At 60.9% G+C, this 60,948-nt stretch overlaps 3 protein-coding genes across 6 annotated transcripts; all 3 read right to left on the bottom strand.

Moving 5' to 3' along the window:
- Positions 1-3,792: 3,792 nt before the first annotated feature.
- Positions 3,793-30,632, bottom strand: EFNA2 (ephrin A2). The gene is made up of 4 exons (XM_065748860.1): positions 30,291-30,632; positions 6,269-6,561; positions 5,074-5,139; positions 3,793-4,140 (listed from the first exon to the last, which is right to left on the bottom strand). The coding sequence occupies exons 1-4, from the start codon at positions 30,410-30,412 to the stop codon at positions 4,019-4,021; spliced, it is 603 nt and encodes a 200-aa protein (XP_065604932.1). The 5' UTR covers positions 30,413-30,632; the 3' UTR covers positions 3,793-4,018.
- A 14,444-nt stretch (positions 30,633-45,076) lies between these two features.
- On the bottom strand, positions 45,077-45,620 carry FAM174C (family with sequence similarity 174 member C). The gene is made up of 2 exons (XM_065748797.1): positions 45,376-45,620; positions 45,077-45,242 (listed from the first exon to the last, which is right to left on the bottom strand). The coding sequence occupies exons 1-2, from the start codon at positions 45,618-45,620 to the stop codon at positions 45,077-45,079; spliced, it is 411 nt and encodes a 136-aa protein (XP_065604869.1).
- A 1,770-nt stretch (positions 45,621-47,390) lies between these two features.
- CIRBP (cold inducible RNA binding protein) lies at positions 47,391-51,617 on the bottom strand. Of its 4 annotated transcripts, none has more exons than XM_065748838.1 (7): positions 51,520-51,617; positions 50,865-50,973; positions 50,682-50,788; positions 50,200-50,338; positions 50,008-50,092; positions 49,812-49,879; positions 47,391-47,469 (listed from the first exon to the last, which is right to left on the bottom strand). In XM_065748838.1, the coding sequence occupies exons 2-7, from the start codon at positions 50,965-50,967 to the stop codon at positions 47,465-47,467; spliced, it is 507 nt and encodes a 168-aa protein (XP_065604910.1). In that variant the 5' UTR covers positions 50,968-50,973; positions 51,520-51,617; the 3' UTR covers positions 47,391-47,464. The 4 variants fall into 4 exon arrangements, with proteins under 4 accessions (XP_065604910.1, XP_065604911.1, XP_065604907.1 ...); XM_065748839.1 differs by having other exon boundaries at positions 49,812-49,876; XM_065748835.1 differs by lacking the exon at positions 47,391-47,469 and adding an exon at positions 48,609-49,390.
- Positions 51,618-60,948: the final 9,331 nt, after the last annotated feature.

Here is a 60,948-nt window from a genome sequence, read left to right as displayed (position 1 = left end):
CTGCCTGCTCCACGTCTCGTGTTATTCCCATAAATCATCCCCTGTGCAGGTGCTTTCCTGGGTGCTCGGCAGCTTGTTCCAGGGACGGCCGCGGCTGTATCACTTGTAGCTATCAGGAGATAAGGCCGGGGATGGGGGGGGGGGATGGGGGAATGTAGCACAGATGTGACAACTGGAGAGCATGAGGAGCGGAGATGTGGGGGGGAGGAGGGGGGCACAGAGCAGCAGCAGGGACCGGGAGGGAGCAGTGGGCATGGGGACGGGGTCATGGGGATGGGGTAAGGGGGCAGGGTCAGGGGGATGAGGCCTTGGGCATGGGGTTAGGGGGATGGGGTCATGGGGATGAGGTCAAGGGGATGGGGTGAGGAGACAGGGTTGTGGGGATGGGGTCAGGGGGTTGAGGTCTTGGGAATGGGGTTAGGGGGATGGGGTGATGGAGACGGGCTCAGGGGGATGAGGTCATGGGGATGGGGTCAGGAGGATGGAGGACAGGGTCAGGAAGATGGGGTCAGGGGATGAGGTCAAGGGGGTGGGGTCAAGAGGATGGGGGATGGGGTCATGGGGATGGGTTGATGGGGATGAGGTCATTGGGATGAGGTCATGGGGACGGGGTCAGTGGGACAAGCCCATGTTCCTGCTGCTGCTGGGTCCCTGATGCGCTCTGGACAGTGTCAGTGGCCCCGTGCAAACCCCGGAGCATCACAGTGCACTGCAGCACTGCGGGGAGAGGAACCAACGCCAAGGGAGCAGGAGGGAGCAGGCCTGGGGAGTGCTGTGCTACGCCCTCATTGCACCTCAGCCCCGTGCTGTGGTCCTGACGGATCAGTGCAGCCACATCCCAGAGCCCATCGCTGCTCCCGTTGTCCCAGGAGTGCAAATAGGGCCGCAAACCTCAGGGCTGGGGGAGCTAGGGGGTTTTACACAGCGGCCCTCTGCAGGAAACCCACCCAGACCCACTCACGAAGACTCCTTTTGCACAAGGGTGGGATGGGCAAGGACCCCACCCCCATGTGCCCCCACCTGCGGCTTCAATTACAACACGAGATTGGTGCTCCAGGTGCTCGGCTCCGTAAAAACCCATTTCAGACACGGCCGCCCATACATGACCACGACCCCGCAGCGCTCCGGTGGGCACAGGGGCCATCCCCCCCCTCCCCCAGCACCAAACCCACAGAGCCCACTCCGCAGCATCCAGCAAGGCTGAGCCAAACCACCCCATTCAGGCCTTAAAAATCCATGACTCCATTAATTAATTACTAACGATGATCCGTCTCAGCCTTGCGCCTGCCAGCTTGCTATTTTTAACTCCATATTTCCAACCCCGTGTGTTAAAATAATCATGAGTCCGGGCTGAAAAAGCCTCACGACGGCGCTCCTTCCCCCCCCCCCCCCAACCCCCCCGGGCACCGTGGTCCCGATCCGTCGGTGCTGGCACGCAGATGGTCCCATTAAAAAGCAAAATGATCCCCTCACCCTCTCGTGGCAAACTCCAGAGCCTCGGATCAGCTGCATGAGCCCGCGTTAATTAACGACGGATTGTTCCTATTCTGCTCGTTAGGCTGAAATATGCATTAAACGTTGGAAACGAACGCGGGCGGGTGGGTGCCCGGTCCCGGTGCTGCTGTGCCATGGGGCAGTGGGGGATGCAGCATGGAGGGGGGGTCCTCGGGGGTGTCACCAAGCCCCGCATGGCATATGGGGAAACTGAGGCAGAGGAGCACTCGGGGGAGACGCTGTGTCCCACCCGGGGGGCTGCACCACCTCTGATAATTAAATACTATCAACAATTGCATATTAATTAATTTAATATCCATTATTATTCATTAAGGTGGTAATTAAATCCTTCCCGTAATTAACAGACGCCACCCAGCTCGGCGCTCTGGCATCATGGCCCCTCTGCAACGTTGCAGATGGGGAGGGGGGAGGGGGCCAAGCGTGGCCACCCCCACTGCACCTCACTGCACCCCAATGCATCCCAGTGCATCCTGCTGAACCTCAGTGCACCCCAATGCACCCCACTGCACCCCACTGCATCCCACTGCACCTCAGTGACCCCACTGCATCCCAGTGCTGCAGGGCCCAGGCTCAATCCCACAGCACGGCCGCAGGGAAATCCACATCCCCGAAGCAGGGGAGAGGAGGAGGAGGAGGAGGAGGAGGAGGAGGAGGGGAAGGGGGCCTCACATGACATTTATTTTTATTTCATTATAAAAAAATACAGAATCCAAATGAGGTGGTGATCCGGATACCATCAGCACGACGTCGAGGACGAGAAGCGGCGTGGCGAAGGACGAAGCTATAGGCGGAACGGAGACCAACACGCAAAGAAAAACAAACCCAGCGCCCACCACGGGCTGCTCCCAACGCAAAAACTGACCCCAAGCGACCCCCCCCTCTCCCCTCCCCCCCCCCTCCCCGCTCCCCGGTCCCCCCTCCCCTCCCCCTCCCTCTGCTCTGAGCTCCCTGCGAGTGCTGCTGCCTCAGCGCTGCTCCCCAACTCTCTCACAGTCGCTGTACACAATATAGATATTTATATATATAATCTATATATATATAAAACACAGACCGAAGGCCAAGGGGGGGGGGTCACTCCCGGGGGGGGGAGGGGGGGGGGAACCCCAGGGGGACCGGTGCTGGGAGAGCCACGATGCGCCCGCTCACCTTCCAGAACCACGACCTGGTCAGGACACATAGGGACAGGGGATGGGGGGGGGGCACGGGGGGGGGGGGAGAAATGTGGGGTTTTTTTTAGTGTCATTTTGTATTATTATATTTTTTTTTAGGGTTTTGTGTTGTTTTTTTTTTTTTTTCTGGGGGGGGGGGGGGGGATGTTTTGAGATGAGCTTATTGCAGAGATTTCAGCGTCCTAAGTCTAGAAAATCAAAATAATCAAATCAAAATAATCAAATCAACCCTTCCATAAAATTCATTCTCGACGGCACATTAATAAAAAAAAAAAAAAAGACCAAAAAAAAAACCAACCAAACCCAAACAACAAAAAGACAAAACCCAAAACGCTCACAGCATAGCGCCTGGAGGCTGTATGTACAGGGGGGGCCCGACCCCAACGGAAAGGACTGGGGGGGGGGGGGGGCCCGAGTGGGGAACGTGTCCATGGGACGGGTTTGGGGCCGCCGTCCCCAGCGTGAGCCCCCCCCCGGGGGTTGGGGGGGGGGCACAGTCCCGGATTTAAGGCGAGGAGGGGTCGGGCCCCTCTCTGGTTCATCTCCCAGTGCTGCATTTCGGGGCTGACGGCCAATGGGCATTTCCTCAGTTTCCTTTTGGTTGTGGAGAAGGAAGAGAAGCAGTGGGGGGGGGTGGGGGGGGGGGGGGCACGGCTGTACCCCCACACACACCCCCCCCCCCTCCTGCAGATGATGCCGGAGCTGTGCTGGGAGGCAGTGAGGAGGAGGAGATCCATCCTGGTGGGGGATACCCAGCCCCGGGACCACCGCTCCAGCCCCGGATCCAGCCGAGCGCCCGGAGGGGCTCCCAGTGCTGCATGGGACCCCCGGGTGCTGCTGCACCACTGCCCCGTGGGGATGGAGCGCTGTAGGGACGGGGCTGCCCCACTGTCCTCGTGTCCATCCGGGGCTCTGTCCCCATGCGTCCGTGTGGCGGTGTGTCCTGGGCGGGGGTGCGTCCGTCCATGCGTGCATCCGTCCGTCCGCGTCACCCGTGTGCCACGGGGACCCCGTGTGGGGGTCAGACTGAGCCGGGGGCGCCGGAAATGAAAGAAAAATCTCGAAAAAGGTGAAAAAAAAAAAAAAAAGAAAAAAAAGAAAAAGGAAAAAAAAAAAAAACCCCACCCGCGACGGGGCTCTATATTTGGTCTAGAAATGTAAAAAGCAGCATCCCACCGGAGGGTCGCTGCCGCGGGGATGGGCGTGAGCACTGCGGGATCCCCGCTGCGGTGTGGGGCAGGAATGGGGCCGGGCAGGGTGCAGTGGGGCTCCAGCTCTGTCCTGTGGTGGTGCTGAGGCCGTCCCATCCCGTCCCATCCGTCCGTCCCACGGCGCTAGGAGCCCAGCAGAGTCCAGAAGACCGGCGCGGCCACCAGCACGGCACGCGGCACTGTGAGGCTGCAGCACGAGTTGTTGCTGGTGAAGATGGGCTCTGGGGACTCGTAGAGGGAATCGTCTGCAAAAAGGGAACGGAGGGGAGGGCTGAGCTGGCGCAGTCTGCCTGGCACTGTGATGCCCTGATGGGTTGCGGGTGCTGGGAGCAGCCAAACCTGCTCGGCCCCGGAGCCAGGCACCGAACCCCTGCACTGCCCAGAAAATAATGGGGTCCTTAAACCAAAGGGCTCTGCCCTCTGATGCTCCCAGAGAGCACCCCTACACAGGGCTGGGCACCGAGGGGTCGTGGTGGGGGTCCCATCCCCGTCCCCATCTCTGCATGTCAAACGCGAGGACGGTTCTGCGTGAGGTGGATGGGATGCAAAGCTGAGTGCCACCCCCAGGGACACATGTCCAGGGCGCAGGGAGCACTCAGACCCCGGGACCCCCAGGAGTGGGGAGAACCCTCTCCCTGCACAGCAACGTAATCCTGATATTATTAAAAACAGTATAAAATTCATATCAGGAGGGAGAGTTGCCCCCCCCCCCCCATCGCGCCCTAATCCTGAACAAAACAGAATGATTTCTTGCAGACGGTTTCATTATATTGGGTCTTATTTTAAAGCCACGCATCCTTTTAAACGGTGACATTTCACAGGCACTCAGCCCTTCCCCAGGGAGAGCCGCTGCCATTTGCTAATTACACGTTAACAGGAGAAGAAAATTATTAATTTGTTTTTTGGGTTTTTTTTTTTTTCCCTTTTTAAATGGCTGAGTTATTTGGTTCTGAGAAGTGGCCACGCTGAGATTGTTATTATTATTGTTATTTTTTGCTTCTATCTGGAACCCAGAGGCAGTGACCTCGGCCACGTGGACCCCCGCAGCCCCCAGCCCTGGGCACTGACACAGGGATGGGATGTGGTGCTGCAGGAAGCTCCAGCCCCACATCTCTCCCCCCCATTGGAGCCAAATGTGGGCCACATTCCCCCTCCCCGTGTCACCGTGAATCACTTACTCGTTGGCCGAACGTAAACCTTCAGCTTGAGGCAGGGTCTGTCCACCACGTTTGGGGGAGATGCAGCTGCAGAGGAGCACAAAGAGGAGAGAAGTGGTTGTGTGAGAGCAGAGCTGCAGCTCAGAGCCCCCCACACTGCGTGGCCCAAGTGGGGGTCAACACAACGACCCACCCATGGCACGGCCCCCGGGGACAGAGAGGGCAGGGATGGGGCTGGGGGCTCCGTGGGGCAGGAGGTGGCCCCAGTGGCTCCATCTGTGGTGCCGTGGGGCAGAGTGAGATGGGTCCACGTGGCAGAATAAGGATAAGGCTCCAGAGCTCGCTGGGAGAGACAAAGGGAGTAATGGTAATAATTATCTTGGTGAAAGTCCCCGCTCAGTATGAGAAAATGCCAGTTTTATATATGTGTTTTTTAAGGAATTTCATTTTCTTCTCTCTCTCTCTTTTTGGAATTAAAGGGCTCATGATTCACAATAAAGTTGAACCCGAGCTGCAAGGAGGGGGAACTGAGACCCAGCTGACACGAGAGCCGGCAGTGGGGGAGCACACCCTCCCCTCCCCCAGCTCTGGGGACCCAGTGCCACCAGGGCCACGTCCCCATCCCATCCCTCACTCTGTGACTTCAGAACCCGGGGAAGGTCACAGCTCTGTGCTGTCCCCAGGGTCCCCGTGTGCCCTTGACCCAACGCTGCTGTCCCCGTGCCCGTGAGGTTAATGGCACTCCAATCTGTGAGCTCGAGGAGGAGGTAATTTCTTTTCTTTCATGTCTGCTAAATACGGCGCCTCAAAGAGGCGTAATTTCTAATGTTCCGCATGACATGAATCCTAACCGGTTTAGCAATGATCAGCTCCACCATTTACTCCTGTGTAATCTCCCTCTAACGACATTAAAAATAAAAAATAATAATAAAGAATTTAAAAAAAATGGGGGAGCGGGGGGGAGGGGGGGGAGGGATGCGGTTATTTCGTGAGTGGCATTTTGCAGGGGGACAGAGCGAGGTGGGGGGGGGGGAATGGTAATTTAATAGAGATAAAAGGAACAAATTAAGTGGGCTGAAAACAGATGCTTTAGGAAAAAAAGGGGGAGAAATAATAAGGGAGATGAGCACGGCGAGTGGAGCGGCGGTGCCTCCTGTGCCACGCTGAGCTCATCTTGTTACCCCCCCCCCCCCCCCCGAGCCCCTCCCCCACTCACAGATGTAGTAGTACTCGTGGCCGGGCCGAAACTCGAAGCCCAAAGAGAAGGGGGTGAAGAGCTGGAACTTCTCGGAGAACTTGAGGGGTCCGCTGGGGGAGTCGGGGCGGTTGCACTCCCAACGTTTGAAGCCCTTCTGCCGGTGGTCGCAGGACGCGTGGCCCTCGTAGTTGACCATGTAGAGGACGTAGCGCTCCATGCGCTCGGCGGGCAGCGGCTCCTCGTAGTGCGGGCAGTAGATGTCCAGGTAATCGTTGATGCTCACCTCCACGGTGTAATCCCCGCGGTGGAACCTGTGGCATGGCAGAGTCAGCAGCAGCACCCCCCCCCGGACCCCCACCTGGGCCCCAACCCTCACCATGTCCATATCCATATCCGTATTCGTATACGTATCCGTATCCCTATTCATATCCATATCCATATCCATATCCATATCCATATCCGTATCCATATCCATATCCGTATCCGTATCCATATCCATGTCCATATTCATGTCCATATCCATATCCAAATCTATATCCATATCCATATCCATGTCCATGTCCATAACCATAACCCTAACCCTAACCCTAACCATAACCCTAACCCTAACCATAGCCATAACCATAACCATAACCGTAATCATAACCGTAACTCTAACCCTAATCCTAACCAACTCCAACCCTAATCCAACCCTAACCCTAATCCTAACCAACCCTAACCCTAATGCTAACCCTAACCCCAACCAACCCTAACCCTAACCCCGACCCCCACCCCAACCCCCCCCTCACCCTAACCCAGCCTTAACCTAACCCTAACCTAACCCCATCCCCCAACCCTAATCCTAACCCTGACCCCAACCCTGACCCCCAACCCCTGGCTGTAGCCCCCAGCACAGCCCCGTCCCCCTGCCACCCACTCCCCCCCCCTCCAAACCCCAGAAGATTAAACCCTCGTTGTTATAAGATTAATAAGCTTGCGACGCTCGCTCCTAAGTAGCACAAAATCATTATTCACCACGATAGCATCGACCCTTTTGGTATTAACGCCGATGCGTGCCACAATCCTATTGTAATTTGCGTTTTTGGCACTGATTATCTGAGAGATTAAGGGATTAGCAGAGCTGGGAGAGGGCTGCACGTGGCAGCTCCCACCCCACAGCACCTGGCCCCTGCCCCTGGCACCCCAGGGACCCCCAGCTGCAGCCCCCCCAGCGCAGCCCTGTGCCCCCCAGGACACCACCCAGTGTTTCTGCTCTTTTTTTTTCCCCCTCTTTGCTAATTAATTTCAGGCTCCCTCAGCACCGTGGTGTGTATTCTATACACACCCCATGCTACACCCTGCTGGGGGTCCACAACACGAGCACTCACCAGACCCCCCCCTCCCCCCCAATCCAAAGAGCTGCCCTATGCCCCCACCTGAGCACCCAGGCTGAGGCTGGCTGCAACTCATCGCATGGATGCCCCGTGTGTCCCCAATGGGGGACAGCGACAGCCCGGGAAGCAGCGGTAGCAGTGGGTGACCAAAAAGGCACTCAGCACCCCAAAAGGGACACAGGGATGAGCCAAGGGGGGGGGAGGGGGGGGGTCTGGTCCTCCATCCCGCTCGTTACCCACTTCATAAGCACTCTGATCACACAGAGAAACGCGCTAATTAAGGAGAAGGGCTTTTCTCTCTCTCTCTCCTTCCCTCTCCTTTTCCAAGTCGGCAGTGCCAACCCTGCCCCTGGCAAGGTAACATTTTAAAATGTAAAATTAATACAAAGGGGCCGCGATTTACTGGGAAACAATTTCAAACACATACAAAACAATACAAAAAAAAAAGGGGGGAAAAAAAACCAAAACCCGTGAAAAGCTCCACTCTCCTCCTTTCATTTAAAAGAATTATTTATTTTAATGATTGTTATTTAAGTCCGAGCAAAGGCGGCCTAACAGAAGGGCTCACGCTCATCAGGGGAATAATAATAACAATAATTATATTTTTTTTCTGGGGGGGGGGTGGGGTGGAGGAACCAAAATCAACCGACTCCAAGGGCTTTTTCTGGACTGACAAAGTGCTGAATTAAAGGTGATTAGCTGTGATGAATGGCACAGACGGGGCCAGGAGCAGCGGGGAGCGCAGTAACCGCGTGGAGCCCTCAGATGGAGGGGGGTCCTGGACCCCCCATCCCACCCCAATCCAACCCCATCTCATCTCAGAGGAAGGTGGGTCCTGGACCCCCCCACCCCACCCCACCCACCCCACCCCACCCCATCCCATCCCATCCCATCCCATCCCATCCCGTCCCATCCCATCCCATCCCATCCCATCCTGTGGGGACTGCGGGGTCATGGGACCTATATGAGGCCATGGGGGCTGTGGGGCCATGGGGGCTGTGGGTCCTTGGTGTGGCTGTGGGGGTCACGGGGTCTGCAATGGTTGTGGGGCCTGCAGAGCCCATGGGGTCTATGGGGCCTTACGGGGTCTCTGCAGCCATAGGGCCTGTGGTGTTCATGGGGTCTGTGGTGGTTGTGGGACCGCGGTGCCTGTGGGGCCTACGAGGTGGGGTGTGATAGGGGTCTGTGGGGTCCGTGGATCTCTCCCAGCTCCCACGGCTGAAGGAGGGAGCACCGCTTCCCGTGACAGAGATGAATGGAGCAGCCCCGGCGTCTCCCTCCGATGGGATGTTGCACTTGACAATTGACTACTCGCAGCTTTCAGCTCTGTCAGCTACCATTAGGGCTGGGATCCTGGCTAATTGGGTGCTTCATTAGGGGCATTCGTTACCGTTAGTGCTGCCTGACAGCCCGGCCTGCTCTGCTGGCCAAGGAACGGGGCTGCCCCACAACCCCACATCCCTCCCCCCCTCCAGCCCGAGGAATCCCCATAGGGCAGCTGTGGGGGGGACAACCCCGGGCTATGGGGCCCCAGCGCCCGCCGTACCCTGGGCTGCTCATTGAGAACTCTCCCAGCATCATGTGCAGGGTCCTTCTGCATGATAAGAGTGGAAACCCATTGGAGTGAAATTGCCTGGAATAAAATCTCGGCGCTAACGAAGCACTTCGCTGCAGGGACAGGGACAGGGACAGGGACAGGGACAGGGACAGGGACACGGACACGGACACGGACACGGACACGGACACGGACACAGCAGCACTCAGGTGCCACCCTCCCAACATTTTCCTTTCCATGAATTAGAGCCACACGAGGTCCCACCCCTCCGGCACAGCCCCGCGCTCCCCACTGCTTTTGTTCGGATGCTTTTCCCACCCCCCTAAGAAAGGAGCACCCCCTTTCTCCCAGCACCCCGACTCCTGCAGCCCACCTGCTGGCACTGCAGCTGTTTGCTGAGGCAGGACACGTGCTCGAGCTCGAGGGGTTGGGGGAGATATTATAGATGGAAAAGAGCTATTTAAGCTGAAGAACGGCGTTGGCACATCAACAAATGGATATAAACCGGCCATGAATAAATTGAGGTTGGAAATGAGGAGGTGTGTCACCATCGGAGGAGCAGCAGCGCTCGGATCGGGGCTGCGGCTCCAGGGGTCCCCCAACCGCGGGGACCCGGCCCCGAAATTTCCCCCCTTCCTCCTTCGCCTCCCTCCATCTCCTCCATTCAAATCGTCACAGCGTGATCGGGAGCAATAATCCTCTCGCCGAGCAAAACCAAACCCGGCGCGGCCCCCCCGGCACCGCCCCGCTCCGTCTGCACGGCTCAACCTGATGGAAATGCAAATGGCCACGCGGACACCGGCGGGGGAACCCACGGGAAACAGCGGCACCGGGAGAAAAAGAGCAGCGAAAGGCGATGAAATCCCGTCCCGTGGGGATGGAGGAGGGGGGAACGACTCCTGCAGGAGGAGCTCTGGTGCCGCTCGCCGTTAATCCCGGCGCTCGGCGGGTTCCTGGCACGTCCGTGGCCGGCAATGGACTTCACGCCGGGATCGTTTAAGCTGGTTTTCCCATCTGTTTTCTTTTTTCTCCTTGGCCGGCCGCATTGCTGCGCCTCGGAGATGCAGAGGGAGCCCACGTGGGGAAGGGGAGCAGCTCCTGGTGCCCATTTCAGGACTCACCAGGTGCATTCTGCACCCACCCCAGCACCACCCACACCTGCCCATCCCCAGGTTGGGGCTCAGTGCTTATTTACACACACTGCTAACACACCTTGCACGGCCCGAGAGCCAGCAGAGCAGGGCAGCCATCCCTCCCAGCTGGGACGCTTTCCCTTCTGTTCCCCTCCATCCTGCACAAAGGCCTCCACAGCCTGCTGCAACACCGTGTCAACACGCATGGCCACTGCTCCCACCCCATCCCACCCCACCCCACCCCACCCCATCCCATCCCATCCCATCCCACCCCACCCCACCCCACCCCATCCCATCCCATCCCATCCCATCCCATCCCATCCCACCCCACCCCACCCCACCCCACCCCACCCCATCCCATCCCATCCCATCCCATCCCATCCCACCCCACCCCACCCCATCCCACCCCACCCCACCCCATCCCATCCCATCCCATCCCATCCCATTCTATCCCATCCTGTGCCCAGTGACAGCTCCAAGTGCAAGGTTAGGGCAGCAGCCAAGCAACCCCAGAGCACACAGCTCAGTGCATGCAGATATGCAGCACCGTGTGTGCTCCAGCACCATGACAGCCCCAGCTCTGGCACCATGGCACAGCTCTGGCACCATGGCACAGCTCTGGCACAGCTCTGGCACCACGGCACAGCCCCGGCACAGCTCCAGCAGGGCTCTGGTCGCAGCTCGCTGTGTGCCTGTAATGTGGTCTTGAGGGACCCGCCATACACACACCACGTAAATTATTTAATTTCTCCAAACTGCTGCACCTTTATAAATCATTAAAAGCTCCTTTTGATCTGTGTTAATGAGGTTTCCTGAATGTGGTGGCTGGAAACGCACTTCAGCGCCGGAGAGCGGATCAGCTAATTAAAAAAATAAAGAAGGAGCAAGTGGGAGCACAGGGAGCAGGAGGAGGGACAGGGACACGGATGGGGACCCGGATTGGGATGGGCAGGCGGGCGGTGCGGGGACACCCAGTACATTTTCCCCCTTTTTCCACCCCCCCTTGAAAGAGAGGCCACGGGACGGGCGCTGCCAGCAGGTTGTGTGACAAGATATGGCACAGCCAGCATCAGGAGTCACTTGGGCAGCCCTGACAGCTTTAATATCAATATTTATCTCGACTCCCAAACTCTGATCCTGGTTACACATTCAGCAGCTCGATTGCAGTGATCTGGGATGACGGCGGCGGCTCCCACCCACGGGAGGTTACCTGGGTGCCATGCCAGGTGGGAAACCCCACTAATGCTGAATCCATCCCCAGCATGCAACAGAGTGTTGGCTCCTGGTTGTGGGATGCACTGGTACGGGCAGGAGGGAGCAGTACAGACTGGGATGGGTGGCACCGTGTGGGTAACACGCGCACGTGGTCGCTGCTCCCCGCTGCTGGTTACCTTCCCAGCCAAAGTAATCACTGCCAGCTCGCTGTGCTGCTCTTTTGGGGGGGGGAAATCTGCACCCAAGTGCTGCGGAGGGGCTGGGGGTGATGCAGACAGCAGGGCAGCCCAGCTGGGCATGTCCCCACAGCTCTGCAGTGTCCCTGTGGCCCCACAGTGTCCCATGGCTCTGCAGTGTCCCCATCCCCCATGGCTCTGGGTTCAGCCGGAGCCTCCCAGGCTGTCAGGCCTACGCTCCGGAGGTTCACTCATCTTCATTTCCACATGTCTCCCTTCCCTTTTTTCCTATACAGATGACAGCCAGAGTGCCACGAGGCCATTGGCCACGAGAGAGCGGAGGTAACCTCGTCCGGGCTCCCCCACGCTCCCCCAGGAGACAACTGCTCTGTTACCTGGGGCAACGGCAGAAAAATTATGGCTGGCATCTAAATTGCCATCATTATGCTCCAGAGCCAACACTCCCCATTTACACTTTATTGTCATCTTTTGCTTTAGGGAGATGCTGAGATATTACAGGACCGGGTGACAGAGTGGGATGAGATGGGATGCATGAATAGATAGACACATAGATAAATGGGTACACCCGGAGCTATTATTTCAGCCTGTTTGCAGATCTAGAAAAAGAGCAGCAATCCTCACTCCCGCGGGCGAAGGGGAGACTTTATAACAGAGAAGAAAACAAAATTTGTTTAAACGCCGGCGCGTCGCGAGCGCTGCACCCATACAGCAGAGCTTCCCTAAGGCGCTGATGGGCAGAGGGGCACACGCTGCCCCACGCTGCCCCCAGCACTCTGCCCCACAGACCTGCACCCTAAACCTGCACCCACGGAGCCACAGGGAGCTGCTCCCCATGCAGAGGATGCAGGAATGCCCCCGGGTCCCCGGTGAGGCCGATCCCTGCGTGGCTGTGAGCAGCGTGGGCGCAGCACTCGGCCCTTCTCACATCTCAACCGCTCTCAAGACGACGCACTTATCTTATGAGATGTGCCCTCGGCCATCCATATTAATTTGGAGGCAGAACCACAGCGCTGGCTCGAGTGTGAGATGAGCTGCAGAGTGCCCGGGGAGAGGGAACCTCTCGTGGGCTCCTGAGCATGCACTCCCCAACAGGGGAAACGTGTTGCCCCAAAACCAAGCTGCTCTCGCCCTGACGATGCGTTTTTGGGGAGCAGAGTGATGTTGGGGTGAGTTCAGCTCTGGGCAGGCGTTGCAGAGGGCAGCGCAGCACCTTTGTGCTCCTCTGCAATTCACGTGGTGGTGAGGATCCTGATTAATTTCCCCAAAGAGGATTTTGGATGGAAGGTGCTGGGAAACGAAGTGGGAGAAGAGCTGGAAATCCCCAATGTGGGACTCGGTCCCCCTGGCCATGATTCTGTTAAGTGTTCCAATGTGGTATCGCTGCCTCAGACCCCCAGACCCACTGCCCCACGCCCTGTTGGCAAAGTCCCACTAAGAAAGGGAAAAATCAACAGGAAAAGCAGGATCTGGGCATCCTGGCCCCAGAAACCACACCCCGGCAGAGCACTCAGCCACCAGCCAGGGCTTTTGGTTTGGGACAGGACCCGACCCGAGCAGGCAGACCCCAAATGATCAGGTGGCGGTGGGCACTGCTGCCATGACAAAGCACAGTGCACCGTAACGAGATGGATGGATGGGGAGAGATGGGGAGACACGCACTGATTGATTGATACAGGCACAGACAAGACGGGTTTCCCTCTGGCTCGCAAGGTTACTCACTTTTCCTGGAAGAAAAAGAGCAGATGTCAATTGGAAATGTGTGGGCTCGGCAGAGAAATGCTCTGTTTCCGTGTGCTGGAGACACAGCTCAGTCCCCCCAGGTGCTCACAGTGAATTTCGGGGTGTGCTGAATGTGTCCCCCCCTCCTGGACCTGCACCAGCTGCTGCGACTCACACCGCTCACCCCGCATTAACATGGATGCTCGTTAGCCCAGCACTGAGACTAATCAATATTGCCATTAACGGACTACCCTGAATTAATGCATTTTAACCTGGCAGGCGTGAGGATATTGGTCATTGTGTCACCCAAGCTGGCAGGAAAAGCATTTCCCCTCTCCTGAGCCAGCTCACTGCCATCACCCTGCACAGAGGGCTCCGTGCTGCACCCGTGCTCCGGATCCTGCAGCCCCATCCCATGCAGCACCACTGCTCTGCCAGCCCTGCTCCTGTGCCCACATCCCCACGCCTTGCCCCTGTTCCTCCATCCCATGCCCTAACCCTGTGCCCCCATCCCTGTGCCCTAACCCTGTTCCTCCATCCCCGTGCCCTGTCCCCATGCCCTTACCTCTGTACCCTGCCCCTGTGCCCACATCCCTGTGCCCCCATCCCTACGCCCTGGCCCTGTGCCCCCCTATCCTCGTGCCCTGACCCTGTGCCCGCCGTGCCCCGGGCAGCAGAGCAGAGCCCTGGGCAGCAGCACAGCAGCCTTCCCCCAGGCACCCCCCAGCCACCCTCTCCCGCTGCCTCGCAGTGCCTCTGGCTAAACAGAGATCAGAAATGTTAGATCTTTCTTAACATCTCCTGCCAGCACTGTCAGTGGCCCTCTCCAGAGTACCAGGGCCCTCTGTTATGTAAACACAGCACATTCTCTGTCAAAGATTAAAAAAAAAAAAGGCTCATTTGCACATAAAAGCAGCCTCTGCACTAGTTACGGGCACTGTGGCATGTAAGGAAGGCTGGAGGTTAAACTCGCTAATAAAACCGGGCGGCACCGCTCCCCTGGCACTGCCCTCAGCCCCCTGCCACCGCCCCTCTGCAGGGGTTAGGGCGCGGGGAGCGGGGTCTGCCGACGGGGGGACACCAAGGGGAGGCACGTGGACAAATGTCCCCAACCCCCACGGCACCCGCCGGCACCCCAGGGTGCTCCTCACCGCCCTGCATCCCCTCTCTGCACCGCGGTTGGGTGACAGCGGGCGATGCTGCACAGCGGCGGTGGTGGCAGTGGGGATGCGGGCACCTAACCATTGGGCTTGGGGGGGGGGGGGGGACCGGGGGTCCCCGGGCACGCTGACCCCTGGCCCTGCCCGCTGCGGGAGCGCCCGCCAGGCGGGCTGCAGACAGCTGCGTGTGCCGGCGGGGTCAGCGCAAATGTAATCAGATCAGAAATTCATCGTCGGAGAGACGGCGGCTGGAAAGTGTAACGCTAATTGCGTTAGCGCCGTCGGTGGCGGCTCCTCGCCTCCCGCAGCCGATCCTGGACAGACACACGGGGTCGGGCACGGCCGTGGGGGGCAGGGCACGGTGGGGTGGGTGCAGAGGAATGGGGGTCTCGGTGGGAGAGGGGAAAGGGCCACGGGAGGGTGAGCAGAGCCGGCGGCCAGATGGCGCAGGACAGGGTCGGGCACCGCAGCAGAAGGTGTTTACAGTGGAGGCTGACAGCAAAGGTGAGCGGAGCACGGGGCTCCGGCAGGAGGAGAGGAGAGGGGGGAAGGTGGGGAGCACGCACGGGGCCGTGCACACCCACTCCAGTTTGCACGCACCCGTGCACACGCCGTGCCCCGCAGAAGCCCCGCGTGTCTCTGCTGCAGCCACGTGCACGAGGCCACGCGTGCTCATACGTGCTCAGGCTGCTCACGCTGAGCGCCCTAATTAACACGGCTGGCGCTGATAAGGGCGAGAGATGGGAACTGCTGGGGGTTATCTGCCACAGGCAGCCGGGCCCCCCCCCACCCCCCGCCAGGCAAAGGGTGTCCAAATGGGGAAGGAACCCCACAGCGGGCCGACCTCGTTCGTGCCTCAGTTTCCCCATGGCAGGGCTGGGACGGCCCACCCCACCATGCACAGAACCCGCAGATGAACGGGGATGAAGGGCAGTGGGGCAGCCAACACCCCCTGCACCGGAGCCATCCGGCCTGCCTGCTTTCCCCCACCCCCGTGGCCCCACCCCTGAGTACCCAGTGCCACCCCGCTGTCCCTGGGACCCGGGTGACCCCCAGAAGAAGGACGGTGTGGGACTTCACTCCCCAGCGTGGGGGTGATGGGCTGCAGAGACGTAATTCATCATACCCAGCTCTGTCAGCTCCCTTTAACATGGGAAAGTAGAGAGGGGCGAGTGATGTCTTTTGTCTGCCCAACAATTAATTATTATTTCCTGACTAATGATGAACCCTGGCTTGCAAAGCAGGTAGCAGTCGTGTGCAGGAATGAGACCCACAGCCTCCGTCCCTCCCTCGCCCCACTGAGCCCCCCGTGTTGCACCTGCACCGTGGGGGTGGGCACGGGGAGGGCGGGTTGTGCACCAGACGTGCATTTACCACACCCTGCTGCCCTGACCCTGAGCACGCTCTGCCCAGAAACGGCATCTCAAGTTGGATTCCCAAATAGTGCGAGTGCACAAGCGTGCAAAGTGAAGGGAGCACACCAGGAGCAGGCAGAGCCCAAAGTGCACGGAGCACGGCAGAGCATGCAGCACGCGGAGCACGCCACGTGCACGCAGTGTGCAAAGAGCATGGAGCACGCCACGTGCACGCAGTGTGCAAAGCACACGCAGCGTGCAAAGTGCACGGAGCACGCCCAGTGCCTGCAGCACACCAGGCCGGGTGCAGCTGCGTGGTTGCTGCAGCAGCAGGCAGCTGTGCTGGCAGAGAGCACGCTAAGTGCAGCCCGCTCCGACCGCAGACCCCGAGGAGCTGATAACGGGATGATAGGGCTGTGTTAATGGAGAAAATCCATTTAGGTTCACTCGATACTCTCCCCACAGGGTCTCATTACACCTCAGGGGTCTGCGGAGCGCCGTGCCCCGAGCCGGGCGGGCCGTGCTCCCGCAGCACATCGCCGCATTGGCCGTGGATCAGCTGCAGCACATTTGGGGCTGGTGACAAACGCACGTCCCCTGCACACACACACACACACACACACACACACACACACACACACACACGGGGCCACCGCCCGACCCGCAGCGCAGCCAGGAGGAAACTGCAGCGGAGCCACGGAGGAAAGCAAAATAATTAGTGGGTGCTCCCAGGCCGGGCCGCCCGCCCCGCGCGCGCTGTTTAAGGCTAGTTAATAGCTAGTGTTCTCTGGTTAGGCCTGAATGACATTTCCAGAGTTATAATAACTGAGCTATTACTTGCCGTATTGATGCATTCCCCCTGCCGGCAGCCGGCTCATCCCGCGCCGCGCCGCGCGGCCGCCGAAAGCTCCTTTAGTCAATAGCACTTCTATTTTTCATTACTCCCTGGAAATGTGGCTCTTGGAAGCTCATCCGTCATTCAATTACGCCCTGGTTCAGTCCTATCATACACGTGTCATAAAGTTCCTCAGATCTGAACTGCTGTTAATTTTCTGCGCCGTCCCGAGGGGATGCCGGGACGTGCCTGGAAAGGCAGCCGCGCGCCGAGGGCATGCCGGGACCGGGGGGGGGGGGATGGGGCCACGCTGCAGTGGGGCCGGGGGTCGGCAGCCCCCTCCCCACAACACCTTCCCACTGAGGTCCGCTGCTCCAGCGGTGTTGGTTTAACAGGGCCGTCTCTCCCCCTCCTCCCTTTCCCCTTTAATCCGAGCCGTATCCGCGCTGGGCACGTCCGCGCCGGATAATCACCTGCCTGGCAGATTTGTCACTGCACCAGATGTAATCGGGGAACTGCTTGCTTGCTTGCTTTTTTTTTTTCTCTTTTTTTTTTTTTAAACCCTCCTGGTTTTCTGGTTCTTGGAAGCCACAGCTCCGGGCGGTGCCCGCTGCCCCCCCACCCCTGGGATGCTCCCGGCTTTGTTCCCACCTGCTCTGATTTGAGGTGCATTTCAGGCCCGGCCACCACGATCCCACTGACAGAAGGGATGGATGAGGCACAGCCGTGGGTCCAGGGGCACAGCTCCCCACGCATATGGGGAAACTGAGGCAGTAGTGTGACCCCATGGAGGCACAGCAGCACTCGTGACAACAGCTGCCCCTTCTCCCCACTGCTACCACCCATGGGTACCTCCCATCCCCGCCGCCATCCCGATGCTCACTGAGATCCATGCGCTATCCCAATGGAGCCCAATGTGCATTACAACCATCACCGACCACCGAGGGCCACGGGGCTCATACAGGATCCCACTACCAGTCCCTGTCCTCATGGGAACAGCCTCTGACCCAGCTGCCAAACGGGGAAACTGAGGCACGGGAGGACCCACCTTCACCTGAGCTGCGGGGACATCCCCGTGCCAGCAGGGCCACGGTGACCACACCTCTGCCCTGACCCCGCTGAGGTGACCCCTCCGTGGGCACAGCTTGGCTGCCCCCCCTGGCCACCCCATCCCTGTCCCCCTTCTGCCTCACACCAGCACTCTTGGCTCTGGGGCACAGCCACACTGCGGGGTCTGGACCCCAGCACGGCCCCCACCCTGAGCCGTGTGCCCCGACCCACGGACACCAGGACTGACAGACAAGAAGGGGTTGGGGCTGAACGTAGGGCTGCGTGTAGGGCCGGACGTGGAGCTGTACACAGGGCTGGGCTCCCCCCACGTTGGTGTTTCAAGGGTGGGGGCTGTGGGGAATCCCCCCCCCCCCTCATCTGAGCATCAGCGAGGGGTCTCCCCGGCACGAGGCCACAGGGCAGGGGGTGCGTGGCCCCCAGCAGGGTCAGGGCAGCACCCACACTGGGGGTCCTAACAGAGCCAGCAGTGGGGTCAGGGGCCGCGGCAGCGTTCTGATCTCTCTACCCGGAGCCCACCCCCCCTTCCCCCCCCCACATTCGTTCCCCCCGCACTTCCCTGGCCAAATTTGACCTAATTTGCCGTGAGCCGCCGGGGTCTGCGCAGGGCACCGAGCCCCCCCGGCCCCACCCTGCTCCTTTCACAGCTTTAAGCCTTTTCCCTTTGTCCATTCAATCACACTCTAATCAGATTAACGCCATTCCAAAGGTGCCCCCCTCCCTCCCTCCCTCTTTCTCACCCTCTCACCCCCTTTTCCCCCCCCCTCCACCACAGTGGATCCAGCGACCAGGACCCTCCCTCCCCATCACATGGCGGCGGTGGCCCTGGGAGCAGAGGGCACAGGGATGGGGGCACTGGGATGAGGCTGCCCCCAGACCAGCGATGCTCAGAGGGGTGAGGGCAGCGGTCCCGCACAGTGCCATGGCCACGTGGACCCTTTGGGGAATCCCTTTCCTTTCTCAGAGACGTTTCACATCTCGACTCGTGCTAAAGGACTGCCTGGGAACAGAGGAAATGTACCAAAAAAGCCAGTGGTCCCCATGCCTTCCCCCCAGGAGGGACACAACCCCACAGAGCAGAGATGGGTGACGCCCCGACCCCAACCCCAACGCAGCCCAGAGGTGCTCTGGGGTCAACCAGGACCCAAACGTGAGCCAGGGGACACCCACGGGGACATCAGCTGTCCCAGCCCATGGGAAGGCAGAGAATCCCCCCCCATGCCCCCCTCCAGGAACTTTCTGCCTTACCCCACGTGTTCCAGCCCCCCCCACCCCGCAGCACACCCCATGTCCCCAGCAGACCTTAAAAATGGATTTCAGTCCCTTTTTTGGGGGCAGCGCTGCGCACAAATGCATTCGACACGGGCGCTCTCCCCCAGCCAGGATTGTATGCAAAGGCAGTTAGGGGTCAATGAATAATTCATCCTCCGCTGTCTTTCAGAATTATACTGTGGAAAAATAAATCTGAGACTAGATAAAAAATAATAAAAAGAAAAAAAAGTGGACGGAGGAAGGAGGGGGGGGGGGGGGACGCCCCAACTCCGCGTGGGGATGAAAGCCCCCGTGCTGCCCCCACTGAGCAGCTCCGCATTGAGGTCTGCACGGAAACCACCTTAAATCCTTCCTGTGCTTTGTTCCGGGCGCCTTTCAGTGCGTCTTAAGGAGATGGGGAGGGGGCCGGGTTGTGGGGGGGCCCTTTGAAGGAGCCCACTCATCCGCGTGGCTGCTCGAGTTCAAGGGGCTGCGTGCTCGGGGGGTGGCGGGGCCACGTCCACAGCGCCCATCCCCCCCCCCCCTCCCCAAAACCCCACTGCTGTGGGGGGGACCTCTGTCCCCAGTGCTCGGTAGATGCGCCAAAATGGGGAGCAGATCCCACAGAACCGGGGTGCCATGGTGTGATGGGGGTGGGGTGGGGGGGGGGGGGTCAGCCCCCAACTCAGAGCCCCCCGTATTCCCCTCCACGTCCCCGCAGCTCCCGGGGCCACGTGCTCGCGGCACGATCCGCTCGTGGGGAGGAAAGGAAGCAGGAGTCACTTTAATTTGGCTATTTAAAAATAAAGAAGTAACGCAGGCTTTGAAAGCCTGGAGGGGTCCCAGCGGAGAGACCTCCATCCCCCCTTCAAAGGCCGCCTCCGCTTTCTTCCACCCGTTAGCAGCATACAAAGGTGCGCGAGCACTTTCGTCTCTGCGGAAAGACCTTTTTAATTGGTTCCAGGCAGAAGGTCAAAATCTCTCTCCCCTTCCCCGCACGCGTTTCTGAGAGGGGGAAGGAAAAAAAGAAAAAAAAAAAAAACGGGGGGGGGAAGGAAAAAAATGATAATAATAAGGGGAAAGAGAAAATGGTGGGGAGGGGAGGAGGAAGGGGACGGGGCAGCGGGGATGGGGCTGATGTCCCCAGCGCAGGGATGGGGGGACACCAGGAGGGACACAGGAGGGACACAGGAGGCGATGCTCACGGATGGGAGGTGTAGGGATGCGGGCAGTGCTGCTCCCGGGTTCCTGCATCCTGAGCAGGAGGTGCAGGATCACCCCACGGCTTCTCAGTGCCCACGGGGTCCTCTGGGCCGCCCATCCCCGACCCCAATCCCCGTCCCCCTCCCTCCGGAGCCGCCGTCCTCCCACCACCACTTGGGTTTCCTTCCACGGAAGGGGAGCTGAGCAAACGCATCAATTATTGAGCCGGGGCGCCGCGAGCCCGACGCGTCCCCTTTGCTAATGCCGCTCAGGTAGAGCAGCGCGGAGCTGCAGTCAGACACCTCCTAACACGATTAGCTGCAGGGCTCTTCCAGCGCGCTTCAAGGTCAATTTTTCTGAGGCTGACAAAAGGCACAGGCGGGTGGAGGCTCTCCCCGGGACGGCACGGGCAGCCCCGGGCACGGGGACGGGATGGGGACAACGGGAACGTGGCAGCTCTGCTGAATACGGCGATGCCCGGAGGAGCTGTCCCGCACTGCTCAGCTTTGCACGGAGCAATTGGATCCATATGTTCCCCAGCAACGGAAACTGCCTCCCCCTCCATCCCTCCCTGCCCGGAAACTGCTCGGCCCCTTCCAGTGCCCCGAGTGGGGCAGGAGATGGGACGGGGCCGGGAGCCCCGCGCTGGGGGACGGGGATGTGTGGGATGGGGTCTGTGTGGGAACGGGGCCGTGTGTGCGCCATGGTGATGGCACAGCGAGCCCGCTGCTCCCTGGGCAGCACTCAGAGCATCCTCAGGACACAATGGGGTCAAGCTCCATAGGGCACGACAAACACCAACACGAAGCGGCTCCGTGCCCCTCGGCCCCACAGCACCGCAGTTTGTCCCCACACAGGGCTGGCACGTGGCACTCTGCTCCCTCCAAGCGAGGACGGGCAGTGGGAAACCTCAGAAATGCACCCGAAGAGGCACAGCCTGAGAGCCCCACTCGTGTGACCCCAACGCCCATCTCCGCTCCGCGGCGCGAGTGCCTCCACCGCCGCCAACACAACGCGTTTCCGTACGGAGAGAAGCTGGAAAACAAAGCCCTGGGGATCCAAGAACCCTGGAAAGAGGAAAAATAGAGAAAGGAGGAAAAAAAAAAGAAACCGATCCAACCCACACGTAAATCACGTTACGTCAAACCAGTCCCTCAACTGGGGGAACTGGGGCCGCGCCTGAAGGAGGGCCCGGCGGTGAGATCGGGGTGAAATGGGTTTTTAAACACCTCTGAGCTGGTGGGATGCAGCGTGCTGCAGAAGGACACCATGTTATTTTTATCATTGCATTACTTCCAGCTTAATTGCCGGGATGTCATCAGCGGCGCTGAGCGGGGTGCGGGCGGTGGCAGCTCGGCACGGCCGCGCTTTGTCCTCTCCAAAAGGAGCAGCAAACGCACGGGGAGGAGCAGGGCAGCAAAGCCCGCGAGCACAGACCTCAATCTGCACAGGGACACCGCGGTGGGGGCTGCAAAGACCCCCTCCCATCCCCATCCCCCCCCCACCCGCTCTGACCCCGGCTCTGCAGCAGGAGGGATGCGGGCGAGCAGCGCCGCTGCTGAGAAATCATCTCGGAGGAAACAAAACTTGCCAGTCAGCGCTCTGACTAATGGCATACGGGAATTAAGACAGCAGAAATGCCCCGTGCTGCCAGCAGCTCGCAGCCAGGTGTGCCTGCTCCAACTTGTTTCGTGGGGAAAGCTGTTCTGTGTCTGGGAAACACCCAAAGCCACAGAGATGGGGCTGAGCCAACAGCCCCCACGGGTCCCAGGGGGCACCGGGGGATGTGGGATGCGGGGGGATGCGGGGGGATGCGGGGGGATGCGGGGGGATACGGTGCATGGGGCAGCTTTGCACTGCGGGATGCAGAGCAGGAACAGTGGCAGTGCCCATCCCAGCAGTGGGAATGCTGCATGGTGAGGGCAGGGAGCAGAGCTGTGCCCCACACCGGGCGCGCTGCCCTCCCGATCCCAGCACGGCCCCGTTCCCGGCTGCCTCAGCTTGGTTATAGGGTCACGCAGAACAGCAGCGGAGCGGAGATAGGGAAGCGGCGTTTTACCATCAGAAAAATTAGTCGCAATATTAATTAATCCTCAAAGCACTTGACGAACATTAACTAATTAAGCCTCCCAAGCCCTCTGCGAGGTGGGAAAGGTATCGCTGCCCTCGTTTTACAGCTGCGGAAAACGCGGTGTGCGGAGGTGATGTGACGCACCCCAAGGTCACCGTGGGGTGGGCAGAGGTGGGGCCGGGACCCCAAACCCCTTCCTGAGATCACAACAGGGCCAGCAGCCCCAGTGGGTCCCCCAGTATGTCCAGAAAGGGGAACTGGGCTCAGCCAGAGAGCGTACAGCTTCTGGTGCCCGACCCCACTGCTGCACGCAGCCCCAAGGACACCCAGCACCCAAAGGCGCTACCCCGGGCTGGCAGCCAGCACGGCCCCACGGGGCCCACGCAGGGACACCAATGGGGCAGGGGATGCCCCACGGCCAGGGGAGCAAAGCAGAAGGGCTGAGGGGCGTCACCGAGAGCAAAGCGACCCGGCGCGGTGTGAGAGCGGCTGGGTTATCAACCGGCGTCTCAATCACGCGGCATCGATCCAGATAATAGCAGGCAATTGTTCAGATACAATATCATAAAGTCTCCTTAACTACAGCCATAAAGCTTCCCCCGCCTGCAGCTCTCCCCACGCAGCGGCCTCGCTCCTCCGGCACCGACAGCATCGCGGGGAGCACCACGAGCACGTGCCGGGCTCAGACACATCCCTGCTCCCTAACGTGCTCCGTGCACTGCTCCTCTGCACCTCCTGCACACTGCAAACCATCTGCTGCCAGGAGGAGGGGGCACCCCGGGGCCCGGCACCAGAGGGTCACGGTGTCCCTGCCACTTTAAGCTGCAACGCATTGCATTTGGGGCAGCTGGGAGAAAAAATAACCATCAGCCCTGAGCCCGACACCAAGCAGGGGCCGCCGTGCTGCCCTATAGCCAGCACCGCGGCGGCCCCACACCCTGGGACGACCCCAATGTTTGGCCACAGAGCAGCAAGCTGTGGGTCCCGGTGACCCCCGGGAGTCCCTGCCCGCGCCAGGGAACGCTGCTCCTCCGTGCACCACTTAATGAGCACAAAATATTTCCATGTTGCAATTACTTGGTTCGTTTGTGCTGCTGCGGGCAGCGATGGCGCTGGGAAAATCCCTCCGGAGCCACCGCAGCCGTCCGTGGGGGTTTGGGGGGCTGAGCCCCACGGCTTCACCCCACAGACTGACACCAGCAGAGGGGATGCACGGCTCCAGGTTTGGGGTGTGATTCCCAGCCCTGCCCCCCCTGGGGATGGGATTTACACCCCCACCCCCATCACAGCAGCAGGCCGGCCAGCAGCAGAGTTCATCGCACCGCAGCCACACCTGGGCCCATAAATCTCCCTTTACAAGGCAGCCCGGTGCGGTGATTTATAAGGTGAAACCAATATTAAAATGTTTAAGGTAAAAAAGAATAAAAAAAACAAAAAACAAAATGCACAGAGCCCAGCTGGGCTCCATCCCCGGGGGGGGCAGGGACCGGACACGGTGCTTCCCAGCCCCACGTTCCCCCCCTACCTCACCCTGCAGATGGAGCGGCCCCAGCACCACTCCTGACCTCAATATGAGGAACTGAGGCCGGGGAAAGAGGCGATGTCCGCGTGCTGAGCTGGGAACTGGAGCACATCCCACCCCCCTGCATCACCCGAGGGTCCCCACGCCCAACCCGAGCGGGACACCGAGCACAGGAACTGTGGCAGCACAACAAAAGCCCGTGGGGTATTGGGCACCGCAGCACGGGGGGAACCCACAGCCCTACACCCCCAGGAGCCCCACACTGAGCTGAGCACCGGGGGTCTGCCGTGGCACAGGGACGGTGCCACGTGGGGATGCTCACCCCAAAAGCTCCAGAGCCAGATCCCATCACGGCTGTGAGGATACGGCGCTCTGCGCTCCACACGGAGCAAAATGGAGCAGCACCAGGAGGGGAACACGGACGGGAGCGAAGGAGAGGGCGGAGGGCAACGGGACCCCACAGGTCCCTGAGTGCCCACGGGTGGGAAGCAGAGCGGGAGCTGCAGAAATCCTCATCCCTCCACCCCCCGAGAGGGATCTGGGCACAGGACCCCGTGAAATGGTGCGGTGAAGAAATGGAATATGGAGGAGAAATGCACCGGGAAAGATCCGTCAGCAAACAGAGCAGAGGGGAACGGGATGGAGGAGATGGAGCATCCTCTGTGCCCAGGGCAGCGGAGAGAAGCAGCTCTGAATTTCAGAGCACGGAAAAAAGAACTTTTTGTTATATATATATTTTTAAGCAACTAACAAGGTATCCCTCGTTAGAAAAAAAAACAAAAAAAAAAGGAATGATAATCGCTTCCATTTGGCCCAAAGAAGAGGTCCCCACCCCACGGGGAGGGCACTGTGGTGGTGGTGACCGTGCTATGGGGCACAGTGTGGGGACACAGCACCGACCGCAGCCCCCAGCTCCACCCGGGGCTTTTTCCACTCCATTTCCCCCCCCCCCACCCCCAGGCTCAGGGAGATGAATCCCAGCACCGACGCAGACGGCCGGAACGGCAAATCCAGCGGTGCCAAATTTAATAAGAAGCCACGATCCAGAGAGCAGATAATAATTGGGATTCCGGAGCTGATGGAGGCGGCTCCCCCTGCACGGGGACAGGGAGCTGCAACAGGGAAAAAAAACCGACAAAATATCCTAAAGAAAATGCAAAGCAAAAGGTGACGGCGGCCGTGGGGCGCAGCCCAAAGCCCAGTAACACCAGTAACACCAGCACGGGCTGCGGGGGCTGCTCCTCTTAGAGGAAATGGGGTCAGAGTGAAGGGAGGAGCGGGACTGCCCGAGCTCCCCGTGGGGTCGGGCTCGGTGGGTTTGGTTTGGCCGCGCACATGAACACGGCTCGCTTGAAATAAAATGCATTGCTATTGAGTGAGGCCGAAGAGAAGCACTCGATCCTGGTGGAGGACGGCGGGGAGGAGTGGGGATGAGGGCTCCCAGCACACACCCACCGCTGCTGGGATGCTGGGAGCTCCGTGGGGAAGGCACCGAGCCCGGGCACTGCTCCTCTTCTGCAGTGCAATGGGAAAGGGAATAAAGGGGGAAATAAAGAGAAAGCAACAGAAGTTGGGCTCAGGGTGGAATGGGGCTGAGCGTGGCGATGGTGAAAGGGATGCACACAACTCAGGTCCAGGCAGAGAGCAGGCGAGGGGGGTGCACGGTGCACACACAGCACAGGAATAGTGCACGCACACTGCAAACATGGTGCACGCACACTGCGGGCGTGGGGCACGCACGGAACAAGCACGGTGCACGCTCAGTGCACACATGGTGCAGGCAGGGCCCAGGCAGGGCACGCACACGGTGCGGATGTGGTGCAGGATGCAGCACGGTGCCATGCGTTGGTGCCAGCTGAGCTTCGGGCAGAGGGTCTGCAACGAGGACGACGATTGTTGGGGGGGATTTCGGGGTGGCCCAGCATAAATCAGGGCCTGCTCCGTGACACAGCACAGATGGGGTTCGGCATTCGGTCGAGGCAGCGGTGGAAATGCCGGCGGTGATCGCTGGGTGCACGGCAGCAGCCGCACCGCCCGGGCTTGGAAATGGGGAGGGGAACATTTCAAGAGCTCGGCCCCCTCCCACCATCACCCCCCCACACCGCAGCCCCCAGGGGCCGGTCCTGGCTGGGACAGGGCAGGATCATCCAAGGATGGCATGCAACGGATGGAGGCATCGCCCCAACGCCGCGCTGCAGATGGGGGCTGTGCCCATTTGGGTGCGGGATGGGGCTGAGCTCGACCCCGGCACAGTGCTGACCCCGCAGAGCACCGAGGCCGTGGTCCTCAAACCTAACACGGTCCTGCACCTTCTCCCCGTGGGCACAGTGCCCAAAGGCAGCACCACACACCCACCGCTCCTCTTGGCTTTTGAGTAAGGAGCCTCATTAAGAGGTAATTAGCTCTCGAACAATGGGAAGCTATTTAGCAGCCCAGCCACAGCAGCATCAACAAGCGGAGGGGGAGAGGAAGGAGAACTCCCACCAGCAGCGATAGGACCCACCTGCAGCCCCATCCCAGTGCCTCCCAGTCAGCTCACACTGGGACATCCCTGCCCCACTGCCGCTGCTTCACACCTCCGGAAGGCGTCTGCCCATGTTTTGGGGTCCCTGTGGCACCCATCGCTGGGGGGTTCGGCCCCATGACTGTATGGGGACGGCGGGAGCCGAGCTGGGGGCACACTGTGAGCAAGGGGAAAAAAAATATAAGTACCCTTAAACTCCTCTTCGGGGCTGAAAGCAGCAACGCCACGACCCCAACGCCATCCAACCCAGCGGAGCAGAGCGAGGTCGTGTCCAAGTGGGGAAAAAACACCGAGGACAGAGAGCAAATCTCCAGCACACAATTAACACCACGCACACACACACACACACAAAATACCTGTATCAGAATTTCACCATCGGAAATGAGTTATTTCAGGAAAAATTGCTGCAATTTCCCAGCCAGCCCAGCAGATGAACCTCACCAAACGTACGCACCCACTGGTATTGGCAGCCCCGACCCACGGCACGTGGGGCAGCACAGATGGACAGAAGGACACCCACGTAACCCACGGGCATCCCCAGGCCCAGCGACAGCACCGGGCGTGCAGCTGTGGGTGTCAGTGCACAGGGACTGTGTGTGCACGAGAGGCACACCCACAAAACACCTCTGTCGGGGCACAGAGACAGCTCTGCAGCCACGCGTGGAGCTGTCCCTCTGTCCTTCACCCAGAGCCCGTTTGCTGTGCCCCTGGGACCTGCGTGGCTTTGGGTGGCAATGGGGAAAAGCAGCTGCCCCACAGTCCCCAGTGGCATTTGGACCCCGAAGGTGTGAGCGGTGGGAGCGTGACTGCAGCCCCTGGGAAGGGATGGGGAGAGAAAATCTCGTCGCAGGCGCTGGCCCCAGTTGGAGCTGCTCTCTATTAACCGTGCTGCTCCAGCCCTTGGCTGGTGGAGAATAGCTAACACGGCTTAGCGGGCTGGAAAAGAGGGGTGGGGAGGGCTGCAAATGATCTGAGCACAAAGAGAAAACGATCCAAATGGGAACTCCGAGGGAACCCACCGCTGGCATTGGGCACTGGAGGCAGCCAGGCCGCTCCGATCCCAGCACGGGGCAATGGTGGGAGAGACCCCAATGCTCAGAGGACCCCAGAGCACGGACAGCCCCAAAGACCCATCCCAAACGCCAGGGACCCACGGCGCAGCCAACACGCGGCCCCCGGTGCAGACGTGTGGAGCCATCCCTTCCCAGCTCCCACAGAACAGCAGCTGGGGGTTCCCATCGCTCCCTCAAAAGAGGACCCACGGACATCACTCTCACTGCAGCCTGGGCCCCACGGGCCGGGCCAGGACACGGCACAGCCACGGCTCTGAGCAGCACCGAGCCACGGACAAAGCCACGGAGGCAGCAACGGGGGGCAAAGCACAGCTAAAAGCTGCAGTGCCCCGAGCCCATCCCCAACCCCACGTCCCCCAGTGATGCCCGCCCAGAGCTGCTGCTTGGAGAGCAGAACTGAAATCCCAGCTGTGCTCACAGCACCAACAGAAGGAAGAAAAAAAAAATAGAAGAAGAAAAGAAACAGAAAATGAGGCTTCCAAGGCACAGAAATGACTTCACAGTTAAATATAGGCCACGGGTAAAATCTAGACCATTTACAGCATTTGTATCCGTACCGTAAATAGAGAGAGGAAAATACCCCACACTTTGCACGCTCCTGCAGACACAAATCCACGGCGGCCGCGGGAGAACTGCTGCTCTGGAAGGAAGGATGGGAGGAAGGAGGAAAGGAAGGATGGGAGGAAGGACGGATGGAGGTGCTGCTCAGCACCAGGCCCCGCTCGGGGCGGCTGACAGAGCGACCCAGCACCGGTCCTCAGCAAATGGGAGAGCTGAGAAGCCCCAGGTCCACACGGGTCGGGGCGTCCCAGTGCGAAGGCGAAATCCAAACCCCGAACGCCGCAGCGCTCTCCACGCGCCCAAACCCAGAGCAGCATCCCCATAGAGACCCCACTGCAGACCCCAACGCTCCGGGACACAGCTCTCCACCCTCACCCACCTTCGGCCCACGGAGCCGACCCCATTGTGTGTGAGGAAGAGCTCTCCGGCCCCGTGCGGAGCAGCTCTGTGCCCTCACAGAGCGGGCAGCTCCCGACGCGCCGCTCGTTTCGGTGTTTTTACATTTAGATCCAACGATGAAATATAGGATTATTCAGATGTGGGCAAATCAAATCGAGCAGGAGGGATGTACGGCCGACCCTGATGGGATATAGATCACGACAGAAAACAGCAGACCCTTCAGCCCCAGCCCGGCTGCGGGGTCGGGGGCAACAGGGCGTTTTCCTCACTCTTTTTTTTTTTTTTTTGAGGCCTTTTTGGATCCTTTTCCATTTTCCCCTTCTTAAATGAGACCACGGGGATAACAGGGGAGGAAAAGGAGAGCCGAAGAGGCACACGGAGATTGCTCCTCATCCAGAAGGAGGAAATAATCTTCGAGTAACTCCACAGGCAGACGGACACACGGACACTGCTGCACCCAGGGAGCAGAACTCAAACGGCGACGGCTGCGTGCCCCCATGAGCCCCAAAATGTGGGTCACAGCACGGCCCCACAGCCATGGTCTGCTCACCCCGCATCATTCCCCGCTTCCTTCGCTCCGTTCCCCCCCATCCCTTGAAGATATTTTCATCCCAAAGGGTCCAACGGGTCGGAGTGCTGATGGATGCTGCGGGATGGCACTGGGAGCACTGCAACCAGGACAGCACGGGGTGACGGCAGCGGGACGGCCAACGTGATGGGCACCACCTCCCCATCCCATCCCTTCACCTGCAGCACAGCCCCGTTTGGGAGAACAAAAGGCAAAATAAGAAGAAGAAGAAGAAAATAAAAGCCCCAAAGCGTGGGTGAAACGGTGCGGCGAAAAAGAAAAAAGAAAGAAAACCAACTTTGCGACGGGGAGGGGAAAAAAATATAATCGAACGCGATGAAATAAATAAATAAAAAGCCCTCCCCTCCCTCTTCCAACCCCATACAAAAATGCGAGGGGGATAATAAAACCCATATGCCGGGCGGACGAGGCCCCACCACGCACAGCACAAAGGCGCCGGGCGTCCCGTCCCAGCGCGGAGTGCGGTGTCACCGCACGGCCCCATCCCACCGAGGACCGACCCGGAGCCGCCGGCAAACGGGGGGAGGGAGGAGGGGGTCCCACCGGGATGTGGAGACGGAGGAGGAGGGGGGAGCGGCACGGGGACGGGAGTGCGGCTGCAGCGTGCCCCCCCCTCCCGCAGCAGACCCCGCATCGCCGCGACGTGGGCTCCGCTCGGCCCTTCGAGGGCCGCTCCCGGGGAGGACCGGGGTTGGAGGGGGGGGGGGGGGGATGGGGGGGAGGGCGATGGAGCTCCGGAGTCGGCCCGCAACGATCGGGGCCGTGCCAGAGCTCCGCTCCACCGTCGGGGCTCATCGTGCGGGGCTGAACTCGGGGGCTTTTCGGAACAGCGAACAAAGAGACGGGACGGAAAAGAATAAAAAAAAAAAGAAAGAAAACAAACCCGAACTCTCCGAAAATTGTAATCGCTACGATAAATAATAATAATTCATAAAAACGCCTCGCTAAAATAAGGATAATAACAACAGAGGTTTCTTATCGCGGAGATAGAGCGGGGAAACGGGCAGAGCTGACAGAGCAGTTCTGGGTTTTGGGGTTTTTTTTTGTTTTGGTTTTTTTTTTTTCCACGGGAAAATAACGCGGAGGAGTTCTCCATCGCCGCAGCCTTTGTCCCGACCCCGGCGTGCGGGAACTGCGAGGGACCGGGGAGGGGAACCGGGAGGGGAACCGGGGGGGGGGGTGGTGGAAAAAGGCAGAAGCGGAAGGCACGCAGGGAACGGGGCGGCCCCGCGCTCACCTGGGGTTGCTGCGGTTCCAGTACACGGCGTAGCGGTCCGAGATCACTTTGCCGGGGTCGTCGCTCCACACGCAGACGCCGACGATCGCGGCGAGCAGCGCGGCCGCCTCCCAGCGCGGCATGGTCCCGGCGGAGCGGCTCAGCGGGCGGCGGCGGAGCGGCCCCGGGCCCGGCCGGGGGCTGCGGGCGGGCGGCGGGCGGCGGCGGGGGGGCGGCCGGCGCTCACCATCGCCCGCGGCCCCGCGGCCGTCAGCGGGGAAAGTTGGGGGCGGCCGCGGAGCGGCGGAACCGCGGCGACCGCATCCCGCGACCCCGACGGGCGGGGGGACCGGCCCGCACCGCTCCGCCACCGGCACCGCCGCCGCCCACGAAGTTCCCCGGCCGAGACCCGCACCGCTCCCGCACCTGTGGAGCGGCTCCCGGTCGGGCGCGGCGCGGAGCGCTGCGGGGCGGAGCGCTGGGGGAGGGGGTGGGGGGGCTCGGCCCGGCCCCGCGGGCTCCTCCGCCCTCCGCCGCGCTGCCCGGGAGCACCGGAGAGACAAAGGCCGGGCCGGAGGCCGCCGCTCCCCGCGCTCAGTGCCGCCGCTCCATGCTGCGCCGCGCCCCGCCCCGCCCCGCGCCGCCCCGCCCCGCGCAGCCCCGCCCCGCCCCGCGCCGCCGCCGGTCCCGCCCCCGCCACATTGTTGCCACCGACGGCCGCGGCGCGCGCCCGACACCGGCCCAGGGCGGAGCCCCGGCGGTGCCCCGAGCGGTCACGCGTGGGGAGGGGGAACCGGAGGGGGGCGGCGTGGGAAAGGGTGGGAGAGCGCTGGGGGGGGTGCGAAGGTCGTGCGGTGCAAAACGGGGGGTGCGGGGGGTGTGGATTGCAAGGGAGTGCTTTGCAAGGGGGGGTGCGGGGGTTGTGCACTGCCACTGGGGAGCGTGGGGCCGCCGTGCGAGTGCAGTGGGTGGGGTTCAGTGCTGAGCTGCTCTCCCCAGCGGGGAATTGGCGGCAAAGTGCTGGGGTGCTCGGGGGGGCGTGGGGTCACTGCAGTGCGGAGGGGTCGGGGCCGCACTCTGCCCCGCGGGGCTCAGGATGCAGAAGGTGGGGGCTCACACGGGGGGGTTGGGAGCAGGAATGTTCCCTGCAAAGCTCCGGGAGCGAGGGCATGCAGCAAGGGCAAGGCCTGGGGCGGGCAGACGGGCGGGTGGACACACACTGCATCCCGAGGACAGACGGGGCGGAGAGGCGAGCAGCTCCCGCCGTGCATGCATATACATATTTTCACCTCCGATCCGTGGATAAAATTAAACAATCATTTGCATTAACGTATCGCTTTCCTTTGTCGAGCTCCGGGAAAGTGCTGATGGCAGTGACACGGCCCCTCAGCCCCGTCCGTGTCCCTGTGTCCCCACGTCCCCGTGTCCCTGCACAGGGGTCGCCATGCTCACACCCCACGTGAGCCCCATAGGGGCTGTCCCCAACACTGAGGGGCCCTGAAGCTCAGTGCTGAGGTCACAGAGGTGTCCCTGCACTCCCAGATGCCGCGTGGGGTCCCCACGGACACATCCCACTCGTGGCCCAGCATCGTGTCATCATGCTGCAGCATCCCCACATCCTCATAAAGCCATCTGTGGCTGACACGCTCGGTTTGGGGTTTTTTGGCTTTGAGGGGGAGAACGAGGTCCATTGTGAAACACCTCCGATGCTGCATGTAGATAAGGTGGGACATAAATAAAATATGGGCCCCGGCGTCATTATTTATTTAGCAAATCTGTTTTGAAAACACTCGATGAACTCTGGCGCTCGGCATCCCCCCCCCCCCCCCCCCCGCCAAAAAGTAAAACAAATAAAGGCAGAATCATTCGGAGCGGCGCTGCCAGAGCGTCCTCAGCACAGGAGCTCCTCATCCTCTGCCATCAAGGTTATCCATCCCTCCATCCGACTCCCATCGAGATATTTCTCTATCAAGCCACCGACAACCAATCTTTCTCCCTGTCAGTGTGAAGCTATCATAAAGCTGTCCACTTGTCTATCACGTTTATTTGTTTTCATTTATCAAGCCAAGCCACTAAAAGCCTCTCCGGGATGCTGCCGGCCCCGCAGCCCTCCCTGCGTGGACCCCGACATAGAGGGACCCCACAGTGCAGAGGGTGGAGGGCAGCAGCCCCCCCGGGGGACCCAGGGATGCTCCTCCCAAGGACTGGGGTGGTAGATGGGGGAGGGGGGGATGGGGCTGCTTCGTGGGTGCAGGGTGTGAGCAGGGGGGTGCTCGGTTCCTACCCAGCCCAGCTTTGAGTGGAGCGACTTTTCCTTCCCGGGTTGGTGGGGATTGGAAGGAAAACGCTTTCTTTTGGCTTTCCTTCTTTTCTTTCTAACGGCTTTTAGCTTGTTTTTTCTTCCCAAACAAAAAACAACTATTTGCCTTAATTACTGCAAGTCCTCAGGTTTCCAGCCCCCAGCTACTCCGGGGGTGGGGGAGAAGGCGGGGGGGGGGGGGGAGGACGAGGTTGGTAGCAGGGAGGTATAATTTCCACCCGTCTTCTACAGCTTTAATTGCAGCAACCCAGAAATTACGGAAAATATTTGCTACTGAAAGCCAAAAGAGAAAAAAAGAAAAAGAAAACCCAACGACAACAAACTTCCCCCCTTCTAAAGGCACAGAGTCGGAGCAGAAAGGTTTGGGCACGGCACAGCTCCGGCGCCGGCGCCGATGGAGGCGGTCCGTGGGGATGGCTGCAATGGGGCTGCAATAGGGCTGCAACAGGAAGAGGGGCCCCGAAGTGCAGATCCCGCAGCCCTCGCGCAGACGCAATGCGGGGTCCCAGCAGCACTGGGCTCTGCTCCAGCTCAGGGTCCTGGATGTGGGGTTCCCCCCAGAAGTGCCCACCCTGGCAGAGCTCTTGAAGTGGCCATGAAGTGTGTGTAGGGGGGGGGGGGGGGGGGATGCTGCTTAAGTAAAGCCACATGTGAGAAATTAAGGGCTAATTTACAACTGGTCCCAGGCAGCCACAGAAGGGGAGGGGGAGGATACGGAGAGGGAAGGAAACAAATCCATTAAGTGACCCAAATGTCAGAAACCCCAAAGTAATGAACAGCCACGAGTGCATTACTGCCGGCTCATTAGCGTCTGCTGTCAGCTCGGGCCTCTCTGCTCCCCTGAGCCGTGCTGCCGCTGATGGCAGTGCTCCCGTGCATGGCCGGGCTGGCACTGTGCCGCTGCCCTCTGCTGCAGCACATGGCACACAGCACATGGCACACGGCCTCGGGGCACAGCACCCCGCACAACGCTTCTCCAACCCTCAGCCGTCCCACGGCAATGCAGGGCGAGGAGCACCCGGTGCTCAGCTGCACTCAGGGGCACCCAACGGTGCGTGGAGGTGCAAAGGGAATCCGGTGTGGCTGCATGAAGCTGTCCCTGAGCCCTACGGAGGAGCCCCCCCCCCCTGCAAGGAAGCAGATGCAGCAGTGCAGGATTCAGCCTGTGCCTCCGTGCCCGGAGCTGCTGCCCGGACCCACCCTGGGAACGCTCCCTGCAGGGTGGGACACCTCAAGCACGGAAACACAGAGCAGGGAACACCCACAGCTCTCGTGCAGACACTCATTAATGCCCCCAGCCCCGAAATCAGCTGCACACGGAGCACCCCCAGCTCCAAACCAGGGACAGCGCGGCTCCTTTTGGCTCCAGTGCTGCTCCGTGGCACTGAGGCAGCGATGTCTGCGGTGCCGGACCCCGAGCAGCATCACACCACTGCTCCAAGAGAGGGATCTGCTGACATTCCCAAAGCGCAGCCCCTGGGCCATGCAGGCGTGTCTCCACCTGGATGCAAACTCAGCCGACACCTTCGGGTTGATGGATTTGGATCTGGAAGTCCCTGCCCGACCCACCCTGCTGGGAGGGGAAACTGAGGCAGGCGGGGACCTCTCTCCGGGTGCCATAGGGGTTGTGGGGGGGCAGGTGGGTGCACAGCTCTGCGTTGCTCAGGGCCAGGGCTGTGCCTGCGGTGGGCAGACAGATGGACAGGCAGATGGACAGAGGGAGGAAGGAGCAGCTCATGAGGCCCAGAGCTGTGCCCCGTTAGCGAGCAGCCCGCTGACTTTCTGCTGTCGAAGTTGGGGGGGGGGGGGGGGGCCGCTTTGTTGGGTGATAACAGCGGCGGCTCCGGCGCAGCTATCGCTGTAAAACCCCGGAGGGACAGTCCCAAACCGTCGGCTCTTGGCCCCAAAGCCGGGCCGAGGCCGGAGCCGTGCCCGGGGCTCTGTGCCCGGCAGCATTGCTTGTCCAACACCCCCCCCTAGTGCTCAGCCCTCGGCTGCGGGCGGGGGCGGCCCTGGGACCCCCGGCCCCAATCCTTTGTTTGGGGGAAGAGTTACAGCGTGGGGAAGCAAAACAAAGAGGCCCCCCCGGCCCGGCCCAGGGGTGGGGGTGAGGTGGCTACGGCTCAGTGGGACATCTTGGGGGGGGTCCTTAGCCCCAGTGGGGGTGGGCAGCACGTCACCATCACCTCTCCACTCCCAGGGACACGCAGTGCTTCAGGGACAGCACAGTGCCACGGGGCACAGCTGTGGGCACAGAGCTGACCCCACCCGACCCCACGGCCCCTCCCAGCACGGCAGATATCCCACGCTGGGATGTGGCTCAGGTCTGAGGCTGTGGGACATCCCCAGGGTCCTCACTGAGGGCAGGGAGCAATGACTTGGAGCTGAAGCCATCACCCCACTGCATCCCCACTGCATCCCAGCAGCCACGGCCAAGAGCACGAGGGGTGGGGGGGGGAGGGGTGAGGCTGCTGCTCAGCCCCGTTCCCATCAGGGAGCACAGAGCAGCACCGCGGGCACCCAGCTGCGCCTCGGGAGCTCGTGAATATGGAAAGCACAGGGGAGAAGCGTTTTCTGTTTGGCCTGAACCCACCCAAGTGGAATGGGAAGGGGAGGAGGGCAGGGCAGCCCAAAGAGTTAATCCACTTTGAATTGCAGCGCGGCTGCAGCCACTGCGCAGACACATCACGGCTGACAGCTTGACAGAGACGGATTGGCAGCTCCCGAGGTGAAACATCCCGGCCCAGACACGGAGCCGTATTAAAGCCCTTCTTGGAGGGGGCAGCTTTCATTACTTCGTTGCCCACGTAGGAAAAAATAAATAAAATAAATACAGAGGAGAGGGAAAGGAGAGCAGGGAGCTGGAACCGGCCTCGGGGGGGGCACAGCGTGGGGGCTGCGTGCGGGTCAGGGCCACAGCTGCTCCCAGAGCCCCTGGCACAAACCCACCCCACTGCCCCCAGGGCATCCAGGTTGGGGCGGGCCGTGCTCTCCAGGCCCCCCCAACCCATCGCAGGAGGGGTCTCTGCTCCCCCCCCCACCCCCCCGGGATGGGACTCCCGAGGAGCTGCTGAAATCCGGATCAATAAATCAGTAACGAGGTTGGGGCAGAGCGGGGTCCGGGGGCCGCCCCGCCCCCATCGGAGCCCTCTGGCAGCAATCCCATTTCTCAGGAAGGAGAGAGCCGGGATTCGCGGCCAGCTCTGCCCCCCCAGGGCCGCCCGCCTGTCAGCAGCCCGGAATCACTGAGCTACAACTGATGTCTCTGAGGGATGATAGGGCAGCGACCCTAATATTTTCTGCAGCAAGCGCTCCTGTAAGCTACCTTTGTGCTGGAATGATCGGAATTCATTACAGACCACCCCCCCCCGCGGCGCGGCTTGCTCTCCCCGGGGAGGAATCTGCAAGCTCTCTCCGAGCCTAAATGGGATTAGGTTATCTGGAAGCACTGAGACCGCAAACGCACGCGGATGTGGGAACCCCGGCGCGGACGGCTCCGGGAGCGATGTGGGGCTGCACCGGGGCTTCCCCACCCCCACCCCCACCCCCACCGCGGTGCCACGGGGCCGACGGGCACAGGGGGATGCATCCCGACAGCGCTGCTCCCGCACCGCCCTCGTGTTTTGGGTGAGCATCACTTCCACGGTCACCCGAGCGCTGCCCCCACGCGGACCCCCTCTCCCCCCCCAGCACAGCTCTCCCGTCGCACCCCGCGTGAGCCCCCCCGTTTGCTGGGAGCCGTTCCCAACCATTTTTCTCCTCTCCCGGATTCCCTCTCGATCGTGTCAAACAAACGCCGAGAAAAAATAAAACCATGTTTGACTGCATCAAAGTCCAAACCTCCACCTGTCCGCGTCCCCGAGCTGAGGCCCTTTAATGCTGCAAAGATGTAAACTCCCCCAGGTCTTCATTATGTCTTACAGGCCCGATATTATATCAGATTATGGAATCATTAAACACAAAAACTGTACTCCTCTCCGTCCGGAGGGGCCTCTGGTTACCTCGTCTAAACAGAGCTGTGTCATTTTTAAGCGAGGCGTGGGGATGCTCCCCGGGGCCGTCATTATTTCCGTGGGTCTGTGGCACAGCGTTGGGGGCAGCGGAGCACCATCTCCACGGGATCCTGGTGGGAAGAAGAAGGGAGAAAAAGGGGAGAAAAGCAGCACAGGGGGGCTGAAATCGGCCCGAGGCATGCGCCCAATTATTTTAATTGCGTGTAGGTGCTGTTTAGGGCTCACTCATGCGTCGCACATCATTGTTTACTGCTCGGAGCAGAACCAATTATGTCGGAACAGAGAGGGGCTGAGAGACAGCAAATCCTCACGTGGGCGACGGAGGGCTCCGTCCATCAGCACCCAGCGAGGCGTGGATGGGCTGTGGGCACCGGGCAGCCCCAGCTCTGCATGGCCGGGATGGGGCGGGGGGGAGGGGCAGGGGGGAGAGGATGTGCGTGGGAAAGGAGGGGGAAACAAATAAAGACATCCAAACACGGTTTCTTGCGGGGTTTTGACATGAGTTGTCAGAGCCGGTGGTGCGTGTGCTCCTGTCTTTACAGTAAATAACTGTCAGCAATTAGAAAGTGGAGGTGTTGCGGAGGGAAGCGGGCGTCAATCACGGTGCTGCAGGGAGCCAGGACAGCAGCACGCAGTGCCACCACCGCGGCACGGGGACACCGGGCCAGCTGCAGCTGGAGGAGGGGGTGCTCTGTGAGCAGTGCTGCCTGGGGGAGCACACTGCCCCGTGTCCCCACACCGGGCTGCACAGAGCTGTGAGCCCTGTGTGCCGTCAGGGAGAGCTTCTTGGGGTGCCCCGCTTTGGCTGAGACCCCAAAATGCGCAGGAATGTGTGGGGCTGAACACAGTGGGGCAGAACTCAGCACACGGACACAGCCGTCGCACAGCGGGGGGAGGGCTGAGGGGCTGCAGCAGCTAGCAGCCCCATCCTGCAGGTGGGAAACAACGTCAGCAGCAGAGCAGCAAAGCCCACCCCGAGCTCCAGGGACTGTGACTGCGGCCTCCCCCTCCTCCTCCTCCTCCTCCTCTCCCGTGTGCAGCTCTCCCCTTTCCTCCTCGCTCAGCCCCGAGCTCTCTGACACCAATAACCTCTGCTTTGTGCTCCGCGGCTCAGACAAAAACTCGTCTCCTTTCGGCCGTGGGGCCGTGTCCCGGCCTTGATGAGCAGCTTCAGAGGCAGCGGTGCATCCCGGCAGCGCGGCCGCGGGGGATGGGGGCACGGGGGAGCCCGGCTGCCGTTCCTATGGCGACCGAGGATGCCGATGTCGCAGCCCGAGGCGCTACTTTTGGTACTCGCAGATCAAACGCACAGGGCAAGCGGTGCCGGGGAGAAGTACACGGAGTGCAGGAAACGGAATGACTGGAATTAACAACGCGGGACCGGCGGTCCCCCATCGGTGTGGGGTGGGAGGAGATGCAAACTTTGCCTTGTTAGGTTAAAACTTGCAGTGTCTCTCTTCCCCCTGCCCTTGTCCTTCCCGTTGCTTTGGGAAACGTGCGTGCAACGGAGCCGTGCTGAGCTCACACAGCCAGGACCCACAGCGAGGTGGGTCATACAGTACACGGTGGGGGGGATGCTGTCCTAACCCTCAGCCTTGCATGCACCGGGAGCTATGGCAGTAGGGAGCACCAGCAGGCCCCAGCATCCAGCCCCAGCACTCCTCTGACTGCACAGCTGCTCCTCGTAGGCAGCACCCATCCCTGCAGGGCATGCACCAACCACGCAGGGCAATGCCAGGCCCGCAGAGCCCACAGGGTGCAATGCCACACACGCACCAACCACGGAGTGCAGCGCGATGCATTGCATAGGGTGCAGTGCAACAGGTGCACCAACTGCAGTGCAACGCACGCATCAACCACAGGGTGCAATGCAACACATGCACAAAGCAAAGGGCAGCACGGGAGGGTGGGAGCACCCAGAAGAGCCTCGCTCCCCCCCAGGGTGCAGCAGGAGCTGGGGGGCCCTCCGCATCCACAGCAGCAAGGGCTGGGAATCTGCAGAGAGAGACGTAAAGGTGACTTCTCTCCGTCTCTCCTCCCTTCCCTCGCGTGCTCTTTCCGCTCTGCAGCGTTCAGTGCTTTACTGGGGCATTAAGAGGCAGCGTCTCAGGCTGTTTAGTGAAGCATTAAAGGGCCGTGAAAACACTCACACAGCATCTGAGCGCTGAAAGCCCCGAAGCATCCTCGGGAAGGCGAAAGAAAGAAAGAAAGAAAAATACAAGCGACAAACCCTGCCCGTTGCGCGAAATGAGACACGTTTGCGAGCACAGCGGCCGCCGCAGCACCATCCCACGGCTCAGCAGCGGCACCGAGGGCTGCAGCATCACCGCTCCCACCGCCGCCCATCACCCCGAGGCAGTGCCACCTGCCCGCACCCAGAGCACCCGGAGCTGCCACGCTCACAAAACCGCTCCTCACCCTCCTTCCTCCCCTCCCCCCACCCGCAAATGACGCGAAACGAGAGCCCCGCGGGTCCTGGGAGGGGAATTCCCTCCGTGTCGCTCTGAGGAGGGGTCAGAGGGGACCTGGGCTGGCGCCGTGTCCGTGTGTGTCCCCCCAACCCCCCCCCGGCAAAGCACGCAGCCCCCGGGCAGTGCTGGAGCTGGAGACCTCCCCCATGCGGGGGCCCGAATGCTACTTTTATTAATATATATACATATATATTCTTTTTTTTTCCTCCTCCTTTTTTTTTCCCCCTCCTTGACTCTGTTAAGCCCGGGGAAATATGCCCCAACCCCCTCCTCTCCTCCCCTCCCCCACCCCCTCCCCGCGGCGGGCAGTTCTCACACCGGCGGTGGGACGGGGACCCTAACCCCCCCCCCCCACCCCTCATTTCATCCCTCTTTTAGGCAGCTCCCGTTTCCAGCGCAGAAAGAGCTCTCTGTTCAGGTCTCCCCCCCCCACCCCCCCTCTTCCAGCGATTGTTATGTTAAAATCCCCAGGACATGTTTCTGCAAAGAATTAAAGGAGGGTGAGGAAGAGATTGTTTTCGTCGGTGTCTCGCTAAGTCTCTGACCTTGAGCGTGCATGGAAAACAAGAAAAAAGGGACTTTATGCTAATATCGCTCACTAAGCACAAGGGGGGAAAATAATAACGGCAAATGAAGATTATGAATGCAAATCAACTTAATAAAGAGACGGGGTCTGTGCAGGAGCCGTGTTTTGCTCTTGTACAGAAGACTCGCATTGTCTGGTTGCGCTGCACCCCAGGTCTAATCACTACAAATTATATCAAGATAGGAAAAGAAAAGAACAGGAAAGCTTTAATTTCCCAATTATGCCATTGTTCGTTTCCTGTGCCCGTGGTTCTGCTTTTCCCCTCCCTGTGCTGACGCAGCCCAGGAGGGCACCGCGGCCCCGCTGTCCGTTCACGCTTTCCTCTCTTTTCCATCATTTCTGCCCCTCTTTCCCATCATGTTTCCCCCTTCCCACCCTCCAGGGGACACTGGAGCACCCGGTGCAGCAAAGCCCAGGGCCCGGAGGGGACCTCACCCCCAACGCCAACGTCACAGCCACAGAGCAGCACCAGTGGAGCCAAACTGGGACCCACGGGATGCTCCCACCCACACGGCGCTGGGGACAGCCGGGGCTGCTCCTGGCACCTCGGCTGCTCAGCCCGTGCACGTGGAGCTCAGCCCTGTGCCAGGAGGTGGAGCAGGGCCCGGTGACCGCAGAGCAGCTCTGTGCCTCGCGCTGTGCCCCACGGGGAGGTAGGAATAGGGGGCTCCCCCAAAACCGGGGGCAGCTCTGTTTAAATAGAGAAGAAATGGGGTCCCAGCTCGATGCACATCCCGTGCTGTGGTGCCCAGCAGGGCAGCAGCCCCAGCACCCACTGCTGCCAGCAGATGCACATCCCAAACCCCCCACCAACGCAGGAGCAGCCCCCGCGTGGGCTCCGGGGCTCTGTGTCCAATTCGGACGGGAGCAAACCCCGCACCCAAACTGCACATCACTGCCGCGCTCCTGGCGGTGCCACGGCAGCACAGAGAGCAGCGGTGTTATCTCCCTCCCGCAAACAGCCCCGGCCCCCCCCCAAAACAACATCCACCCGAGAGCTGAGGCTCTGAGCGCAGCTCTTTAATCTCCAGCAAGCCTTTGACAACCTGTCTCGTCCCGGCTTTTAGCTGTGCGAGAGCTGCTCGCTAATGGAGCATTAACCTTGGAGAGCTTCTGCAATTACTCCAACACTAATTCTGACAGTTTTTGGTGTATCTGTTTGTTCTTTTGACAGGCAAAAGGAATTTCTTTTTAAAAGCTGTTTGATACATTTGAGACCTTCTGTCCACATCTCCCTTTTTTTTTTTTTTTCCTTTTTTTTGCTGCTGGATGTGAAGGTGGGGGAGAGGAGCGGAGGTGGGAGAGGCTGTTTTCCTCCGCACGCATCAGCGGAGGTGCGAGCGGAGATCTCTCCTCCCTCCCAGCCCCCTCCGCCCCGCGTTAAGTCACAGAAACGTTTGGTCTCTCCTGACCTCATTAGGGTAATTAGTAAACCTTTTGAAGCTGGGAGAATGGCTGCGAGCTGTGGGAAAGTGAGGAGAGCAAAGAGCTCTGAAAGGAGCGCGTGGGGGCAGAAAGGGGGAGAGGAGCGCCCGCAGAGCACTGGGGGCGACCTGGGGGGGTCCCAAACCTCCTTGAGCCGCCGAGCAACGGACCGTTAAGGGCTATTTTAAGTACACGAGCTTTTTCCCCTTTAAAAGAGCGAGAGTCGTTAACCAGCAGAACGCTGCGGTGCAACGGGCGCGCTCCAGCAATCGATGCCCTTAAAGACACCGAGGGACCCCCACGGCTGTGGGTCACAGCGAGGGGGCGTCACCGTGGGCCGTCACCACGGAGCCCGTTCCCGGTCCGCAGCCACAATCCGGATCACGAACCAAAGGGCTCCTGAGGACCGGGCGTTGTGCCCCGGCAATCAGCCCCGACGCGTTCCAGACGCTAATTAACACCGCCGGTAATTCCTGCAAGGCAGGGATGTCCCAGCCCCCCCCCCACGGGATCCCGCAGCCACAGGCTCCGACCTGCCCCCAACCCCCCCCCCCCCGGCTCTCAGCTTTGATCTGATGATGCAAAGGAGGAGAACGGCGAAGCTGCGTGCGTGAGCCGCCCATCTCCCGCGTGGAAGCGGGGACACCTTACACCACAGCGGAGTACTTTTATCCCCCGATGTAACTTGAAATTCACGAGAGCTTACCGGCACCCGGCGCGGCCCCGCTCCCATTTCAAGGAGGGAAATTTGCATCCAAAGTGTCAGGAGCACTTTATCTCGAGTTGGAAATAAATTCGCAGCAGATTCACACTGCCAACTCGTGTCTGCGAGCAGAATCCCAGCAGCACCAGCCTCAGCAATCCAGAAAGCATTGCAGAGTGCGAGCACACCTGCAGCAAACCCAGCGCACGCAGCTCGCAGTCATTAGCGTTAATTAGGGCTACTTCCCCCCCCAAGACAGCTGTGGAAACGAAGGGGCACTGAGCTCGTGCCCGTCACAGCCCGATGCATGCATACCAGGGCTCAAAGCCACGCCGGGTGCTGCCCGGCTCTGTCAGCTTGCTAAGCATCCTGCTTTATTCAACACACTGTGCTCCCAGGGACGGCCACGTGTGCACCAAAGGGTGCAGCAGCAGCAGGGCCGGGCTGAGCAGCACCCCGGGTGTAGGGCTGGGGGCAGCGGTGGGCTGCAGTCCTGCTGGGTGATGCCAGGCCCAGCCCAGGACGCCCTGCTCTGCACGGACCTGCCCTCACCCCGTGGCCCGGTTCCCATGCAGCAGGAGCCTGCAGGTGTACTCGACCCAATGAGGGCGTCTTTAAAAGTTGGGCTGGGCCAGAAACATCAAGGGCAGTGCAAACAAGTGCTGACAGGGCAGGGCGAAACGTGGCCAAGACGAAGCCGGGTGCTCCCCAGGTCGCAGCTCGCACAGCACAGCCCCAGCTGCACACACCCCATCCCCGGGCAGCTCGTGGGAAGGAGTTTGCTCCTCGAGGCACTGGGACACACCTTCAGCCTTCCACGGCCTGCCAGTGCCCGCCAGCAGCATGCTCGGTCTGTGAGTGCCATCTACAGGGTTCCCCAGCGCTGCCCTCCAGCACAGCCCACGCTGCTCCCAACCCTGGAGCAAACCCCACTCCCCAGCTGTACCATGCACCGTGATGGGGGGGGGGGGGAGGATGTAGGGACACAACCAGGAGCAAGAAAATGTGTACACACACAACGCAGCCATGGGGAGGAGGGGGTCACCCCTCTGGGGATGCGCTCGCTGCTTTGGATGAGCAAAGGGATGAAGGACAGGGAGGGAGGAGAGATGAGCAAGCTGGAACAAAGCGTGAGAGCACTGGGGATGGACAACACGGAAGCAACACACGTCTGTAACAAACACACGTCTGTAACGCACGTCTGGATAGAGCCAAGGAGGGGGTGGGGGGGATGCTGTAAACAAAAGGAAAGTAAAACAATCGATCGATGCGGGGCTGGTTGCTATTTAAAAATAAATCAACCATTGGAGCGGGAGGGTGAGAGCTCAGCTCCTCGCTCCTGAGAGCACAGACAAGGCAATGCACTCGAGTGCTGGTTTATTGACTTCTTGGCAATCTGCTCAGACCACGGGTCCATCTCCAGCACTCTAATGCTGCAGATCCCATTCCGCTCACACGTGCAAATGAAACAAAACAGAGGTGCGTTATCAACAAGAGAGCCCCGATGCTCATATCGCTCTCAGTCGATCTCATTAACATCCGCAGACACCCAGTCGATTTGCCTAGCAGCTCGATATCAATAAGAGAGGACTCGATATGGCCCTCCAAGAGGATCAGAGAGGCAATTATGTAAACTTCTGAAATGAGGCTTTGGCTCAAACAACAGTGATTGTTTCCAGCAAACTCCGCAGCATCCGCTCGAGGTGCACAGGAGGAGCCCGTGGCTGCGCAGCACTGTGCTCCCATCCTCACCCCTCTCCATTTGTGCTGTCAGCTCTGGTCCCGTTGGCAAACAGATGCACGCGTGCTCTGAACCCACATCTGTGTCTCTGCATCCATTCTGTACAACTATTAGCAGTTCCGAGACCCGTGCTGGGCTGCTGGCAAACGCTGGCACGCAGTGACCAAGGCTGCAGCAGAAGTAATTGCTCCGTGTTGTGGACACACAGCAACAGCTCTGTCCTCAGAGCAGCTCTGGTTTGTGACACGCACCTCTGGTCCGTAACATGCACCGCAGTGGCCCCGGGGGCTGCAGCAAAGCATGTCAAAGCATGCTGCTCCACAAAGGTGTCCCTCTGCCCCACTCTTACTGGGGCTTCATCCCTTGTCCACACAGGTCCGGCCCAGCGCAAGGAGCCATCGCTCCGAAGGGATTCTCAATCCTCACCGTGAAGGCAAAGCCTCCCAGCTGTGCTGGGGGAACTCCTGCGGGCATTTCTCCCAACAAAGGCACTATAGTGTGGGGCTGAGGGATCCGGCTCCGTACCACCCACCCCCGCTGCATCCCGTCCCCTCGGGGCTGAAAGCTGCAAACAGCAGCACTTGCAAAGCAGTTTCCATCACTTCAGCTGCCGTTCTCCCAACAATGACCCTCTAACAACAGCCGCAGAGCACCCGAGCACCGCACAACCGCCGCAGGGAACGTCCCCTGAGCCGAGTGATGGGACACAGCCCCAGCACCTCCTCCACGACGTCTGAGCGGACCCACAACCCCAGCTGAGAGCTCCCGGCTCTCCCATCCCTCGCACAGCAGCTCGGGGTGGGGTGGGGGGACGATGCGCTGCAGCCCCACAGACCATCGCATACGTTCTGTTTGCAAACATATCTTTGTTTTATAAACCCACGCGAGGATTCGTCCCGCCCCCCTTCCCCCCCCCCCCCCCCCCCACGCTCGATGCCGACCCCACCATCGGGTGCAGCTGATTGCACACAGCTCTCCAGGGAAGGAGATCAGGCACTGCTGAAGGAAGAGCTGAGCCCACCAGGTCCGGGCTGCTGCTGCAATCCTAAATCAGCCCCATCCGGGTGGTGGGCACAGTCCTGCAGCACTCTGTCACATCTTCCTGAGCATCACGTGCACCCTTCGCAGCTCCACCTCTCCCCACCAAAGAGACGTGTGAAGGTTTGGTCCCCTTTCCCCTCCCCAGCTCCCAAAGAGTTTGTGCTGTTAATTAAGAGTCATTATAAGCCACGATAAAAAAAAAACCTCGAGCATCGGAGATTCGGGGTGAGGTCTCGCACCCCACGGTCGGTCCTGCTGTTCCCAAATCATCTGCAAACGAAGAAGAAAAAAACACAACAGCCATCGTCAGCGTGAGCACAGCCACGCTCAGACTGCACCCAGGGGACACCCGCCCTCAGCTGGGGGAGGGGAAACCCTCCGGAGACCCAAACCTAGGGCTGTGCCGGCTCTGAGCTCCTGTAGGGCCGCGGGGGTCTGACCCCAAAGCGCGTGGCAGCGCAATAGGGACACGGAGCCACGCGGGACGCGGAGGACACGGGATGCCACTCACCGCCTCGGGTTCTGCGTCTCAAACACGGTGTCCTCGTCGCTGTCGAGCGAGGCCATCTCCACGCGCTCGTCGTAGCTGGGCAGCAGCCCGTACTTCTTCCTCTGTGGTTTCTTCCACCTGAAACCGGCGCTGGGCTCACGCCTGCGTCCGTCCGACCGGGAGCTGCGGGGAACCGACGGGTTAATTGCAAGCGTTAATGAACAGGCGGGGGTGAACAGTACCCACGGGATGGAAAAACACTCGAGGATGGGGGGGGGGGGGGGGGGGCACACACACACACCGGTCCCGCACTCACCGCAACGTCCTCAGCACAAAGTAGAGCGCGGCCAACGCGGACAGAGCGCTGACCACGTACACCGTGCGCCGCAGCACCGGCAGCGCCGGGGCGGGGAGCAGCCCCGAGCCCGTCCGCGTCCCGTTACCCGGAGCCGGCCGCGGGACCTCCGTGGCGTTGGGGGCGGCGGTGGAGGGGACGGAGGACGCGTGCAGCGGTAACAGCAGCAGCAGCAGCAGCACGCGTGGGAGATGCGGGCGCAGCATGGCCGGGACGGAGCGCGGTCCCGGCGCAGGAAGGTGCGCGCGGAGCGGGGCCGGGCGCGGGCGGAGCTGAGCGCGGCGTTCCGGGGCTGCGCCGTTCCGCGGCTCCCGGTCCCCGCCGGCACCGTCACACCGCACCCCCACCCCGGGACCGACCCCCGCCGCAGCGCCGAATCCCGGGGTCTGCTCCCCGTAGCCGCGCTGTCCCGGTCCCAGTCCCGGTCCCCTGTCCCGATTACTCCATCCCGATCCCCCATCCCGGTCCCCCGTCCCGATTCTCCTGCCCCAATCCCCCGTCTCGGTCCCCTGCCTCAATCTCCTGCCCCGATTCCCTCGCCCCAATCTCCCGTCTGGGCCCCCTGTCCCTGTCCCCTGTCCCGATTACTCCATCCCGATCCCCTGCCCCGGTCCCCCGTCCCTATGCCCCCGTCCCGATCCCCCGCCATGGCCCGATCACCCGTCTGGATCCCCCTCCCCGATCCCCTGCCCCGATCCCTCGTCGTGGTCTCCTGTCCCGATCCCAAGCCGTGTCAGGACGCGAGCGGCGCGGCAGCGCTCCCCACGCCGACCCCCAAAGCGTTCCTCCCTTCGGTGAAAGGGCTCGGGCAGTCCGGACTCAGCGTTTGGGGCAACAGCAGCCCTTCCAGCCCCGAGCTGGAGCAGCCCCGCAGGGCTGGCTGCCCCCTGTGCCCCCCCCCGGGGGTCGGGGTTGTCATTTACGCAGCGATGCTCCAGGAGCAGCAGTTCAAAGCAAGGCCGCTGCGTTTAAACGTCCCACTGAGGACCATCAGGTCCCGCAGATAACGCTTTGTAACCACGCGCGGTGTGAATGGGTCTCAGCATCGCCGCTATTTACATCAGAAAAGGGCTCTCCGCTCCCCCTCCCCCCCCCGCCACGCACTTAACATCACCCCCACTAACACGGAACCCCCCGAGGGCTGAGGATGCAATCGCTGAACACATCATCCCCTCCTCCCCCCCCCAAAGCACCGCCCCATTCCTCCTTTTCCCCTCGGGGTTCCCCAGCCCGGCACCGCTGTGCCCCAAAAGCCTTCGCAATGTACTTCTCATCCTCCCCGAAAGGCGGCGGTGCTTTTTCAACCCCACCCCCACCCCATGTGCGTGGAGTGGGATGCCCCCCCTGCCCGGGGCCCACCACCCATCCCCCCCAGCTCCCACGTCCTCACCTCAGGCTGCTCGCCCCAAAGAAATAACCGACAGGGGGGACCAGGGACAGCTGCAAAGCCACCAACCCACTCCTCCCTGCAGACAGAGCTCTGACCCTAAGGATGCCTGATCCCAACCACCCCCCCACTCACAGCAGCCCCTCTCCGTGCTGGGTTGCACACAGCAGGTTAACTAATCCAGGCAGAATTCACCACTCGTGTCTACCCCCCCAAAAAAAGCACTACGAAGATTTCTGCTTTCACATCGTGGTATTTTATTCCAGCTTTGGTTGGCCTTACTGCTCCGACTGATTTACGGCTAAGAAATCAAACAGCTCCCCTCAAAGCTCTTCATCTCCACTCCTCCCCAAGGCCGTCCTCCTCCTCAGGTCTTCTGCAAAGCTGTTCACTGCTGAAATAAAAAGCAGATGGTGACTAAAAGGTGATTTAAAGGCTGAGTTCTGTCCATTTTAACCTGCTCAGGTCCCACCACCGCGCCGCAGCACTCCTCCATTAGCAAGGCAGCCTCCTCAGCTCAGCAAACGCTTTTGGGGTCGAGGGGCGGACTGCAAAGAGACGTTACCTGGTTTGCAAACTCCGGGTCGTGCTTCCCTGGTAGCAACACTGCCCTTCCTCAGAACCCCTGGTCAGCTGCAGAGCCCAGCGTCCACCTCCTCCTCTTCAGCCTGCCAAAGCAGAAGTGCATTAATAATAGTATCAGACAGAGACTTTTCGCATCGCCACCCGCCTCCCAACACAGGTCACGTCAGGGTTTCACAAGCCATCGCTGAACCCATCACATCACAGAAGCACAGTGTGGGAAAACTGTTCCAGGGCTGGCTGCTGCCTTTGATATGCCAGCCAGTGTATCATTGGATCCCTAAGCAGAGAGTTAACCACTTTGACATGGCTGCTTAGGAAGTGTGGGCTATGGGAAAAAGTTAATGGCAACAAGTAGGATGGCAAAGAAAGCTACAATTAAAGTGAGCAACTTAATGAAGGCTAGAAAAGATTCTCAATAGATGAACACATATCAAGTCAAGGAATTCGGTTTCCCATCTTGCTTCCGTACCTACTATAGCAAGACATGACTGCATGCCCAACTCTGATCTGTGGAACTGAAGTTGTGCCACAAGCCAAAGGTTGCATACGGCATGGGTTAAAATTTGTCCATCCGTTGACCAAAATTGTCAAAGGAATATTTCACAGGTACATTAGACTTTCAAAATGAGCTCTCAACAAGAGGAAGGATGCGGACATGAGCAAAAGGAGTTACCTCGAATTACAGGACTATTTCCACATATGAACTAGCCAAGAGAGCAGCTTTCGTCTCAGAGGTTTCTGTTGGAGGCACAACACTTCTTTTCTCCAAGGACACTGCAGTTTCCATATGCTAGCAAAGAATTCTTAGAACTTGTAAGGCAATGACAAAGCTAGCTAATTACGGCGGTTACCGACCATTCAACACTCCAGTAACTAGTCCAGTTACCAAAGGGCTAATTCTTCACTACAGCTTTTCAACGCAGGACACTTCAGTATTTGCAAAGCAACATCACTCATCCTCACTACCACTGCATTCCCTCAGCTTGCAGCATCACAACACCCGAAGGCATTGGCTGTGCTGTCAGCACTCGGCCTCGAGACAAAAATTTAACTGTTCTTATGTTGATCGATTCACATGTCAAGACCAGCTTCAATTCTAGCAGCTGTTCAATGCTCTTACACTATCTAAGTCTTCTCTCTCCTCTCCTCTGGCATCTTCTACACACACTGTTCATCTTCAAGGATTGTGTTGTGCAATGAAATGTCAATGTCAGGAGCAGAGTTCATTTCAGACGGTCTTTTAATAGGCTTCGTAAAGCCAAAGAAAACTGTATACAAGAATCCTTTACCACTTCAAATACAATATCAATGGAATATGCATATTTCTTCCAGTAAAAAAGGACAATATAAATAAACATTTGCAAGAACCTCTTTTTATGGTAAGTTTGCAAGTCTATTTCTGGGTAATTTACATCGTTACAACAGTAAAAATACCGTTATGCAGGTTGAACATACAAGCAAGTTTCTCTTTAGATATATCAAGGTGGTTTGCCTTCCAATTTGTACCCAGGCTGCATTCCTACCTTGCTACACTAAAGGAATGTTACAAAAGACGAAGGTAATGCACTTAAAAAAAACAAAAAAAAAAAACCCAAGTCCACAGCTTGTTCAGCTTCTAGTGAACGTTGAATTAAAGGTCCTTTCTATCTCAAAAGAAACTGAATTGGGGCCCCAACTTCACGACTTTAAAAGAAAAAATAAAACCCAAAACTAAAAACACCTCGGCTCATCATGAAGTGTGAAATAAAATCAGAAGTGCTTTCAAAAGAAGATTAAAAACACTTGAAAGCAGAGCTTTCCTAAAGAAAAGTCTCATCAGACCATCTCGTATCAGAAGCTGTCAGGCTGTGTTTGACAAGATTAGAACTGATAATACTACAAAAGTGAAAATACAAGGAGATGTACTACACAATAACGTTTCAGCGAAGCTCCAAAAATCTTTATAAATACAGCCATTGGAAGGACGATCTTGAGTCAGGAAGGATTTTTACTCGTTGTGTGTAGCTGAGGACAAGAAGCAGGCACAATTGTAAAGGCACTGAAGCATAGACAAGTTCCAGCATTTTACTCCCTTGCATTATTCCAGAAGCTACAGTGTGCTACACCGTAAGAGAACTCCCCCACCCTTGAATAAAGTTTGTTAGGGCTTCCGAGTTTTGGCTTAGTCTCAAGCTCGAAGAATGTATTTAAAAACTTGCTTTGCCTTAGATCCAAGCAACTCCTACACATGCATTACAAATTAGAAAACTTAAAAACGGCACAACCACATCCACAAAGCCTGACAGATTGGCTCTTACGGGCAAGAACAGAAAGAGGCACAGTCCAGCTGAGCCTTAGAGCATTTCCAGACTTCAGAACAGGGTCAGAAGGTTTAGAGAGTTCCTACAGCAACGTATGCATCGCTCCCATTTGAACCAGGACTTACCGTAACTGTCGTAGCTGTCTCTGTAGGATCCTCCTGAAGACCTGTCACCATAGCCACCTTGACTCCTGCTGTTGAAAACATTCAGGTGCTTTATATTTGCTCAGCAGCCTCTACAGTCCGCTGGCATCGCTGCCTGTCACGCAGCAGACACCGAGAGCTCCGTAACAAACGAGGCTAGCAGCTGTGACAGCATTACCTGCTATTATAGTAGTCTCTGGAGCCGTTATAGCCCCCACTTCTGGAGTCAAACCTGCTCCCGCCGTAGCCTCTGTCTCCACCTCCTGGAACAGACACCAGGTTATGGTTTCCCCTCCAGCACCCTGACTGATGCCATCCATCCCCCCCCTCCTCCCCCCCAAAGCAGTGCAAACCACTCCTGTGTGCTCACCTCTGGAGAAGCCACGGCCCCGACCTCTGCCCCCTCGGAAGAAGCCCCTGCCCCCGGTGGATCCCCCTCTGTAGCCTCGGGATCTGTTCTCTGATGATTTTCCAGCTTGATCAACTCTGATCTGACGGCCATCTACAGACTGACGACCAGAAAGACACGTCAGCTCATCTGCACTCCCAGTGAAGCAACACCCGAGCTGTGACACCGGCGTGTGCAGGTTCCCACGGGACGGGTTTTGTTCAGTGTTGCAACCGAGCAGAGCACGCAGGCAGACGGGCCCTCCAGCATCACACAGCCACTGTCACAGCCACAGCGTTACCCAGACGTGCAGTAATGCACCAGGACTGCAGTAAGCCACGCTTCCCTGCATCCTTTTCTGCTGCTTCTTTGCAGTATTTATCCCTTCCCTCGTGGCTTCGAGCAGCAGTGCACCTCCCAAGCTTATCCCATCCCTTATTAAGGCAAAGACAACAGCTCCTTACCTTCCCGTTCATGGCCATCATCGCATCCTTTGCATCATCTATGTTTTCAAACGTCACGAAGCCGAAGCCTCTGGACCTCTGCGTTTCTCTGTCTTTCACCACCACGACTGCAGGAGGGAACAGCCGCCGTCAGCCGCCGCTCACAGCCCCGCACGACCCCGCAGCCCCGCACCGCGGCCTCACCTTCGGAGATCTGCCCGTACTTGGAGAAGACCTGCTCCAGCGACTGCTCGTTGGTGTCAAAGCTCAGCCCTCCGACGAAGAGCTTGCCCTCATCTGATGCCATCGTGACCTGCCAAGTCAACGAGCCTCCGCTCAGCGGCTCCGCCGAGCTCTCCCCGCCGCCTGAACCGCCGCTCCCCGCGACCACCGCGGCGCCGCGCTCCGAGTCCTCCCGGCCGCCAGGGGGCGTGCCGCCCCGCCCGCGGGGCCGCGCCGCCCACAGCGCGCATGCGCGCCCCCACAGGAGGGCCCCCGCCACGCCGACCCCCGCCCGGAGAGAGACCCCCGCCCCTCGCCCGCCCCGCCCCCCGGCGCAGGCGCAGTCCGACGCCCCTCCTCCCTCCCGCCGCCATTTTGCACGGCAGAGGCCCGTCGCCATTTTGTTTCCGAGGCGCCCCTCAGCGCTCGTTTGGCCCCGTCCTCCCAGCAGCCACCAGACGGAGCGGCTGTACCGCACAACCCGCGGCCGCAGAGGGCCTGGCCGTGCGCGGTCTCCCCGCTCCGGCCCGAAGCGCAGCCCGAACCCCACCGCTCCGGGGACGCGGAGCCCTCGAGGCCGCGCTCCGAGCCCCTCCCGGCCGCCCGCAGCCCGCCCCGCGCGCCGCCGGGCGCTTACCGGTGTGCGGAACTGCAAACACCACGCACTACTTCAAAGCTTCAGCGCGACGAACGGGGCGGCTGGCGGGGCGGCGGCTTATATACTCCCGCGCCCGGTCCCGCCTTCCTCATGAATATGCAAATTAGTCATCGCCGCTGGGCGGAGCGAGTGACGTCACCAAAGCGCCGCCGCCGCGCCGCCATCGGATTGGGCGGCGGCTTGTTGATATTCATGAGGTGCTAGGGGAGGCGGGAGCGCGAACAAAACCCCGGCGGCCCCTCCTCCCACGCGGGGGCGGGGCGCGGAGCGCGGCGCTGATTGGCTGCGAGCTCCGAGTCCGTCGGCCGCGGGAGCCCCTGTGAGGAGGAAGGAAGTGGAAGCCGCCGATTGGCCGCCAGCCGCCCTCGCCCCGCCCCCTGGCGGTCGGCACGCCGAGTGGGCGTGGCCACGCTGCCCCAGTTTCGCGCCCTTCTCGGCAATGCGGTGCCTGCAGACAAAGGGGCGGCCGCCATCTTGGGCAGCGGGACCGGTTCCCCTCCGCCTTCGGGTCAGAAATGGTTCGTGTTCATGAAACAAAACCTCAGCTCCTTTAACGCTGAGACGCGAGTCTGAATAGGATTCGCCTCCCCCCTCCCCCAAACTGCGGCCAAGAGGAGACGGAAGAGCCCTCATGGGAGGGGGGGGGCATCTGTTGAGTGCATCCGAGGGAAGAGCGGAGAGCAGGCCCAGCGCTTGGGAAGCGTTAAGTGATGGTCCCTACCAGGACCGAGGGCTGCGGGACACGGCGGCGTACGGGGCTCTCCTGGCTGAGGAGTTGTCCCCAAAAAGCTGAGGACACAATGATGATGACGGTTTCCTTCCTTTGGTATCAGCAGAGCTGCTCCGTTATCCAAGCTGAGATCGCCTGCGCTGCCCCACATCTGCTGTTCTCCGGAGGTTTCTCCTGCTCCAGATCTGCTTGTTCCCTCTGACCCACTCCGAGCTGCAGCCAAAAACAGCACTGGGAGCAGCTCGGCAAGTGGAGCCCAGCGGATTCTGCAGCTCGTTAAGGCAGCTAATTGCACCGTGAGATGTAATGCGTGTGTCACCCCAGCAAACCTCCCTGCAGCAGCAGCTGGCACCGGCACGACCCTGCTCAGAGCATCCCAAAGCACTCCTTGGCACAGCGAGGACACTGCGAGGTCACAAAGCACAGGAGGACAGAGGGACTGCAGGCACTGCTGCATCTGTTGCATCCTTCAGCCCTGCTCCTGCCCGCCTTGGTCTCATCCATTTTTACTTTTTTATAAGCCTCCAGTGACAGATTATAGCACCAAACACGGTCTAAATGATACTCACACCCCAAAAGCAGCACATCAACCTTTGGTGCCACACCGATGGCCTCCGTGAGGGTGGGAAGGAGCCGCCATGGGCACTCAGAGCCCTGCAGCCATAGCACAGCTCTGGTTTACAGGAGCTCTGCAACAGTGGGACCACAGAGGGAAAAAAACCGTCCACTTGGCCAAGTTCATTCTGCACCCTGACAGCACCTTCCGAGCCCAGGCCCCTCCCCCCACACGGAGCTGTCCCTGCACTCCTTGTTCCTGCTGGGAACACACAGGCCAGACCCACACAGAGCCCTCCCCACGCACGGCCCCCCCAGGGCCATTCCCACTCCCACCACCAGCACAGAGCAAAACGCTGTGCTGGTTCTGCACACAGAGCTCCGGCCCCAAAGCCCACAGGACAAAAAATATTCCCTTCTCTCTTACTACCATCCCCCGGGGAGTTGCTTATCCAGTTTTGCAGTAGAGAAAAAAATAAAAAAATCAAAACAAAACAACAAAAAAAAAGAACAAGAAAAAAAAGCCCTGATGCAATCCCACCGTTGCCATGGCGAGAAGTGTTGCTGCTGCATTTCCCTCTGTGATTTACTGTGACTGGGACTCACTGCGTTACAGCACAAAACAGAAGCAAGCAAAGGGATCAGGGCTCCAGCAAAGCTGCACAAAGTCCAGGTGGGGACCCAGAGTGCCAGGACACGGCTACGCTGCTCCGGGCTCTGCTGTTCCCCTCCACCTCGTGCATTCCCCCCCCCCTTGCCAAGCAGCCCTGCAGCAAGCAGCGTACCCAGAGCAGGGCCCCGATTTGGGGACCCACAGCCCCCCAGGCTGAAGGATACACCCCCAAAGGATACAGAGCTGCTGCGGGGATGGGAGCAGGACCTCGAGCGGGGCAATGGGGCTGCAGGTGGGGACGGCAAAGGGAAGAGCTGAGAATGCAGCACGTGGAGCAGACGGACCCAACCCCGGGATGGGGCTGGCACGGTAACCATGGCAGCGGTGTAAATGGTGCAGCTCAGAGACGCTGCTTTATCAGAACCGATCTGCGCTCCTCGGACAGACGGGGTAAGCCGATGTCCCCGAGCGGCGGTGTGGGGTCCCCGAGCTGGGCCCCCTCGTTGTGCTGAGTGCCCCTCTCCGTTATGTAAGCCCTCGTTAATCGCCGCCTGCGGGCGCGGCCCTTGCGAAGGTCGCGAGATGCTGCTGCCCGAGGGCGGCTCGGTGGGGGCACGGGGAGCTCTGCTTGCGGTCAAAGCCACCACTGCCACGACCACAAAACACGAACCCGACCCCGCAGACCTCGCTGAGCTCATCCCGCACCGACCCCCTCGGAGCCCCCGCTCCGCAGCCGGGCTGTAACCCAACCCAAGCCCACCCCGAGCGGATTCCTGTCTGTCTGGGTCGCCTTCTCCCCGCAGCGCCCAGGCATGCGGCTGCGTCTCTCTTTTTCTCCCCCCTCCTTTAGGCAGAGAAACTGGTTGGGAAGGTTCCCCCCCCACCCCCCGCACGAGGGCAGGCAGCGGCACGGTGCTCTGCCCCGGGCAGCACCACGCCTGCGTGCGGAGCCGCAGCTCTGCGGGTCAGGGCCGGATCACCGCACCGCGGTGCGGGGACCCCGCAGCTCCGCCTCGGCCCTTTGTCTTTGCAACCCCGCACCGTCCCATGGCGCGGCACTGGGGGGAGAAGGGGGGGGCTGCACAGCGCGGGGGGGGGTGGGCAGCGCGGGGGGGGGGGGGATCGTGGCCCCGGCGCCCCTCGCCCGCCCGTGCCCCTCGCCCCGCTGCGCCGTTACCTTGGTGCTAAAGCCGGCGCTTTGTGCGGCCGTCCGCCCGCAGCTGGCTCTTGGCAGGAGGGGACGCTCCTTCAAAGGGCCATTCACGGGGCCTCCCCGCTCTGCCCTCCCCCGCGGCCAAGGTGGGGGCTTTTCTCACGCAGGCGGATAATGGGGCTGGGGCCCCGCGACGGGGCCAGGTGCGAGCCCGCGGGGACGCGCGGCCCTGGGCTGAGCACCCACCCACCCGGCGGCACCCCACGTCCTTCTGCGTGGGAGCACCACCCCGCAACCCAGAACCCCAAACTGCCCCCTCCTACACACACTACTCCCCACCCCCGGACGGGGAGCAGCCCCCCAACAACGAAACGAAGGAGTACAAGGAGACTCAGCCCCCAGGACTCTGCTCCTCGCGGGCACAAAGCGCCCTGCTGCACGCTAGAAGTGCTTCACCCCCCCCCCCCCCCCCCCACGAGCCCCCCAGTGCTACAAAGCCGCTAACAGAGCTGCCCCAGCACGCCGGCACTGCAACGTGAGCTGCTTCGCAATGCCGCGGGGGCTGAGGGAGGAGGGGGGAAACGGGCCGCGAGCCCCCACCCGTCGTGGAGCAGGAGGGACACTCGGGAAGCCCCCTCCTCAGGCCGGGAAACACAGCCGCAGCCCCCACCGCAGCTGCTTTTAAAGACAAACGAGCAGCAGCGATGCCGTTAAATCCCCTCCCAGCTGCCGAGCGATCCCAGCGCAGCTGGGCGGGGGGGCCCTCCGTGTCTGCACGCATTCTTGCAGCCCGCTCCCCCCGCAGTCCCCCAGCACCGTGCGGCTGCCCCTACATGGCTGCGAGCGGGGCGGGGGGAGAGGGGGCTGCTCCGCACCCCGTTGGCAGCGGACGGGAAGCGGCGGGGGGCTGCTATTGTTCACCGCAGGCGGATGCGCAGACAAAGGGGGAGAGTGGGGGGCTGGGAGCTTGCGGGGAGGGGAGGGGGTAGGCAGAGGGTGGGGAGGCACCCGGAGGGGGGTCTCCGCTGAATGCGACCCCCTGGGATGGGGCAGATGCAAAGCAGAGCCGCCCCTGCCGGCACCAAGTGCGGCACAGAGGGTTGGGACAGGGGTGCGTGACTTGGGAGGGGGGTGAGGTGGGGGGGTGACACAAAGAAGGCAGGAGGGGAACGCGCCGAGCGACCCCGAAAGATGCGAGCAGGCGGGAGGGAGGGAGCGATGTGAGTGCTGTGATGAGTTGTGCCGGCCTCAGCCCTGGAGCCAGAAGCATCCGAAGGGGTTCAGGCACAGCTCTGCCCCGGCCGGAGGGGGCCCTGGGGGGCACCCACCGCCGCTCTTCCTCCCCCACCTCCTTCCCCTCCTGCACCGTTCGTGTTTTGGAAAAAAAAATAAAAATAAATAATAATAATGAAATACAAACAGAAAAAGAAAAGCGAGATCCGGGAAGCGGGGGTGCGGTTCCTGTTTTAACGCCCACGGCTCCTGCGCTCGGCCCCCCCTTCCCTCCCCCCCATACCGCTGCAGGCAGGGTGGTGCGGGGGGGGGGGGGGAGGGGCTGCTGCGAGCAGTGGGGCACGGCCTGCGGTTCTGCACAGCTCCTTGCACCCCCCTGCCCTCGCCCCGGGCCGTCTGTGCGGGTGGGCAGTGCCTCGGGGGGCGTGGGAAGGGGAGGGGGGGCACGCGTGGAGCCTGCACCCGGTCCTTCCCCACAGCACCCACGGGCAGGGCACGGCTCTGCCCCCCTCGCTGCTCAGCCCCTGTGCTGCTGTGCCCACCCGAGAGCGTCCCCGTGACCCCGGCCCTGTCCCCATCCGGCCCCGCCGTCCCGCGGGGCCCCGCGCCCGTGGGTGCTGAGCACTGCCGTGGCGGTGGCAGCAGAGGGCAGCCACGCTACGTGCACGGTACCGATCCTGCGCGGCGCCTCACGCGTGTGTAACCACGCAGCCCTTCCGTGTGCCACGGCTTGCAGCCGCACCACTCCCGCGTGTCCCCTCCGCGTTCCCACGCGGCCCCCGATGCCCCACGGTACGCGGGACTGACTCCTGCACCCCCCGTCCCGTCGCTGTGAGCGGGCTCAGGGAGCAGCCTTGCAATCAGAAGCGGTGCAAGCTCCGCTCCCGTCCTCGAGTGACTGTCTGCTGCGGGATGAATCACTGCTCCGCTCGTGCCTCAGTTTCCCCCGAGGGCCGACGGCCCCGGGCTCATTGCTCAGCTCAGGAGAGGAACCAGACAGCGCCGGGGGCCACGTCTGCCCACTCTGTCCTGGGACCACGCCCCCCAAGACCCCCCCCTCCCCCACTCCCCCCCGTGTTCTCAGCACACGCTCAGCCCTACGTGCCGCTTCCTGCACGCTTGCACACCCCTGTGCACCAGCGCAGCCTGCACCCGCCCTGCAGCCATCAGCGTGCAAGCTTGCACCAGCATGTGCAGTCACACCCACCCCCGCCCCCCCGTGCTGGTGCTGGCGCCCGGGCCCCTCAGCGGCTGTGCCCACGCTGCGCCCGCTGCAGCCATCTCCATGGCAACGCTGCAGATTTATCAATGGGGACGGATGCGGGAATGCGCCGGGAGAGGTGGGAAGAGGAGGAGCTGGCTGGGGAAGGGGGGGGGGACAGGCCATGGGGGGCCGGGGGAGCTCACAGGGACAGCGCGCAGGAGGGTGTGCTGAGGATGTGGTGTGCGCACACGGGCGTGCAAAGGGAGCCCAGCAGGCCGCGGGCGGGGGGCTCGGGGTGAGCATCCTTCCCGAGAGGAAGCCGCTCCCTGCTGCAGGCGGGCAGGTTTTCCTGTTCCTGCACGGAGGGAAAAGCCCTGCGCTGGGGGCAGATGCGAGGAGAGCAGGATGCTGTTGGGGGGAGGGGGGGGTTAACACACAGAAATGGGGGGGCAGAGCTGCTGGGCTGAGAGCGCTGCCTGGATGGTGCTCAGCGCCGGGACAGCAGTGAGTCAGGGCACCCGCTCTATTCTGGGCCTGACGCTGAGTCAGCGTGCAGCCCCAGGCACGGCACCGAGCCCCACGCTCCGTGTTCACCACACAGCTCTGGTGGGGGAGCGGTGCTGGCCCCCCCGGGGCTGCAGTGCACAGTGCTGAGCCCGCACCCCACCCAGATCCCCCTGCACGGTCCTCTCTCTGCCCGTGGGACACAGCTGGGACACATTCCTCCTCCTCCTTCCCCTCTGAGGCCGGCGGTGTTGCCGGCACCGGGTCCTGCTGCGTGGGCAGAATCCCGTAGGGCACAGGGACAGTGACACACTCACGTGAGCACACGGCCGTCACACGCATGCATGAGCACCCAACAAATTCCTGCACGAAGGCGCCGTTCGTTCACACACGAGCACGCTCCTCGTGCATGCACGAGCACACACGATCCCTGCGTCGCTCACGCGCAGCGGGCTTTGCTACGTGCATGACTGACTGCACCACGAGCTCCCGGGTGAGCTCCCGGTGAACCCATGCGTGAACACCCCGCTCAAAATGTTCACGCATGACATCGTCCCCAGGAGCTGCAGCTGCAGTGGGGTGGCCCTGCAGCCCCCCCAGGGCCGGGAGGGACTCAGCACAGTCCATGGCTGCGGGGTGGGCGGCTCCAGCTGAGCCTGGGGGGGGGGTGGTGGGGAAAAGGTTTTTGTTTTGGGGTTATATCGGTGATGAGGAGTCGGAGTTAATTGGCAGTTAATTCAATTAAGCAAAAAAAACCCACATCCCCAGCAGATCCACCAGCAGCACTGTGAGCCTTCACACCTCGGTTCGTGTATTGGGGAGGGCTGTGACCCAACTGGGAGGGCACGGGGACAGGGATGGGGATGAGGTGGGTGGGAGGAAGCGTGGCCGGCGGGGGCCGTTTCCGAGCTGCTCACCCCAGGAAACAAAACCTCTGCACCCGCACACGAACCTCTTCCTGAGCTCCTGTGCACCCCCTGTGCCCCGGCCCCATCCCAGCTCACCGCCACACGACCTCACGCACGGGGCGGGGGGGGGGCACGAGCAGCAAGGCCCTGCCCACCTCCAGGGGAACAGCAGCCCTATGCCCCCTGGTGTGCACAGTGCTGCAGGGATGGGCACAGCACCGGGACCCGCCCCGCTGCCTCTTCCAGGAAGGGATGAAGAGGAGGAGATGGGATCTCGGGTTCACACCAGCTCAGCGCTTTCACAGCCCTCACCAACACCCGGCTCATCACACGCCTGCACAGACACACACACACACACACACACACACACACACGGCCGGGCCCCCGGCCAAACCCACAACACACAGTGGAGAAAAGAGCAAAAAGGAGAAGGAAAGAAAAAAAAAATGCAGTTGAGAGGATGACCCTTTTTCCAGCCTCACCACAAAGCATTCCTGACACGTCGGGCTGAAGCACGAGGACACGTGCGTGTACACGGGGTGCACTGGGGCTCATCAGAGGGGATGCAGTGCCCGGTGCCACACGGATCCACCACCACTGATGGGAAAGCTTTGGGCTGAGAACGGCCAAAACTCAGTGCAGAGATGGAGCCCACAGAGCAGGGGCGCAGGGCAGCAACGTGGGCAGCCGAGCTGAGCCATGCAGGATGCAGCCAGCCCGTACTCACGGCCATTGGGATTTACAACTGCTGGCTGAGGGAGAGGCTGGCAGCCACGGCCCAGGTGAGCCCAGACATGGGAAATCCCCGGCTGCCAGAGCCAGGCTTCCTGCTCCAACCCTACCTGGCCCCAAGGTGCGTTCATCCTGGGGCAAAAATGGGGATCTGGGGGCTCCCCGGCCCCGTGGCCCTACCCGAGCGGTGTCCTGGGGCAGCCTGCCCGCGCTCCCGCCCCGTCTGCCGGCCCAGGAAAGATCCGTGCTGTGCCCGGAAACTTGCTGACTTCTGAAAAATGGGTATTGGAAATAAAAGCTCATCCGAAGGGCCGGGGAATGCGGGCTGGCAGCGGGGCCGGGGCTGGCGTGTGCGAGCAGCAGCCGTGCTGCTGTGCTCTAACGCTTTATTAATCACGGCCTGGATCAGCTCTTCCATTATTTTGCCTGGGATCGATGCTGGGCTGGCAGCCCTGTAATTAACTGACTCAGCCTGTTTACCCTTCACAAAATCCTGGCAAAGCGCTGCTTTTTCCCCCTGCCCTCACGTCCCCCCGGCCCCAGCAGGGGCTCCTCGTGCCCAACAGCCCCAGCAGCTCTGCTCTTTGCCTCCGCTCCCTTTGGGCGCTGCTCTGAGCCCACCAGCACCGCGGGGAGCTCCGGTTCCAGCTCCATCCGCGCTGTTTGAGCCCACGGTGCCGTGGGCTCTCAGGGCACCCCGCGCCCGTCCCCGCCGCCAGCTCAGCGCGGTGACGCAGGACCTGTTCATCCCCCTCGATGTTTTTTTTCCCAGGGCCGTTTGGCTCTCGCACCTCCGCCGCTCTCTCCCGAGCTCCAGCCCCGCACCTCCGTCGCCTGACGGGTCCCGGTGATGCGGGAGGTGACGCGCATCGCTCCGTTCCCCGCTCCCCCCCGCGGCCCCCGGGGGCTGTGCTGCGTGGACGGCCGTGACCACGGGGCCGGCTCTCCCCGCACGTTCGGGGTCTCGCGGCCGGGGCACGGCGGAGGTTTCCCCCCGGGGTGGGTGAAGGAAGCGCAGCTTCACGCCGGCTCCTCTCCGTTTGTTTGCTTCGCGGATGACTCATTCCCAAAGCGCTGCGCGTCCCCGCTGCCCCCCCGCCGGTTCTCACCGCACCGCCGCGACCACCGGCTGCCCCCCCGAGACCCCGTCCCCGCGGGTGGGGCCGCGGGGCAAGGCGCGGTGGGGAAGGCTGCAGCGCTCCGCAGCGCCGTGGGCAGAGTTAAGGGGATTTGGCCCGCGTGGCCGTGGGCAGCGCGGGACCGGGACGACCTGCGGGGCACGGAGCCAGGCCGAGCTCAGCAGAAGCAGCGCCGCAGGGCAGGGCCGGGGCGGCTGTCGCAGTCATTGCGAAAGCGATTCTGGCGAGCGGGGCCTGGGAACGGGGCTGCGGGGTGCGAGGGGGCAGCGGCCCCGCCTCGCTTTGTCTCACGGCGGCCGAGCACCTCCCCGGCCCCACTGACCGCGGCGTGGGGCAGCACCGCGTCCCCGTCCCCATCGCGGGCTGATCGCAGAGCACCGCTGGGGTCCCGTCCGCTCCAGCCGAGGGTGCTGGGGACGGGAGCGGCAGCACGAAGCCCCTCTCCCCTCTGCAGCCGACTCCGTGCCCCGTCCCTGCGCTGCCCGCGGTGGCACCCGCGTTCCCTGCCCCGATCCTATAACCGATCCTACAACGCGGGGAGCAGCGCCAGCAGCCGGCACCAGGCGGGGAGCCCGGGGCAGAGCTCAGCACCGCAGCCCGGGGGCAGCGCACCGGCTCGGCCAGCACAGCTGGCACC

This window comes from Cyrtonyx montezumae, unplaced genomic scaffold (assembly GCF_038088225.1).
Source record: "Cyrtonyx montezumae isolate F1298 unplaced genomic scaffold, pur_monq_1.0 scaffold_51, whole genome shotgun sequence".
Taxonomy (NCBI): domain Eukaryota; kingdom Metazoa; phylum Chordata; class Aves; order Galliformes; family Odontophoridae; genus Cyrtonyx; species Cyrtonyx montezumae.
Note: the sequence above shows the minus strand (reverse complement) of the source record. Positions and strands in the feature narration are given on the sequence as shown.

Coding starts and splice junctions, on each gene's coding strand:
- EFNA2 (XM_065748860.1), bottom strand. CDS start 30,412: ATGCCGCGCTGGGAGGCGGCCGCGCTGCTCGCCGCGATCGTCGGCGTC. Junction 5,140..6,268: donor CCACGAGTACTACTACATCT/GTGAGTGGGGGA, acceptor GCTCCTCTGCAG/CTGCATCTCCCCCAAACGTG. Junction 4,141..5,073: donor GGTTTACGTTCGGCCAACGA/GTAAGTGATTCA, acceptor CCCTTTTTGCAG/ACGATTCCCTCTACGAGTCC.
- FAM174C (XM_065748797.1), bottom strand. CDS start 45,620: ATGCTGCGCCCGCATCTCCCACGCGTGCTGCTGCTGCTGCTGCTGTTA. Junction 45,243..45,375: donor TTTGTGCTGAGGACGTTGCG/GTGAGTGCGGGA, acceptor GGTTCCCCGCAG/CTCCCGGTCGGACGGACGCA.
- CIRBP (XM_065748835.1), bottom strand. CDS start 50,967: ATGGCATCAGATGAGGGCAAGCTCTTCGTCGGAGGGCTGAGCTTTGAC. Junction 50,093..50,199: donor GGGCCGTGGCTTCTCCAGAG/GTGAGCACACAG, acceptor TGTCTGTTCCAG/GAGGTGGAGACAGAGGCTAC. Junction 49,880..50,007: donor AGAGACTACTATAATAGCAG/GTAATGCTGTCA, acceptor TGTTTTCAACAG/CAGGAGTCAAGGTGGCTATG.